Consider the following 72089-nt stretch of genomic DNA (forward strand, 5'->3'; position numbering starts at 1 on the left):
GAAGCAGAGATCGTGTCCCCTTATTACGGGATTCTCATCAATACGGGCGTGGGGGACCCAACCATGCCGTTTGCACGACCCTTGGGAATAGGCGAGTTTAAGGCGAGTGGGGAGACGCTTGATATTCATGGCCTTTATAAGGGGATAAGGATTCCCTTTCTTCACCCGCACCTCGGCTCCTCCTCAGTCCTTCCATCCCTGAGCTCATGCGCCCAAGCTTTTAGCTTTTCCCTCATCCAAGAAAGCACTCCAAAGATGTCCGGATCCGGAGCTGGGGGTAAGTGGATGGCCTCCTCCGTCAAGAAGAGGGATATCAAGGCACTCCGGGAGGCCGGATATCTAGCCAAGGAGATCGCTCACCGACTCCAGACCAAGGGACAGATCGTCCCTACTCCAGAGCCCCATGAGAGGGTTGTGTTTCTCACACATTTCGTCCGCGGGCTGGGCTTCCCTCTTCACCCCTTCGTCTGTGGACTGATGTTTTACTACGGGCTAGACTTCGATGACCTAGCCCCCAACTTCATCCTCAACATCACGGCATTCATTGTCGTGTGGGAGGCCCTTCTCCGCATACCGCCTCATTTCGGCCTATGGCTGAACACCTTCAATGTGAAGCCGAAGGTAGTGAGTGGCCAACAAGCAGAGTACGGAGGCGCCATGGTGGGCAAGATGCCCAACATCACCTGGCCCGAAGGCTCGTTCACAAAGACGGTGAAAGGGTGGCAATTGGGGTGGTTCTATATCACCAAGCCGCATGACACCAACTGGGTGGCGGCCCCCAAATTCCGATCCGGAATCCCGATGCGGCTCACCTCTTGGCAAGAGAGGGGCCTAACCTGGGGACCCTCGGACGAGCTAACTAGGCTCTAGACATGCGTCCAGAACATGATAGACAGGAAGATCAAGCTTGCTAACATGGTCCAGGTCATGCTCATTCGTCGGGTCCTTCCGTGCCAATGTCAAACTTGCTATCTGTGGGAGTACAATCCGTCCAAGCACCAGACTCTTTGGCACGACGCATGAAGAAATATGGAAAGTGCTCTTCAAGGCCAGTGAGACGCCACCGCCCACGACCGAAGATCGCGGGCTTAGCTTAAAACGCCAGGCTAACCCGGTAAGCTCTTTTAATGTTTTCGAGGCATACCCTTTAATAGCATATTTTGAGAAAAAGCCTAAGCTTTCCTACCCGTGTTTTCAGGACTGGATCAAGATAGTGGAGGGGATTAACTATCCGGCTCCGCTGCCCGAAGACCAAGAATTCCCATTGCTGACGAAAATGTCATTTCCAGCATCTTATGAGGTGCCAGAGAAGACGGCCAAGAAAGTGGCCAAAGGGGCCAAGAAGGGCCCTCGCCAAAAAGGTGCTCCGGACGTGATGTCCGAAGACAAGACTTCCTCTTCGTCCGCTGACGATGACGATGAAGAGGAACAAGAAAGCGACTCCCCACCTATAGTGGGGAGGAAGAAGAGAGAGGCCCCCACAAATCTAGTGGCGAAAGCACCTAAGAGGGTTAAAGGCTCCCTCACAGATAACTCTGTGTGGGATGTTGATAGCAGCCTGGAGCGACCTCGCCGGACCAAGCCTCAGGCCGCCTCGTAAGTACCAAAATCAAAACGTCTGGCCTTCCCGGTTCGTAATATTGATATACCTTAAACCTTGTTATTGCAGTCCACCACATGATGGCTCCCTCCGATCCTCGATAGAGGGGTCGCTGGACTCGCAGGAGATGGCTAGCATGTCTCCGCCACCTGCTCATTCCGTCTCTCCCAAGGGTGATGACGAGGTGGTGTCGAAAAAGACCTTCCCCGGCCGGGGGGGAGGGGGCTTCCGGAGATCGTCAGGGTGGCGCCCCATGACGATTCCTCAGTCGCCAGACACATGGGGGAAAAAGCCCCTATGGGGACTAGCGACAGGGGCCGAGTTCCCCTTGGACCTGAGCCGGATACCATTCCGAAGATCTACGCGGCTCCGGAGTCCAGCGAACTGTTGGAAATATGCCCTAGAGGCAATAATAAAATGGTTATTATTATATTTCCTTGTTCATGATAATTGTCTATTGTTCATGCTATAATTGTGTTATCTGGAAACCGTAATACATGTGTGAATACATAGACCACAACATGTCCCTAGTGAGCCTCTAGTTGACTAGCTCGTTGATCAATAGATGGTTACGGTTTCCTGACCATGGACATTGGATGTCATTGATAACGGGATCACATCATTAGGAGAATGATGTGATGGACAAGACCCAATCCTAAGCATAGCACAAGATCGTGTAATTCGTCGGCTAGAGCTTTTCTAAGTGTCAAGTATCATTTCCTTAGACCATGAGATTGTGAAACTCCCAGATACCGTAGGAGTGCTTTGGATGTACCAAACGTCACAACGTAACTTGGTGGCTATAAAGGTGCACTACAGGTATCTCCGAAAGTGTCTGTTGGGTTGGCATGAATCGAGACTGGGATTTGTCACTCCGTATGACGGAGAGGTATCTCTGGGCCCACTCAGTAATGCATCATCATAATGAGCTCAGTGTGACTAAGTAGTTGGTCACGGGATCATGCATTACGGAACGAGTAAAGTGACTTTCCAGTAACGAGATTGAATGAGGTATTGGGATACTGACGATCGAATCTCGGGCAAGTAACGTACCGATTAACAAAGGGAATTGAATACGGGATTGATTAAATCCTAGATATTGTGGTTCATCCGATGAGATCATCGTGGAATATGTGGGAGTCAACATGGGTATCCAGATCCCGCTGTTGTCTATTGGCTGGAGAGTTGTCTCGGTCATCTCTGCATGGTTCCCGAACCCGTAGGGTCTACACACTTAAGGTTCGGTGATGCTAGGGTTGTAGAGATATAAGTATGCTGTAACCCGAAAGTTGTTTAGAGTCCCGGATGAAATCCTGGATGTTACGAGGAGTTCTGGAATGGTCCGGAGGTAAAGATTTATATATATGAAGACCAGTTTCGGCCACTGGGAAAGTTTCGGGGGTCATCGGTATTGTACCGGGACCACCGGAAGGGTCCCGGGGGTCCACCGGGTGGGGCCACCTATCCCGAAGGGCTCATGGGCTGAAGTGGGAAGGGAACCAGCCCCTGGTGGGCTGGTGCGCCCCCCTTGGGCCTCCCTTGCGCCTAGGGTTGGAAACCCTAAGGGGGTGGGGGCGCCTCCACCTGCCTTGGGGGCCAAGCCAGCCCAAGGCCGCCGACCCCTCCCCTTAGATGGGATCTGTAGGGGCCGGCGCCCCTCCCAGGCCCCCTATATATAGTGGAGGGGAGGGAGGGCAGCAGCACCCAAGTCCCTGGCGCCTCCCTGTTCCCCCCATGACACCTCTCCCTCTCGTTGGTGCTTGGCGAAGCCCTGCCGAGATCCCGCTGCTTCCACCACCACGCTGTTGTGCTGCTGGATCTCCATCAACCTCTCCTCTCCCCTTGCTGGATCAAGAAGGAGGATACGTCTCTCCCAACCGTACGTGTGTTGAATGGGGAGGTGCCATCCGTTCGGCGCTTGGTCATCGGTGATTTGGATCACGACGAGTACGACTCCATCAACCCCGTTCTCTTGAACGCTTCTGCTCGCGATCTACAAGGGTATGTAGATGCACTCCTCTCACCTCGTTGCTAGATGACTCCATAGATTGATCTTGGTGATGCATAGAAAATTTTAAAATGCTGCTACGTTCCCCAACAGTGGCATCATGAGCTAGGTCTATGCGTAGTTTCTATGCACGAGTAGAACACAAGTTGTTGTGGGCGTCGATTTTGTCAATTTACTTGCTGTTACTAGTCTTAACTTGATTCGGCGGCATCGTGGGATGAAGTGGCCCGGACTGACCTTACACGTACACTTACATGAGACTGGTTCCACCGACTGACATGCACTAGTTGCATAAGGTGGCTAGCGGGTGTCTGTCTCTCCCACTTTAGTCGGATCGGATTTGATGAAAAGGGTCCTTATGAAGGTTAAATAGAAATTGGCATATCACGTTGTGGTTTTGGCGTAGGTAAGAAACGTTCTTGCTAGAAGCCTATAGCAGCCACATAAAAACTGGCAACAACAATTAGAGGACGTCTAACTTGTTTTGCAGCATATGCCGTGTGATGTGATATGGCCAAAAGGATGTGATGAATGATATATGTGATGTATGAGATTGATCATGTTCTTGTAATAGGAATCACGACTTGCATGTCGATGAGTATGACAACCGACAGGAGCCATAGGAGTTGTCCTAATTTATTTATGACCTGCGTGTCAACTTATACGTCATGTAATTACTTTACTTTATCGCTAACCGTTAGCCATAGTAGTAGAAGTAATAGTTGATGAGACAACTTCATGAAGACACGATGATGGAGATCATGGTGTCATGCCGGTGACGACGATGATCATGGCGCCCCAAAGATGGAGATCAAAAGGAGCAAAATGATATTGGTCATATCATGTCACTATTTGATTGCATGTGATGTTTATCATGTTTTACATCTTATTTGCTTAGAACGACGGTAGCATAAATAAGATGATCCCTCGCAATAATTTCAAGAAAGTGTTCCACCTAACTGTGCACCGTTGCTAAGGTCCATTGTTCCGAAGCACCACGTGATGATTGGGTGAACGGGTGTAAGCCAGATTTACACACGCAAAACACTTAGGTTGACTTGACGAGCCTAGCATGTATAGACATGGCCTCGGAACACGGAAGACCGAAAGGTCGAACATGAGTCGTATGGAAGATACGATCAACATGAAGATGTTCAACGATGATGACTAGTCCGTCTCACATGATGATCGGACACGGCCTAGTTGAATCGGATCATGTATCACTTAGATGACTAGAGGGATGTCTATCTGAGTGGGAGTTCATTAAATAATTTGATTAGATGAACTTAATTATCATGAACTTAGTCTAAAATCTTTACAATATGTCTTGTAGATCAAATGGCCCATGCTAATGTTGTCCTCAACTTCAATGCGTTCCTAGAGAAAACCAAGCTGAAAGACGATGGTAGCAACTATACGGACTGGGTCCGAAACTTGAGGATCATCCTCATAGCTGCCAAGAAAGAATATGTCCTTGAAGCACCGCTAGGTGAAGCACCACCCCCAGCAAACCAAGACGTTATGAACGCTTGGCAGTCCCGTGTTGATGATTACTCCCTGGTTCAGTGCGGCATGCTTTACAGCTTAGAACCAGGGCTCCAGAAGCGTTTTGAGCAACACGGAGCATATGAGATGTTCCAAGAGCTGAAAATGGTTTTCCAAGCTCATGCCTGGGTCGAGAGATATGAAGTCTCCGACAAATTCTACAGTTGTAAGATGGAGGAAAATAGTTCCGTCAGCGAGCACATACTCAAAATGTCTGGGTTGCACAACCGCTTGTCTCAGCTGGGAGTTAATCTCCCAGATGATGCGGTCGTTGATAGAATCCTTCAGTTGCTCCCACCTAGCTACAAGAGCTTTGTGATGAACTTCAAGATGCAGGGGATGGAAAAGACCATTCCTGAGGTATATTCAATGCTGAAATCAGCGGAGGTGGAAATCAAAAAGGAACATCAAGTGTTGATGGTGAATAAAACCACTAAGTTCAAGAAAGGCAAGGGTAAAAAGAACTTCAAGAAGGACGGCAAGGGAGTTGCCGCGCCTGGTAAGCAAGCTGCCGGGAAGAAGCCAAAGAATGGACCCAAACCCAAGACTGAGTGTTTTTATTGCAAGGGAAGTGGTCACTGGAAGCGGAACTGCCCCAAGTACTTAGCGGAAAAGAAGGCCGGCAACACCAAAGGTATATGTGATATACATGTTATTGATGTGTACCTTACCAGTACTCGTAGTAGCTCCTGGGTATTTGATATCGATGCGGTTGCTCATATTTGTAACTCAAAACAGGAGTTGTGGAATAAGCAGAGACTGGCGAAGGACGAGGTGACGATGCACGTCGGGAATGGTTCCAAGGTCGATGTGATCGCCGTCGGCACGCTACCTCTACATTTACCTACAGGATTAGTTTTAAACCTCAATAATTGTTACTTAGTGCCAGCTTTGAGCATGAAGATTGTATCAGGATCTCGTTTAATGCAAGATGGCTACTCATTTAAATCCGAGAATAATGGTTGTTCTATTTATATGAGAGATATGTTTTATGGTCATGCCCCGCTGGTCAATGGTTTATTCTTATTTAATCTCGAACGTGATGTTACACATATTCATAGTGTGAATACCAAAAGATGTAAGGTTGATAATGATAGTCCCACATACTTGTGGCACTGCCGCCTTGGTCACATCGGTGTCAAACGCATGAAGAAACTCCATGCAGATGGACTTTTGGAGTCTCTTGATTATGAATCATTTGACACGTGCGAACCATGCCTCATGGGCAAGATGACCAAGACTCCGTTCTCCGGAACAATGGAGCGAGCAACCAACTTATTGGAAATCATACATACTGATGTGTGCGGTCCATTGAGTGTTGAGGCTCGCGGTGGCTATCGTTATGTTCTCACCCTCACTGACGACTTAAGTAGATATGGGTATGTCTACTAAATGAAACACAAGTCTGAGACCTTTGAAAAGTTCAAGGAATTTCAGAGTGAGGTTGAGAATCAACGTGACAGGAAAATCAAGTTCTTGCGATCAGATCGTGGGGGAGAATATTTGAGTCACGAATTTGGCATGCACTTAAGGAAATGTGGAATAGTTTCACAACTCATGCCGCCTGGAACACCTCAGCGTAATGGTGTGTCCGAACATCGTAATCACACTCTATTAGATATGGTGCGATCTATGATGTCTCTTACCGATCTGCCGCTGTCATTTTGGGGCTATGCTTTAGAGACTATCGCATTCACTTTAAATAGGGCTCCGTGAAATCCGTTGAGACGACACCGTATGAATTATGGTTTGGGAAGAAACCTAAGCCGTCGTTTCTAAAAGTTTGGGGATGCGATGCTTACGTAAAGAAACTTCAACCTGAAAAGCTCTAACCCAAATCGAAAAAATGCGTCTTCATAGGATACCCTAAAGAAATATTGGGTATACCTTCTACCTCAGATCCGAAGGCAAGATCTTTGTTGCCAAGAATGGATCCTTTCTAGAGAAAGAGTTTCTCTCGAAAGAAGTGAGTGGGAGGAAAGTAGAACTTGATGAAGTATTTCCTCTTGAACCAGAGAGTGGCGCAGCTCAAGAAAATGTTCCTGAGGTGCCTGCACCGACTAGAGAGGAAGTTAATGATGATGATCATGAAACTTCAGATCAAGTTGCTATTGAACTTCGTAGGTCCACAAGGACACGTTTCACACCAGAGTGGTACGGCAACCCTGTCCTGGAAATCATGTTGTTGGACAATGGTGAACCTTTGAACTATGAAGAAGCGACGGCGGGCCCAGATTCCGACAAATGGCTGGAAGCCATGAAATCCGAGATAGGATCCATGTATGAAAACGAAGTATGGACTTTGACTGACTTGCCTGATGACCGGCGAGCCATAGAAAATAAATGGATCTTTAAGAAGAAGACATACGCGGATGGTAATGTGACCATCTATAAGGCTCGGCTTGTCGCTAAGGGTTATCGACAAGTTCAAGGGGTTGACTACGATGACACTTTCTCACCCGTAGCGAAGCTGAAGTCCGTCCGAATCATGTTAACAATTGCCGCATTCTATGATTATGAGATATGGCAAATGGACGTCAAAACGGCATTCCTTAATGGTTTCCTTAAGGAAGAATTGTATATGATGCAGCCGGAAGGTTTTGTCGATCCTAAGAATGTTGACAAGGTGTGCAAGCTCCAACGCTCAATCTATGGGCTGGTGCAAGCATCTCGGAGTTGGAACATTCAATTTGATGAGATGATCAAAGCGTTTGGGTTTACGCAGACTTATGGACAAGCCTGTGTTTACACGAAAGTGAGTGGGAGCTCTGTAGCATTTCTCATATTATATGTGGATGACATACTATTGATGGGAAATGATATAGAATTCTTGGAAAGCATAAAGGCCTACTTGAACAAGTGTTTTTCAATGAAGGATCTTGGAGAAGCTGCTTATATATTAGGCATCAAGATCTATAGAGATAGATCGAGACGCCTCATTGGTCTTTCACAGAGTACGTACCTTGACAAGATATTGAAGAAGTTCAATATGGATCAGTCAAAGAAGGGGTTCTTGCCTGTGTTACAAGGTACGAGATTGAGCACGGCTCAATGCCCGACCACGGCAGAAGATAGAGAAAAGATGAATGTCGTCCCCTATGCCTCGGCCATAGGGTCTATTATGTATGCCATGTTGTGTACTAGACCTGATGTAAACCTTGCCGTAAGTTTTGTAGGAAGGTACCAAAGTAATCCTGGCATGGAACACTGGACATCGGTTAAGAATATCCTGAAGTACCTAAAAAGGACTAAGGATATGTTTCTCGTTTATGGAGGTGACGAAGAGCTCGTCGTAAAGGGTTACGTCGATGCTAGCTTCAACACAGATCTGGATGACTCCAAGTCACAAACCGGATACGTGTATATCTTGAATGGTGGGGCAGTCAGCTGGTGCAGTTGCAAGCAAAGCGTCGTGGCGGGATCTACATGTGAAGCGGAGTACATGGCAGCCTCGGAGGCAACACAAGAAGCAATCTGGGTGAAGGAGTTCATTACCGACCTAGGAGTTATTCCCAATGCGTCGGGCCCGATGACTCTCTTCTGTGACAACACTGGAGCTATTGCCCTTGCCAAGGAGCCCAGGTTTCACAGGAAGACCAGGCATATCAAGCGTCGCTTCAACTCCATTCGTGAAAATGTTCAAAATGGAGACATAGATATTTGTAAAGTGCATACGAACCTGAATGTCGCAGATCCGTTGACTAAACCTCTTCCTCGAGCAAAACATGATCAACACCAGAACTATATGGGTGTTCGATTCATCACAATGTAACTAGATTATTGACTCTAGTGCAAGTGGGAGACTGTTGGAAATATGCCCTGGAGGCAATAATAAAATGATTATTATTATATTTCCTTGTTCATGATAATTGTCTATTGTTCATGCTATAATTGTGTTATCCGGAAATCATAATACGTGTGTGAATACATAGACCACAACATGTCCCTAGTGAGCCTCTAGTTGACTAGCTCGTTGATCAATAGATGGTTACGGTTTCCTGACCATGGACATTGGATGTCATTGATAACGGGATCACATCATTAGGAGAATGATGTGATGGACAAGACCCAATCCTAAGCATAGCACAAGATCGTGTAGTTCGTCTGCTAGAGCTTCTCTAAGTGTCAAGTATCATTTCCTTAGACCATGAGATTGTGCAACTCCCGGATACTGTAGGAGTGCTTTGGGTGTACCAAACGTCACAACATAACTAGGTGGATATAAAGGTGCACTACAGGTATCTCCGAAAGTGTCTGTTGGGTTGGCATGAATCGAGACTGGGATTTGTCACTCCGTATGATGGAGAGGTCTCTCTGGGCCCACTCAGTAATGCATCATCATAATGAGCTCAGTGTGACTAAGTAGTTGGTCACGGGATCATGCATTACGAAACGAATAAAGTGACTTGCCGGAAACGAGATGGAACGAGGTATTGGGATATCGACGATTGAATCTCGGGCAAGTAACGTACCGATTGACAAAGGGAATTGAATACGGGATTGACTGAATCCTCGACATCGTGGTTCATCCGATGAGATCATCGTGGAATATGTGGGATTCAACATGGGTATCCAGATTCCGCTGTTGGCTATTGGTCGGAGAGTTGTCTCGGTCATGTCTGCATGGTTCCCAAACCCGTAGGGTCTACACACTTAAGGTTCAGTGACGCTAGGGTTGTAGAGATATAAGTATGCGGTAACCCGAAAGTTGTTCGGAGTCCCAGATGAGATCCTGGATGTCACGAGGAGTTCCGGAATGGTCCGGAGGTAAAGATTTATATATAGGAAGACGAGTTTCGGCCACCGGGAAAGTTTCGGGGGTCATCGGTATTGTACCGGGACCATCGGAAGGGTCCCGGGGGTCCACCGGGTGGGACCACCTATCCCGGAGGGCCTCATGGGGTTAAGTGGGAAAGGAACCAGCCCCTGGTGGACTGGTGCGCCCCCCTTGGGCGTCCCTTGCGCCTAGGGTTGGAAACCCTAAGGGGGTGGGGGCGCCTCCACCTGCCTTGGGGGCCAAGCCAGCCCTAGGTCGCCGCCCCTCCCCTTAGATTGGATCTGTAGGGGGCGGCGCTCCCCCAGGCCCCCTATATATAGTGGAGGGGAGGGAGGGCAGCCCCACCCAAGTCCCTGGCGCCTTCCTCTTCCCCCCGTGACACCTCTCCCTCTTGTTGGTGCTTGGCGAAGCCCTGTCGAGATCCCGCTGCTTCCACCACCACGCCGTCGTGCTGCTCGATCTCCATCAACCTCTCCTCTCCCCTTGCTGGATCAAGAAGGAGGAGACGTGTCTCCCAACCATACGTGTGTTGAACACGGAGGTGCCGTCCGTTCGGCGCTTGGTCATCGGTGATTTTGATCATGACGAGTACGACTCCATCAACCCCGTTCTCCTGAACGCTTCCGCTCACGATCTACAAGGTTATGTAGATGCACTCCTCTCAACTCGTTGCTAGATGACTCCATAGATTGATCTTGGTGATGCATAGAAAATTTTAAAATTCTTCTACGTTCCCCAACACGAACGACATTCCCCAAAAGGAGGGAATGTGCCTGTTCCGACGGTGACCTCTATCCAACCAGAGGCACCGGATAATCTGCTGGAGGCGCTACGAGGCGCCTTGTAGTGACCCGAACCGAATGGATCAAGTCTCTATGCTTAAGTGTCATCCCTGGATCGGTATGCTGACACATAGTACTCGAGGATTTATAACAGAGGTAAATCACATGTAAAAGTAACGTAAATACTATTACCTCAATCCAAATAGCGGAATTAACAACAAGGTTGTGGATTCCCATCAACACTAACGGCAAAGTTGAGTGTAGAAATTGTAACCCTAACGTATCACTTACTCGTCATAAGATTCCTGCAACATGAGACGTTGCAGCCACAAGGGTCAGTACATTGAATGTACTGGCAAATTCACACCATAAGAATGATGAGCAAAGGTTATCACTACATGCAAATATGGTTGGTGGAAAAGCTCTATGGTTATATGGTTTTTGCGAAAAGCCAATTTTTCCCTACTGCAAAGGAATAAATTTTATTTAACTATCATGGTGGTTGTTGAACATTGAGAATGGTTGACAGCATTCTCAATCCCAATTAAGTAGCATCATTAAAACCCAACAAAGTTAATTTAAAGTAACACGATGAGATTCACATGATAATCCAAGTACTAGATACTCAAGACGTCCAATACCGGGGACACGGCTAATCATGATTAGTTTATTCACTCTACAGAGGTTTGCGCACTTTTCCCCACAAGACTCGATCTCCTCCGTTGGATTTCTCGCACTACATGGTGTTTGAGAAACGGATGACCGAGACACAGTCTTTCAGAAGCGTTTGCACCTTACGATGGGTAGACCGTACCACCTACATCTCCTACATCTGCTAGTCTACCACTGTAAGAGTTCACACGACTTCATCAACTATGCTAGAGCCCATAATAGCTTGTGGCTGCACACGGAAGTTTCTAGTATGAATAATCTCATGATCCCTTTGAGCCTGGGTGGCGGTCCATAAAGAAAAACTGGCAATCGCTGGAATACCCAGGTGTCTAAACAGGCAATCGCTGGAATACCCAGGTGCCTCAGTCCACCTAGATGTGTGTTAAAGTTGCCACCTTAAGTAAACCATTAATTAACAATCTCACATCTGTCATGAATACTCTCAAACCCAATCCACGTCTACGAGCATAGCATGGCAATATAAGCATAACATAATAGTACCTCCCAAGGTTTGAATGCAGGGCAATAGGTTCCTACCTCATCAACTACTTCCCAATACCCACATGTTATCAATTCCTAACCATGCAATGTTTGAGGGTTGAAATTAATGCATAAAACTGGGTATTAAAGGGATATGATCAAAGTGTGAAATTGCCTGCAATGTTGATGAAGATGATTCGCACTCAAAACTCTTGATAGTTCTACTCGTCACACTCCGGTCAATCTATCGTAAGCAAGCAATAGTAACCACACATAAGCAATCACTCAAAAGATCGGGAAGAACGAAGAAGACAATTCATAAAACATCAAAACCAAGCAAATAATTATTGCAACATAAAACAATTTCTAACAGTACCAAAATTATGTGAATTTGGGCTTATCAGAAAGGTTAGGTCAAGAGCTTCGATTTGCAAAAAGAATCAACTAAATCGGAGTTATAAAACTCAAGTTATGATCAAAAGAAGTTTGAATATGAATCTGAACAAAATTTGAAAATTGAAAATTTCAAAAAGTTGATGTGATAGGTTGACTGGATAGGTGAAAACAAGGCGAAGCTATAGGCGCTCGTTTCATCTAATTTGGATGAACGAGTAAAAAGTTATGGCTATTTAAAAATCAGGGTCAAGCTGTTTTACGAAGGAAAAATAGCTACGACTAGGGTCCAATGTATAAATACGTAGACTAATTGATAATCTAATTATTCTATCGTATTAGTCTAAAAATAATAAACTACGAAAGTATAAGAAGAAGAAAAAAACAAAGAAAGATACCTTTATAAGGCAGAGAAAAGACGACTTTGGAGAGAAAAGACAATTTTCAGAAGTCGCGCCGGAGAGGGGAAATATATTTTTCTTAAATGAGTCTAGTCAAATCAAAATATTGATTTAACCCAAATCGAATGATTTTTGAAGGCTCTACGAGTCTATATTTATTGGTGGAAAATAGGCTTAGAGGTCAAAGACTAGGCAATGTGGGATTAAATATAAGACCAAAATAAACGAAACAGAGGAGAAGAGCTAAGCGCCTCGCATGACCTAAAGCCCATCGGCCGGCCCCGCGCGTACGTGCTGCATTTTTTTTGCCAAAGGAAAATAAAATCTGAAAAGGAAAAAGGCTGGCTGAGCCTGGCCTAATTAAGAGAGAAAAAACAATGGGGCGCCAAAAGCTACTATACTGCGCATGTAGGCGATAAATAAGTATGGGCCGCACATACAATATTTTTTAGATAGAAACAGAAGGAAAACCGAATAATAAAAATAAAATAAAAATTAAATATAGGCATATTATATATCAAAATTTTCAGAAAAAGATTTTCTCCGACATGAACATTTTTCTAGCATTAAATAAAATACACACAAATTCTAATAATTCCAACAGTGCTCCTGCTCTAATAAGATCCAACAAAAATCATTTTAGAAATACCAAAATGAAATCAAATTTATTTCTCTACAATTTTCTGATGTAGGGAATCATGTTACCCTATTTTCCGTATATTTTATTTTTGGAGAAAAATAATTTGAGTAAAATCCAAATAACTTCAAATTGAAAAATAATTCCAAACGGACTTTAAATTTGATCCTTTTAAACTCCCAACTCATATTTCATATAATTTGAAGAAGTCATTTTATCTTCTCTCATGAAAATCATTGAGTTGCTTGAAGTTTCTGAATTTGAAAATATTTCTAAATGAAATTCAAATCTTTTCAAAACCCTTTTCATTTATTTAAATGGAAGAAGTCATGTCATCTTCTCTCGAGGGTTTTGTATTTGAAAAGAATTTGAATTCACGGAGATCAAAATGCAAAAGGTGAAAGTTTGGGAAAGTTCTTTTATTCCTTCTCATTTAACTTTCAAAAAGGTTTCGAATTTCACTCAATTTCACACAATCAATCAAATCTATCTATTTATTATAACATTCCAAAATTTAGAATTTTGGGATGTTACACGCCTCTATTGTGGATGAACACCGCGCCCTTATGGGCACGGTAATAGAGAAGGTCCAGTTCGTAGAAAGCGGACTGACCGAAGCCTACACTAGCCTTCTATCAGGCTTTGAGGTAAGTAATGCGTTTGTAGGAAGAATATCACAGTATAGACAGTAGCCCCTGATGCTCTGTTCCGTGTTCGGAAAGAAAAAGCCGAACAGAGGATCGAGAAGAAATATCGCAGGAGTCTAACATAAGTTGTCTGTGTGAATAAGCAGGTATCGTTGCAGGCTGCCACTGCTCATGATGCGGAGGTCTCCGGACTGAAGCGGAAACTGGAGCGGGCCGAGGAAGAGCTCGGCCTCGTGAAGAAGCAGCTGGAGGATAGCCAAGGTATGCAGTAACCCGTGGGTACATTTTAAGAAAAAATGAATAGTCCATCCGGACTGAGGTGTCATAAACTTTATTAGGGTCCACGACCGAGGTGGCAGCCCTCAAGAAGGCGTTAGCCAAGGCCGAGGACAAAGCGGCCAAGGAACATGCCGCGCGCGAGAAGCACGAGGCCCAGGTTGGCGAGGCGTAGCAACAGCTCCAGGGCGTGATCGAGAGATTTGACTCCTTGGAGCGCGATTGTAAGGCGCAAGAGTCCAAACTGGCAGAGGCCCGCCAGAGCGCACATGATGCACGAGCCGAAGCCCATAACGCCCTCCAGGAAATTCAAGCGGCCAAGGAGATTGCGGTGGGTAATTCTTTCACCATGCAAAGCAAGTATGTAGAAGAAACGTTCCTTGTACTTATCCGAATTTGGGTTTTCCAGGGGCGTTTACGGATCTGTCATGCAGTATATCAGATGTTGCCAAGTATTATAGAGCCGAAGAAGGGATGTCTATGGAAAAGCTATTCTAGTCCCAATATCTTGGGCCCGAACATCTATTGCCATTCAGCGACCAGCTAAAGCAGTTGGTCGAGCTGCACAGGTCGGCAGAGCTAGCCATGAAGGACCTGATAGTTCGGCTGTGGCCTGCCGAGCCTATACCTAGCAGCTACTTCGGACTTATTAATCGGCTTGTAAGTGCCTGTCCGCGGCTCGAAGCCGTGAAGCGATCGGTCTGTATTGAAGGTGCGCGTATGGCCTTTGCCCGCATCAAGACACATTGGGCAAAGCTAGATGCCAAGAAGCTGATGACCGAGGGGCCGCCAGAGGGCAAGGAGCATCGTCGACCCGAGCTCTATTTTGATGGCGTCCTGGAGGGGTCCCGCCTTGTGGCGGAGCAATGTTCGAAGGATGTCATATTCCCATGAGAACATTTGTATTATCCTATCCTGTAATATGGAACAATGATGTTATGTTTTACATTTTACCTCCTGTGCGGCCGTTTATGAAATCTGAGGGTTGACCAGTCGTCGGCTTCTGCCCCCACCTACATAGTACGGGGGTGTTCGGGATAAATCTAAACACTCTTTACTCCATATTCTGGTCCTTAGAGGTGTTTAGCACAACGAACAAGGCAATCAGACTATGCGGCCTTTACCGCCCTGACTTAGCCATAGGAGTTTGACAATTAAGAAAGTTGGCGAAGCCCCTGGTATTAGGAAGGCCGAACTAGGGGCGTTGTACACTCCTAATTGGAGGAACTGATTCTTCGCAAGAAGCGGAAAAATCTCTAACGATTTGGAACCTCTCGAACAGCTGACCAGCTCTCGCCGCATCATGACAGTCAGTTTTTGGCTTTCTATACTGAGGTGCTCGTCCGGAAGAACCCGGACACAATCGCAGTAGTTCTCCCTTTACTACCCTATCCGATATAGCAGAACGTAAGGTAGTAAGCACAAGAGCCGGGAAACCAAACTATTGACCAAAGACATGATTCGGAGCCGATGCATATAATGCTATAAGTTTGGGGTGCCGAACTATACTGGAAAAGTGTTTGAACTTTTATTGCCATAATGCGGGGTGTAATGAAGCCCCTGGCGCAGTAGTACGCACCATGGTGTACGTGTGCAATAAGTAATAAGCTGACGCCGCCATTTATTCACCAGTGTGATGTAATTAGTACGCCGAGGCATACTTTGTGCAAGTAATGTAATAAGCAAGTAAAGCTATTTAACATGCCCCAACCAAGGGCAAGCTACATGCAGGTATGTAAAACAAGTATGGCAATCGTTTAATAGAGACCACCTGGGAATTCCCTTGTATGCCAGAGCTCCTTGCCTCCTTGGTGTGTTCTGCAAACGGGTCGTCTGCATAGACCTCGAAAAGAGAAAAAAACCCGTAATAAAAAGAAAAAATAAAGGCGTGCGAATCCCAGGGTCGGTCAAGCCGCACTGTGAGCGATTTATGCCTCCGTCAGTACCCATGGGGTTTTGAGTGCGTAATTATGTACGCGCGATACGGATGCCATTTCCTCATCGGGGCTGGGACAGAGGCCGAATTAACTAATTCAGCTCTTGACGAACCGAGCTGCCTTGTTGTAGTGTAGTTCGGACCTTCTTATCGATGTCTAGGGGCTCGGCGGGCGGATTATGGTGCCGCTTGAGAAGGCCGCTCTATACTTCTGCTGCTAGGGCTGCGGTATGCTCCTCGGTACGGAGGGAACGTTCCGTGTTTCCATTTACTGTAATGACGCCGTGTGTACCGGGCATCTTGAGCTTGAGATAAGCATAATATGGCACCGCATTGAATCTAGCAAACGCGATTCGTCCGAGCAGTGTGTGGTAGCCACTGCGGAAGGGGACGATATCGAAGATTAGCTCTTCGCTTCGGAAGTTATCCAGGGAACCGAAGACCACCTCCAGCGTGATCAAGCCCGTACAATGGGCCTCTATGCCTGGTATAACTCCTTTAAAGGTAGTTATCGTGGGCTTGATTCGTGAGGGATTAATGCCCATTTTGCGTACTATATCCTGATAGAGCAGGTTGAGGCTGCTACCACCGTCCATTGGTACTCGTGTCATGTGAAATTCGTCGATGATTGGGTCGAGTACCAATGTGGCCGAACCACCATGAAGGATACTAGTTGGATGATCACGATGATCAAAGGTGATCGCAAATGACGACCATGGGTTGAATTTTGGGGCGACTGGCTCTACCGCATAAACGTCCCTGAGTGTGCGCTTGCGCTCCCTTTTGGGGATGTGTGTAGCGTATATCATATTCACCGTTTTGACTTGAGGCAGGAATTTCTTCTGCCCCCCAGTGTTTGTCTGCCGGGGCTCCTCGTCATCATCCTCGCTCTGTGATTCCCCTTCCTTGTCTGCTATTCACCTTGCTGGCTTGTTTAAATACCCGGCAATCTCTGTTAGTATGGTTGGCCGGTTTGTCTGGGGTGCCATGTATCTGGCACGGACGATTGAGTATGCGGTCCAAGCTAGATGGTCCTCTGTCGTTCCTTTTATAGGGCTTCTTTCGCAGGCCGGACTTGGAGCCGCTGAATCCGGCATGAACGGTGGTGTCATCGGCGTTATCGCCATTGCTTTGGTGTTCGTGTCTGTTGCGCCGGAGCTTGCCGGTGCTGTTTTTGGCCTCAGAGGGGCCTACGTTGTTGGCTGTGTTTGTACTGCGAGCCAGCCAACTATCCTCTCCCGTGCAAAAGCGGGTCATAAGTGCCGTGAGGACTGCCATGGACCTCGGCTTTTCTTGGACGAGGTGGCGGGCGAGCCATTCGTCATGGATGCTATGTTTAAAGTCCGCTAGGGCTCGGCATCCGGATAGTCGATGATCTAGTTCTTTTTTATTGGGAACCTAGTCCAAAATTTTCTGGCGGACTCTCCAGGTTTTGAACTATGTGACTTAAGTCATCGGCGTCAGGTGGCCGGACATAAGTGCCTTGGAAGTTGTCAAGAAAAGCTTCTTCTAGATTCTCCCAGCTACCGATGGAATTTTTGGGCAGGCTGTTCAGCCAGTGTCGAGCTGGTCCTTTGAGCTTTAATCGGAGGTATTTGATTGTGTGGATGTCATCTCCTCGGGCCATGTGGATGTGGAGAATAAAATCTTCGATCCACACTGCGGGATTGGTTGTTCCGTCGTATGATTCAATATGGACGGGCTTGAACCCCTCGGGGAATTCGTGATCCAGCATCTCATATGTGAAGCAGAGAGGGTGTGTGGCGCCTCTATAGCAGGCCGCGTCACGGCGCACCTCCGATGAAGCCCGTCTGCGGCTATCGGCCCGGGTGTAATTAAGTTTGTCACGTCCAAGTAGGTGGCTGTCATCCCGAGTGGGGAAGCGTCCTCATGATCCGTAGAATGATCTGGTGTGTCCTGCTCTACTGTCCCTGTTTTTGCAAAGTGGTGGGGCCGCTTGTTGTTCGGCCTGAGTTGCCGTTTTATCCCGACCACGAGGTGGTCGGTCTGCCGCACTATCCCGACCGCATGGTGGTTGTTCCGCATTACGCGAGGGAAGTATGGGATTTGGTGCCTCCTCATCGAACTGAGGTAGCAGTCTGTGCTTTGGGTAACTCTTGGCTGGGCGTTTGAGGCCGTCTTCTTCGGCTGCCAGGACATTGGTCCATTTGTCAATGAGTAGGTCTTGATCGACTTGGAGCTGCTGCTGCTTTTTCTTTAGGCTTCTTGCAGTAGCTATTAGCTGGCGCTTGAAGCGCTCCTGCTCTAGGGGTGCCTCAGGCACGATGAAATCCTCGCTGCCGAGGCTCTCCTCATCCTTGGAGGGTGGACAATAACTATCATCATCTGGGTCGCTCGGCATGTCCTGTTTATCAGGGTTAGCTTGCTCATTGTCTTGTTCCTCCTGTTCGGATGCTGCTCCAACAGGGTCTTCGTTATTTTCGGCATCGTCCGGAGTGCTATTTTCTCCGGTGCTAGTGTTGCCATCTTTTGAGCGGCGTGGCTTAGAGAGGTGTTTAGGGTGTCGTTGCTTGGACTGTGTCTCAGAAGGTTTATTCACATCTGGGTCTTCTTTGTCATCGCTGCTAGATTCTTTAGGTGTATCAACCATGTACACATCGTATGAAGAGGTGGGCGTCCAACGTCCCCTGAATTGCGGGTCTTGGCCTTTCTCCTTATCAGCATCGTCGTCTATACCATCGATGTCTTCGGAGTCATAATCCAGCACGTCGGTTAAGTCCTCGACGGTAGCTATGAAGTGGGTGGCGGGTGGGAAGCAAAATTCTCTGTCGTCAACCCCTAGTTCGAGCCGGACATAGTTCGGCTGCGAGTCTCCCGTGAATGACAGATTCTTTAAAGAGTTTAGCACATCGCCCAAAGGTGAGTGCTGAAAAACGTCTGCGGCACTGAATTCGAAGATCGATAACCGATCTAGCTCAGTGTCCGCAAGCGTACATGGTCCAGAACTTATAGCCGTAGACGAGTCCGGAGTTTCGTTGGCGCAAATATTGCAGGGTGTCGAGTCTGCGTGTGGCTCTAGCGCCGCGGACTCTGTGGCCTCGAATGTCACAATCTGCTCTGGTTCTAATGCCATTGCAGCAACAGGAGCCATCTCCTGAATCTGGTCTGATGACAGATTTAAGTCATGTTCATCGGGGCGAGGGGGAGCAATCGCTACGGTCTCAAATCCACTAAAGATCAAGTCCCCATGGATATCCGCAATGTAGTTCAAGCTTCCAAATCTGACCTAGTGGCCAGGGGCGTAGCTATCAATCTGCTCCAGATGGCCAAGCGAGTTGGCCTGCAGTATGAAGCTGTCGAACATGAAAATCTGCCTAGGGAGGAAGGTTTCTCCTTGGACAGCGTCACTATAGACGATTAAAGGGGCCATGAACCTTTCGTTGATGACACAGTGGAACTCTCAATGAAAGCACCAATGGCGGTGTCAAAACCGGCGGATCTCGGGTAGGGGGTCCCGAACTGTGCGTCTAGGATCGATGGTAACAGGAGACGGGGGACACGATGTTTACCCAGGTTCGGGCCCTCTCTATGGAGGTAATACCCTACTTCCTGCTTGATTGATCTTGATGAATATGAGTGTTACAAGAGTTGATCTACCACGAGATCATAATCGCTAAAGGGAAAACTTTGTTTTTGCCACTCTACCTTTTGCCCACTTTGCTTATGCCACTCTAGAATTTAACATTTCACTTCTGCCACTCTTAGCTTTTGACAATATATCAATTTTGCCATTCAGTGGCAAAAGCAAAAAATTTAGAGTGGCGATTGTGATACGTTGCAAAACCTAAGAGTGGCAAAAGTGAAATGAAAAATTACTGTTTTTGCCACTGAATGGCATTTGTGATGTATTATCAAAATCTAAGAGTGGCAGAAGTGAGATGTCAAATTCTAGTGTGGCATAAGCAAAGTGGGCAAAAACTAGAGTGGCAAAAACAAAGTTTTCCCATGGCTAAACCCTAGAAGCCTAGCCTATATGACTATGGTAATGAGTATATCCTTTCCAGACTAACCCCTCCAGTTTATATAGACACCGGGGGGAATCTAGGGTTACATAGAGTCGGTCACATAAGAAGGAATCTTCACAGTCAGTCGCCAAGCTTGCCTTCCACACCAAGGAGAGTCCAACCCGGACATAGGTACAGTCTTCGGCCTTCATGTCTTCTCAGCACATCAGTCCGGCCCATGGATAACAGGCCGGACGCCCGAGGACCCCTTAGTCCGGGACTCCCTCAGCTGGCGCAGATGAAGGTCCTTTGCGCCCTTGTTCGCTGCCGTCGTGCGCCCGCCCGCCTAAGTGACATCTTGCCCACCTGAGGTATAACTTCTTGTACTGGTCCAGCTCCCCAGGTCGCTGCATGCGGGTTTTCTTCTATGCGACTACTCCCCAGCTCCCCATGTATAGTAGCTAGGGCTCGTCAGCTAGTCGAACATCACCTACTATTATAGAGGAAATGCCACTCGAAAAGTTGGCAGGAAGCTTTAACAGACGAAGACCACCTTTAGTCAGGATAAGTTATACTCCTGCCCCCCTTCAAAATTGGCCATTATGGCAACCCTTCCCGCCTAGAGTTTTCACGGGAAGAGAACCGAGGCCAGTACAAGTATAGGCTAGGCGCCATCATAGAAGGGAAACCCTACCCTCAAGATAGATTCGAGAAGCCTCCCGAGGTCACTATCCCTTGTACTCTGATACTCATCCTCCCTCCCGAGGCAATCGATACACAAAGAAGGAGTAGGGTCTTACACCGCAAGGTGGCCCAAACCTGGGTAAACTATCATGTATGTTGTTCTTCTTCCCTCTTGTTCGAGCATGCAGTAGCATCGTCGTAAGGTTGTGAGCAACGAGCTAGAGATTAGCGAGGTTCAATGAGCGCACCCCAGAGTTCAAACCTTTCTTGGGTCCCGAAGCCCCGATTCCGACATTTTGGTGCGCCAGGTAGGGATGCGCCGAAGTTCTTCTGGTTCACTCTGGTTCTTGCTCCCCCATCTCCATGGCCGATGCTCGTCGTGTTCGTGTCGAGCCTAGTGCAGCTCGCGTCACCCAGACGGAGCCTGCGGGCCGTGGCGACCGCCGCCGCTCCACCTCGGTCGCGGCCAATGCTGTGACTAACCCCGCTGCTCACGAGCTGCAGGATTCCTCCATGCACCATTTTGTGCAGCCCGATGGCCGCATCGCCACGCCGTCACTCACACTAGCTATGGACTCATCCTCCCATGCCCGCCGCAGACCGATGAATGCATAGGTCGCGCTTCTCAGGCACGTGAGTTGCTGTCTTACCGCCCGAGCAATGAAGGCTACAACGCCTGGCTTGGCAGCATCACCGAGCTCGTCAACGCCGCGGGCGAGGACCCGACGCCCTCCCACTCGCTCCGTCCTCCACCGTCTTGTGCTGGCGACGTGGTGCACGGCGCGCCTCCGCCTCCTCTTTTGCATGGCGACCACGTCGTACCCTGGCATGACGTGCGGCCGCACGACCCCGCCGCACGGAGCACCCGTGCCAGCCCGGGATGAGGCTAGCTGCTAGATTGTGCATCGAGTGTCGCTTGGTGCCCGTGCACCCCCCCGAATGGCAGTGCCAGCACCAGGACCGGGCCGTCCAAGAGGCCGCGACGGCAGGACACCAAGACCGTTCTGCCCCCACGCGAGGCGCGCCCATGAGCACCGCCGGCTTCCGGGCCTTCACTCACTAGTTACGTCGGTGGTTTGGCCAGTCAAGTTCAAGCCGGAGCTACCCCTGTGCTACAACAGCATCCCCGACCCCATGGAGTTTCTCTAGCTCTAGGCGATGAGCATCGAGGCAGCAAACAGCAATGACAGAGTCATGGCGAACTGGTTTCCCATGGCCCTAAAGGATGGCACACGCTCCTGGCTCATGAACCTGCCCGAGGAGTCAATCTCTTCATGGGATGAGCTCCACAAGCAGTTCATCACCAACTTCCAGGGCACTCGTGACCATGCCCTCGATGGAAATATGCCCTAGATGCAATAATAAAGTTGTTATGTATATTTCCTTATATCATGATAAATGTTTATTATTCATGCTTGAATTGTATTAATCGGAAACTTGATACATGTGTGAATACATAGACAAAATAAAGTGTCCCTAGTATGCCTATACTTGACTAGCTCGTTAATCAAAGATGGTTAAGTTTCCTAATGATAGACATGTGTTGTCATTTGATGAATGGGATCACATCATTAGAGAATGATGTGATGGACAAGACCCATCCGTTAGCTTAGCATAATGATCGTTAAGTTTTATTGCTATTGCTTTCTTCATGACTTATACATATTCCTCTGACTATGAGATTATGCAACTCCCGAATACCGGAGGAACACCTTATGTGCTATCAAATGTCACAACATAACCGGGTGATTATAAAGATGCTCTATAGGTGTCTCCGAAGGTGTTTGTTGGGTTGGCATAGTTCAAGATTAGGATTTTTCACTTCGAGTATCAGAGAGGTATCTCTGGGCCCTCTCGGTAATGCACATCATAATAAGCCTTGCAAGCAATGTGACTAATGAGTTACTTATGGGATGATGCATTATGGAACGAGTAAACAGACTTTACGGTAACGAGATTGAACTAGGTATGAAGATACCGACGATCGAATCTCGGGCAAGTAACATACCGATGACAAAGGGAATAATGTATGTTGTTATTGCGGTTTGACCGATAAAGATCTTCGTAGAATATGTAGGAACCAATATGAGCATCCAGGTTCCACTGTTTGTTATTGATCGGGGATGTGTCCCGGTCATGTCTACATAGTTCTCGAACCCGTAGGGTCCGCACGCTTAACGTTCGATGATGATTTGTATTATGAGTTATGTGTTTTGGTGACCGAAGATTGTTCAGAGTCCAGGATGAGATCACGGACATGACGAGGAGTCTCGAAATGGTCGAGAGGTAAAGATTGATATATTGGACGATTGTATTCGAACGCCAGAATGGTTCCGGATCATTTCAGGTATTTTTCGGAGTACCGGGAGGCTACCGGAACCCCCCGGGGAAAGTGATGGGCCTACATGGGCCATAGGGGAGAGGGGAGGCAGCCCACAAGGGGTGGCCGCACCTCCCTCCCATGGGGAGTCTGAATTGGAATAGGAGAGGGGGCGCTCCCCCCTTTCCTTCTCGTGTTCCCTCTCCTTCTCCCTTTCCACCTACGGACACTACAAAAAAAAGACACATCCGTGACATTTTGGGCCGAACGAAATTTTTTTTGTCATACTTATGACACTTCTATGACGATAATTGTGACAAAACCTGGTATCATCATAGATGTGGTGGGCTCCGACTTCTATGATAAAAAATCATGACAGAAAATGGGCTTTTCATCCTGGGCGGGCCGGAGACGCAGCTGCATGACATTCTTTGGGCCGTCCATGACGGAAAAAACCGTGGTAGAAGCGAGGGCGAGGAAAATATCGGGGTGTTCCCGGTTACGGTGGGTGGTCGGGGCCGAGTGATGCGCGTTTCTCTCGTATACGCACGCGCGTGGATGCGAGGCGTTGGGCTATAACTGAACCCGAGTGAGGAGTTGGGCTCTAACTGAACCCGAGCGATTGCACTGGAGGCTACGCGTTACTGAACCCGAGCGATCGATCGATGGTTGTTAACTGAACCCGATCGAGCGATTCCTTCGCTACTGCTGCTAACTGAAGCCGATCGATGCTGCCTCTGGATGAACAGTGAGTGTTGCTGGGGGGGAGGGGTTGGATGAACAGTTCCCGGTGGGGGTGGATGAACAGGACCCCGTGGTGTTGCCTTTGGATGAACAGGACCCCGATCAATCGAGCTGGTTGGGGCTGGATGAACAGGACCACCCCGTAGAGGGCTGGATGAACAGTAGACGGTGGTGGGCTAGATGAACAGTAGCCCGTGGAGGGGTGGTTGAATAGGAGCCCGTGGAGAGGGCTGTTGAACAGTATCCGGTGGAGTAGCGCACGGTGGAGGCTGGATGAACAGGAGCCCATGGATGAACAGTCGCAGGTGGAGGCTGGAGGAGGTCGACGGTGGATGAACAGTAGCCCGTGGAGGCTGGAGGGGGTCAACGGTGGAGATGAAAAGTATCCCGTGGAGTCCCGTTCTGCGGTACGCCACACCCCTCCCGATGAACAGGACCCCCATTTCGACCGTAGCGCTCCAACACAAGTCCGTTTCCTCTTTTTTGCGGTAAGCCACACCCCTCCCGATCAACAAGACCCCCGTTTCGACCGTAGGAGGTCTGTTTCCTCCGTTTTGCAATACGCCAGACCCCCACGATGTACAGGATCCCATTTTGAACGTGGCCGGCCGAACACAAGGCCGTTTCCTCCGTTGTGCGGTACACCAGGCCTCGTTTCCATCGGCTGTTCCATCCAAGCCGGTTGGCTCCCACGCGTTCCGTTGCCTCCCGATGAACACGACGGATTTTGTTGCCTCCCCATGAACATGATGACGACGCAGTTTCTCCGTTCCGACCCAGCCATGTACACGAGCCCTGGCCGTACGTATGCGCGAGTAGGCGTTCGAGACCCTGCCCGTATGTACGTACGTGGCTGTATTTTCTTTCTTGCACACTGGCCGTTGTATGTACGTGTACATGCTACGTGCGCGCCTCTACTATGACACGTGCACACCTCTACATCGACCAGTATGTACATACACATTCGCGACCAGAATGACAACGCTACGTACGCTTCGACCAGGTGGGTCCTGACTGTCAGGCACTTCCTTGCATGTGAAGATGTAGCTGGTGGGTCCCAGCAGTCAGGGGCGCGAATCTTTTTTTGCCTGGACGCACTTCCTTGCGTGCGAAGATGTAGCTGGTAGGTCCCAACAGTCAGGGGGGAAACATTTTTTCGTGAAATACGGTTCCCCATGCTGTGGGTCCCTGCTGTCAGGTGGAGGAGTCATTATTTTCCGCGTAATAAGGAGGCACTTCCTTGCTGCGGCCGTGGACCCAGCTGTCAGCCTCTCCATGTACAGTCAACGACCGATGGAAGCCGTTCCTTGACCACGTTGACCACGCCGCACCGAGAGCACCAGGGTGGTGGATGACGGCGAGGCCTAGGAAGGGGACGACACAGAGCCGGGGAAGACGCGGCAGTGGATGCCCACGTGTAGAGGAGTATGAGGGTTCACTGGTTCGGCTGCGGTGTGAGGCTGCCTTCGCCATAGAATAATAGGGGGTGTGGGTGAGTAGAGGGATGGCCTGGCCAGCGGTGGGAGTAGTAGGGGGCGGTGAGGCCTCCGCGGCATCACAGCCGGCCACGAGAGGCAGGAGCACGCGACACGACCGGCGCTGGTTTGGGCGGCTGGAGCAAGAAGACCAGAGGTTGAAGAAGCACTACGGCCGTTGGATGGACATCGTACGGCCACTGGAGCTAGAATCGTTCATATCGACTAAGTTGACAAGGCCCTCCGTCCCCGTCAACTTAGTAGGCCCACAAGTCAGCCTCCCACCAAGGTGGTTCCCAGCTAGCAGGGGGAGTATTCATTTTTTCTGCGTAATAAGGAGGCACTTCCGGTGGGTCTGAGCTGACAGCGGGGGGAATGTTTTTTTCGCAAAATACGGTGGCCCGTCCGGTGGGTCCCAGCAGTCAGGGGGAAACTTTTTTTCACAAAATACGGTGGTCCATCCGGTGGGTCCCTGCTGTCAGGTGGAGGAATCATTATTTTCAGCATAATAAGGAGGCACTTCCTTGCTGCGGCCATGGACCCAGCTGTCAGCCTCTCCACATACAGTCCACGTCCGATGGAAGCCGTTCCTTGACCATGTTGACCATGCCGCACCGAGAGCACCAGGGCGGTGGACGACGGTGAGGCCTAGGATGGGGAGGACGTGGAGCCGGGGAAGACGCGGCAGTGGATGCCCACGCGTAGAGGAGTATGAGGGTTCACTGGTTCGCTGCGATGTGAGGCTGCCGTCGCCGCAGAATAACAGGGGGTGTGGGTGAGTAGAGGGATGGCCTGGCCAGCGATGGGAGTAGTAGGGGGCAGTGAGGCCTCCGCTGCATCGCAGCCGGCCACGGGAGATAGGAGCACGAGGCACAACCGGCGCTGGTTTGGGCGGCTGGAGCAAGAAGACCAGAGGTTGAAGAAGCATTATGACCGTTGGATGGACATCGTACGGTCACTCGAGCTAGATCGTGCATATTGACTAAGTTGACAAAGCCCTCCGTCTCCGTCAACTTAGTAGGCCCACAAGTCAGCCTGCCATTATACTGGGTCCCAGCTAGCAGGGGGAGTATTCATTTTTTTGTGCGTAATAAGGAGGCACTTCCTTGCGTGCAAAGATATAGCTGGTGGGTCCGAGCTGTCAGCGGCGGTGACGTTTTTTTCGTGAAATACAGAGGCCCTTTTGGTGGGTCCCAGATGTCAGGTGGAGGATCATTATTTTGCGCGTAATAAGGAGGCATTTCCTTGCGTGCGGCCGTGGACCCAGCTGTCAGCCTCTCTACGTGCAGTCCACTTCATATGCATGTCGGTCATTAACCATGTTGACCAGGCCACGCCGAGAGCACCAGGGCGGTGGACGACGACAAGGCCTAGGAAGGGAACGACACAGAGCCAGGGAAGACTCGACAGTTGTTTCCCACGCGGAGGGGAGTACGATTGTACGAGGGTTTACTGGTTCGTCTGCCGTCGCCGGAGAATAACAATAGGTGTGGGTGAGTAGAGGGATGGCTAGGCCAGCGTTGGGAGTACGGTGGGGCGGTGAGGCCTGCACGGGAGCACAGCCGGCCACGGGGAGGAGGGAGCAGGCAGTCCTGCCGGCGCTTGTTTGAGCGGGTGGAGCTAGAAGAGCAGAGATTGAAGAAGCACGACGGCCGTTGGATGGACATCCAACAGTCACTACTTGTGCGTCAACCTTTTTTAAGGAAAGCCTCAAATATGTGGAAAATAGCATACAGCCCATCTGCCATTATTTCTAATAATTTACAGCCCATTTGCTAATTCTTAAGATTTTTTGGAGCCCATATTCTTTTTGTTAGCATTACAGCCCATATTGTGGCCACCATTAAAAAATTATACAAAATTTTGCATATTTCGGTGCGGTCCGAACTGTTTTTAATCCCAAAATTTCGAGTCACATTCAAACTGATTTTAAAAATAAATGTATATCAATATAAAATCCAACAAATTGTCCACGCATAAAAATCAATACAATTTAAAATATCAAAATGAAAAAAAATAAATTTGAAACTAATTGCCGGTTTAATGTGTTTTAAAAATGTACAACCCATTTCTCATTACTGATAGGCCATTTTCTCGGCCAGCCGAATGAAGCTCTCCTCGCATTGAAAGATTTGCAGCCCAACAGGCCTGACAAAGCGACTTACTTGGCAAATCACAAAAAACTGGGTTGTGGCCATGGACCCAGCTGTCAGCCTCTCCACGTACAGTACTCTTCCGATGGAAGTCGGTCGTTGACCACGCCGCGCCGAGAGCACCAAGATGGTGGACGACGGTGAGGCCTAGGAAGGGGACGACGCGGAGCCGGGGAAGACGCGGCAGTGGATGCCCACGCTGAGAGGAGTATGAGGGTTCACTGGTTCGGCTGCGGTGTGAGGCTGCCGTCGCCGCAGAATAACAGGGGGTGTGGGTGAGTGGAGGGATGGCCTGGCCAGCAGTGGGAGTAGTATGGAGGCGTTGAGGCCTCCGCAACAGCACAACCGGCCACGGGAGGCAGGAGCAGGCGGCACGACCGGCGCTGCTTTGGGCAGCTGGAGCAAGAAGACCAGAGGTTGGAGAAGCACTATGGCCGTTGGATGGACATCGTACGGTCACTGGAGCTAGAATCGTTCATATTGACTAAGTTGACAAAGCCCTCCGTCCCCGTCAACTTAGTAGGCCCACAAGTCAGCCACCCACTATGGTGGGTCCCAGCTAGCAGGGGGTCTTCATTTTTTTGTGCGTAATAAGGAGGCACTTCCTTGCGTGCGAAGATATAACTGGTGGGTCCGAGCTGTCAGCGACGGTAATGTTTTTTCGCGAAATACAGAGGCCCTTTCAGTGGGTCCCAGATGTTAGGTGGAGGAATCATTATTTTGTGTGTAATAAGGAGGCATTTCCTTGCGTGCGGCCGTGGACCCAGCTGTCAGCCTCTCCACGTACAGTCCACTTCAGATGCATGTCGATCGTTGACCACGTTGACTAGGCCGCACCGAGAGCGCCAGGGCAGTAGACGACGGCGAGGCCTAGGAAGGGAACGACATGGAGCCAGGGAAGACTCGGTAGTTGTTTCCCACGCGGAGGAGTACGAGGGTTTACTGGTTCGTCTGCCGTCCCCGGAGAATAACAGAAGGTGTGGGTGAGTAGAGGGATGGCTAGGCCAGCGATGGGAGTACGATGGGGCGGTGAGGCCTACGCGGAAGCATAGCCGGCCGCGGGAGGAGAGAGCAGTCAGTCCTGCCGGTGTTTGTTTGAGCGGCTGGAGCAGGAAGAGCAGAGATTGAAGAAGCACGACAGTCGTTGGATGGACATCCAACAGTCACTGCTCTCCTGTGCATTATTTCTAATAATGTACAACCCATTTTCTAATTGTTAAGATTTTTTTGGAGCTCATATTCTTTTTGTTAGCATTACACCCCATATTGTGGCCACGGTTAAAAAGTATACAAAATTGTGCATATTTCGGTGTGGTCAACTATTTTTAATCCCGAAATATCGATTCACATTCAAACTATTTTGAAAAATAATTTATATAAATATAAAATCCAAATAATTGTCCACGCATAAAAAACAATGGAATTTAAAATCTTGTAATGAAAAAAAACTGAAACTAATTCCTGGTTTGATGCGTTTTAAAAATGTACAACCCATTTCCGCGCAAACCGAATGAAACTCTCCTCGTCTTGAAAGATTTGTAGCCCAGCAGGGCTGATAAAGCAAGTAGGCCTCGTTTGGGTATTTCTTAAAAAAAAGAACTAGGCTGGCCATTTTTAGCAAGAAAAAAACACAACTGGGCTCATGATGTGGGAAACATAAATAAAACCTTGGCTAGACAGGCCACAGCCCCCGCACAGCCACGTTGTTACCCTGATCCATCGCTAAAACTAGTATAAATAACAACTGCTTGTTCCTCAAAAAAAACTGCGCGACCTGCTATGTCCCTAGTGTCAGCCGCCCGTAGTGTAATTCTCTCGTTTATTGACTACGTTGACAATGGCGTGAGCCCCATATGTCCAACCATTAGGAGGAACCATATTTTTGGGCTTGTAATATAGAGGCACTTGCTTGCGTACTGCCATGACGCTGGTGGGTCTCTACTGTCATCCTCTCCACGTATAGTCATCTCCTTGTTCCTCTCGGTTGTTGACGACGTTGACAATGCAAGAGGGCGGCGCACCGCGCACGGCGAGCGAACCAAGGCCGCAAGGCAGAGGACGACGGCGAGGCCTCGGACGGAACGAACAGGAGCCATGGAAGATGCGCCGGTATAGTCTTAGGCGGAGGGGAGTGCAAGGGTTAACTGGTTCGGGTGTAGGTGCGTGTTGGGGCTGACATCGCTGGATAATAACATGACGTGTGGGGGAATAGAGGGAGGGACTGGACAACGTTGGAGGGTACGTACGGTAGGGTGGCAGAGGCGCAGCCAGCCATGGGAGGTGGGAGCAGGCGGAGACGACGGGGTGGTTTGGTTTGGGTGGCTGGAGGAAGAAGAAGACAAGAGATAGAAGATACACGGCAGATGTTGGATGTCAATCCAATGGCTGGTAGGCAGAATCGTTTGTTCACTGGCTAGTAAGTCGACACCACCTTGGATAGGCTATTTCATCATGGGTCCCAAATGTCATAATCCAAATCTGTCACGGTCATGCAGCCTTTCCTATGAAAATTTACAACCCATTTGATGTGCTAGTTCAAAATAAGTTTGTGGGTGCTAGTGGGGGCTAATCACTTGTCTTCTGTAATGCAAAGTGAGCTCAAGCAGCTGGAGAGCGTGATGTTATTTCCCTTGGTTGGGATTTGTTAGTTGTCACAATGTTTCACTCTAAATTAAACGACTGGCAAGCCATTTGCCTTGCTTCAAAGAAAATATGACAGTCACTGCCGAGTAGAAAAGGGAAAGAACATCTAACTCCAGCTTACAAACTGTACAAAAGCATGAGGGTTAATTGTTCATCAGGTTTACAAAAAAACCCAGGTTGAAAAGGGCAAAAACATCTAACTTCAGCACTGTTTTCGGCAGTCATAGTCAAATGGATCGGTCAGGTCCATAGAATGAACATCATGGGTCATAAAATTTACTGGATTATGACCACAATATGTTGTAAATAGAAGCCTGGCACGTTCAGAAGCTCTTTTGCCCACCTAAAACTCCATTTTTGCTCTTCCACATACCCATCCATCAAAACCATGCTGCTGATAAACTTAAGCCTGATGGACAATAGTAACCTCACATTCAGCAAGAAGAATGTGACAAATCTAGTGTTTGCACGATTGGCTACATATCGTTCTAGCGTTATTATCTTTAATCGAATCTCATGAGAAGTGAGAAAATCCCGATGCTTACAAATCCACCGATTGGTTATAACTTTCTTACCCCGTCCTATTGCCTAAATAGACATGAAGATTGAAAACAGTTAAGGTCTAGAAAAAGAGTGTCGAAAGAGCAATATTTGAACGGTTAATTCTAGTACACTATATGCGGGCTTCCAATGTGCCTGAAATTATCACCTTTATATACAACTTCTCCAGACATGGAAAGCATTGTAGCAAGCCAATAATCTTGTTCAGATCAAAACTATTCATTTGGATATATAAGATCTTGACAAAATCCAGCACCATTGATAGGCCTCCATGGAGAAACTCTTCAGTGAGCATAGAACATAATATTAGTACAAAATGTGTACTCCAAGATGACATATAACTTATGCGCAGAAATTTAAAATGTAGCTTATGGTTACAAGTGTAGATGATAATATAAAGTACCTGAAGAACTGTGGAGCCAAACACCATATTGAAATGAGCACAGAGATCATGTATTACACCCAAGGTCTCCAATTTAGGCGCAGAGAGGACGGTTATTTGCAACGGTGAATAACTAGAATCAAGGATCAACCTTTGAAGTGAAGGGGCATCTTGGATGATGAGCTACCTTCCGTCAAAAGAAATTCCAATTCTTACAAGGTTAGGTGACTTTACTTGGAGACAACCGATTCTAACTGTGAAAACAAGCACCAAGCACTCTAGGGCAGGGCAACTGTAGTGGATGATGTTGTGCAATGAGGCCTCCGACATACGAACCCGCACAAGTGGAAGTTTCTTGAGAAATGGTAGTCGAAGGTTTAGTACCAGATTGTCTGGTAGGTCGCACAACGCAAAGGTGGCGGTGTGGAGAGAGGAGGAAAACCACGAGATGGACATCGGTGCTGAGGGCACAGGTAGATGGCGTTCGGTATCTGGTAGGTGATTTCCAGGGGAATAGTAGAACTCAAGAAGTTGTAGTTCTATGAATTCAGGGGATTTCAGCCAGGCGTCCACCGTGTAGGGCATGGTATGCTTGCTTAGATAGCATGACGGGATGCAGAGGCTTTGAACGGAGCCCTGGTGGGAGGAGATGATGGCTCTGGGAATTTCAAAATCATTGAAGAGAGATAGCTGACGACAATCGAGATTAAGGGGCACGGCGCGCCATAGAGGGCGCCACCGAATTGAGAGGACTTGGGTGCGGAAGCAATCCTTGGTGGGGAGAAGCGAGATGAGCTCCCCAAGGACGGCGTCCGGGAGATTGCTGATGCGGTCCACCCGGGATTCTACAGGTTCCTGGGATCCGGTGGGGGCGGGGTCGCCGCTACTCCCTGCACTGCCGGGTGCGGGATCTACAACAGGCGTCGCCGCTGGCGGGAGCCTCATCTTCTTGGCATTGGGGTCAGCCGACTCCATTTTCCTCGAGGGCGTCGCGTTCACGGATTTGAGCAGAGTAACAAATGACGAGCCTAGTTGTAGTGCGAGTGAAGAAGAAGGGGAGTTGGGGTTTTTCTATAGTAGTGAGGAAGAAGGGGATCTGGGGTTTTCTGTAGGAGTGAGGTGAGGAATTTGGGGGTACGAGTGGAGCGAGCTGACGTGAGGTGGGTGGGAGTGAGGAGGAAGAAGAACACCCAGGTTTTTTGGGGGCGGTGTGCTGGGTGTGAGTAGTGCCTCTCATTGAGTAAATATATGGACTTTTGAATTGATTTTACTATTTACTAGGGTGGATGGGCTGTTTTGTCTTGGGCCCAGAGAAACAATTACTACTAGTACAGTGGAGACACTCTACAACTACCTAGAAAAACAATTACTACTAGTACAGTGGATACAATACCGCTTCTGGCTCCTCCTAGGTCATCGAAGCGTCTCCCTCTACTAAATGCCGTTATACTTTTGTTCACCGACATGCGGGCCATGCAGCGTGCGGGTCCAAATGCCATCCACCAAATTAGAAGGCAGTATGCAGGCGGAGAGTCACCCCGGTCATAGCGCGGCAGTAACGAGCCGTCGTATCATAAAACCCCACCTCCCCGCAGTCTAAGTTTGACGGACGAAGGAACCATCATTTCACTCTTCGCTGAATCCCCTTCTCCCTCACCGTCTTCAAGAAAGGCAACACTCACATCTGCCACTGTTCTTCTCTCCCAACGAAGGGAAGGTAAGCGGATCTATGATGTTGGTATACTTTCATTCAGAGAAAAAAAAAGAACTTTTGCAAAGCAGTAACCGACCCTCACTCTTTTTTTGTTTCATTGTCATTGCGATTGTGTTTTCCTTTCAGTGGTCTCCTAGTATTCGTCAGTTTCATGATGGACCAAAGAGAACCAGGCAAAGATCTACCAATATTGGAGCAGACACGGGAGGTTGATCCCCACGAGACAGAGAGCTCCAAGAAGATGGAGGCAGCCACCGAGCCGACCCCAGATACGCTCACGGCCACTACTGAGATGGTCAACGCCCCGTTTGAGGTTATAGCCCCCGTGGCACTGCAGGAGCAGTTTTCCCCCTTCGAGGATGTGTCCCCCCCCCCCCCGCTGAGCTGCCCAAGGTGATTTTCTTCTTTGCCGATCTCGATTGTGGTTTTTCATCTAAGTATGTGGTGATGAATAATGCAAAATTTTATTAGCTTCGATGCCATGCTATACATAGTGGTTTAAATAACTTGTGTTTCTTATACTGGAAAGGAATTCAGAATTTGTTTCTATTTCAATTAGAGCCCTGATGCAGACAAGGATTGTGAGGTTGTACATGTCACTCGCTATGAGGCGGATGACCTGAATATATGCACTGTGAAACATCGTTTTTAGGCTGTTGGATCCTGGAAGCCATTTGCGCTTATACCAATGAAGAGTTGTATTCTAGCCTCACTGTTGTCAGGCGTGTTGTCCAGGGTGTACTGAAGCACAAGAAGTTCAAAGCTACTCCTTCGTTTGTGAGGCATACTGTTCTTGTCAAGCTTACGCAGGAAGATGACATGGCATGCCTCCACCAACAAGTTTGTGAGTGGCAAGGCCACAAGATTGTCTTCATGAAGGTTCACAGGATTGAGCTGCTGCCGGACGTCCTCGATGATGTTCATGGCAAGGTCAGTCTTGTGTCTAGCCCAAATTAGATCGAGGCATGAAATAGTTGCCCCAGCTAGTGTTCAATAGTAGTTTGGATTGTGTCTAATTATCCGAACCTTGCTTGTTATCAGCCCTCTGGGGCTAGTACTCTGTTTGAATCCGTCTATGGGAATTGCTTCTACTTTTGTGCGCCCGTGAATCATGTGAGAACATCGTAATTATTGCCAAAACAGATGCGTCCTCACTAGTTTTTTCATTAATATGGCATGGTAAGACATAAGTTGTCACGGTTTATCATACGAGCAGTGTGTGTTTTGATGAAATAGAGTACTCGTTCAAGAAATGTGCGCTAACGTATACATAAGTACTTGTAAACACTATTGGTGCTACCCCACTTGTAAGCAGTTGTGCAAAACACGGCACATTGGCTCAGCTCGCTTCAACACTAGGCTATCGACCAACTAACAATCAACAATCTGTTGTCTGACATATAAGAAACTATGTATCTTGTTAGAGTGGTTCATGCAGTTAACTGAGGCCACAATGTAAATTCCAAACGTTCACACGCTAGTCCAGCGTTCACGTGGAACACTCACATTAAACTCGGCTACATAAAAAACTTAAAAAGCATAAGTTAAGCAATTTTATACATCTTAATGATTCATAGAACATAACAAACATATACTAGTTCACAGCAAAAGACAAAGTTGTGAGAAGGTTTACAAATCAGGAAAAAACAAGCAAGGCTTCTCTGAGAAAAGGGCCTCCCAGCAGGCTTAAATTTCCTGGAGTTCACTCTGGTTTTTTCTTGTTGCCACCATCCAGGGTTAGGTTCTTTCATTCCAGAATAACCAATTATAATTGTGTTCTCACCTGGAATGCCGAACTGAACCATGTAGTGTACTGACCAGGTGAAATTCTTGTGCATTCCACTAAATTTAAGCATCGCTATTTGCAGAAATAAGCAGACCACAATGCCTCTTCTCTGCGCACCTGTCCAAAAACCCGCCGTGCAACCGTGCCAGCTAGTCCTCGGTCCATGGATGAACTGGTAGAAAGTGCATTCCAGACTAGGATGCAGTTGTTTTCACTCGTCCCTATACTGCAATTAGGAAGTAAAACGTATGAATCACCTTCTTTTATATTACGTTGGTCATTCTACCTAGTAATTATCAACGTAGGAATAACTGGAAGAAGGGTGGTTAGACGACGACAATGAGGGATAGCCATCTCATTTTGCGCAGTTCTACTAAAACTGAGGTGTATGATTTTGATTGCGCGGATAGAAACGATACGGAGACAGACATCCCGAAAAGATATGGAGACAGACATCCCTGTTTGCGCAAATACGAAATACGGTTATTTAAGCAGTGACAGATATTTGCAGTGGCATATGATTAACAGCAGCATCTATTGTGTTATAATTGGCACTAGATTGACAGTATGAAAGTGTCCTTAAGTAAGTAGCATCACATCACATCACATCAACACTGCCACTAGATTAACATGCAGAACAATAGCATTAGTATTACTGTCATGAGAGTAGCACATGGTTAGTAAATGTGCAATCAAATTTGTGCAATTCCACTGGGCTGAAGCAATGTTAGCGGTGTGAGATTTAAGTGTAACTGCAAAAACACAATTCATGGGAAATAAAGCAAGACGGAAGCACTTCATAAAATGGTGGTGGCATTGCTTCAATTTATCGACGACACTAGACCATTACTTATAGTGACATTAGGTGGCATTGCTTAATGCTTCATGTGATTTTACATTAACGGTAGCGATATGGACGTAGGGATAGCAGGGGCATAAAGTGGTGAGGCAGATGTGGTTTCCGAGAGTGGCAAACACTCAGGCAACATGTCTACATTTGTCCCATTTTTATCTCCTCGACGACATTTTCCTATGTGAGCACAGGAAATCTAGACCTGCTCATTCTCATTTGTGTTGGCCCCCAACACCCATCACTTTCTTTCCTTCTTCAACCAAGATATAGGTCCACTTCCCCCCACCCTTCGCCATCCAGCATGCTTTCTTCGTCTTTTCAACCAAGAGACCGGTTGGGTAGCCAGTATCAACTACTTTCCCCCGTTTCCTCTTAGAACCAAGCCCTAGATTCATGCTACAGCTTTCCCACTGTCTTCCCTGTTTGAACCAACTCTTAGAGTCGACTATATGAACTAGCTTTACCTCTAATAATAGTAAAAGTCTAGGTGGCTTTGGAACAGCGGACGGAAGTAGAAAAAGATCCACACGAAGCCAGGTGGGGAGCTGGGGCAGTAGAGCAAGGCAGGTTTCGAAGGAATATATACCCGAGGGTCGACGGCATGTGGCAAAGACGGCGTCGGGAGGCTGCATCTTGGCCACAATACTGCCGGGAGGAAGAAGGGGTCGGAGGCCCTCCCAAGCTAGTGCTCTCTCGGAGAGAATGGCACGACCGCCGATCGGGACGCGCGGGCAGCCGTTGGTCTCCTCCCTCGCCGCCGACCACAGCGTGAACGATGCACCTACACCCCTGCCCCGGTCGAGGTTGTCCGGCAGGATTTGTGACCAGCCGTGAGCTGAGAGAGAGTGTGGCCACCTATGTGTTGCTTAGATCTGGAGAGCATCAGAGAGTGAACGAGAGGAACCCTACTAAAGCAAGCGCTAAGGCTCCTGCTTATATATATATATATATATATATATATATATATATATATATATATATATATATATATATATATATATATATATATATATATTGGAGTGATTTTGTTGTACCAGCTGCAAAAAAATGCGCTCCTACGTATACCCGCGAGTGGGTGTGAGAGAACTAGTGCGTGCGTGCACTGCTTCTCTTCGTGAGAGTACAATATACTATGCGCAAAGAACGTTCGCCACAAGAGTAATAGTATAAGTGTGTGATGTGTGAGCTAAAATAAAATGTGCGGGACGTCTTTTGTTTTTTAGAAGTTCTGAGGGTAGGGTGTGAAGAGCACATATGTGTATGACGTCTACCTGCAGATAGACGGTGGGTGCGAGAGGACCCGGGAGAGTCGTGACTTGTGAGGGTGCATGTGCGTGAGAGTGGGGGGGGGCACGTATCAATGCAATGCATGTGTCCGTAAATCATTATCCGACAAACGTTCGCCACAAGACTTTTCCTCATGAACTCCGTAAGAACTGTTAGATCGGCATCCGTCAGTGTCAGTTTTGCCATGTCATTTAACAGAACAACCACTCCTCCTACACAAAAATCTTCCACGTGAGTGTTAGCAACTGCCATATGCTCCCTACGTTCCAAAATGCAGTGCATATAGCTTTATTGAAAATTTGAACCTCGCAAACTTTTTACCGAGTTTTCGTGTACCAAATTGCACATGTAAAATACCATGTATATATCATTTCATTCATCTTCGAGAGGTAACTATAAAGATGGGGGAGGAGTCTACAAAGAAAGACCATCGTATCACCTACAGCAATTTCAACCATCCTTTGGTGTGGAGGAATATCATAGGAACTCTATATGATATGATTTTTATAGGATTTTTCCTTTAGAGCCAATTGGTTCATAGGAGTAGATTCATATACTCCACATTTCAAAGGAAATAAACATTATATCATTTCTATAGCTTTAGAGCCACTTGGTTCATATGAATGGATTCCTATACTCCCATAATTTCAAAGGAAAATAAACATTAGCGTATATTCAATAGAAAAGTTCCTATGATATGAACCAAATTACATCTCTTTTCTAATCCCTCCTCATAGGAATTGAGATACATGTCATCTCTAGATTCAATAGAAAAGTTCCTATGATGTGAACCAAATGACATCTCTTTTCCAATCCCTAATAATAGGAATTGAGATACTCCATGTAATCTCTTTCCCTACAACTTCCATGTATACATCTTCTATTCCTAAATAGCTAGTACAACCCACTAGTAGCTTTTTTCCAAGACATGCAACTATGGCACAAGAACTATATAGTGTGCGAATAACTTTGAAAGATGGTCATTGGATGAAGCTAATCCGACAGTGCAGAGATGAGAAATCCGACCACTACTGGCCATTGGATATCATCAACATTCCACCAGATCTGCCACATGTACAATTTAGAAGACTCCATGGTTGAACTTAAGCATAATGCACAAACCTCAAAACACAAGCACTTTTCCTTTGTTCTAGAATCTTCCGTATCATAATTGAATTTTTTTTCTAAATGAATTGCCATTATTTGTTTTTTACTTTATGCTTTACAATGCACAACCCCATGAATCTTACCATTTTTATAAAACTAATTGATTTTGAATGAGATGAACTATAAGAACTAAACGAACATCTACATCATGCATATATGACTCAAAGCTTTACATGCTATAGTGTGTATTTTTTCATAATTTGGTTTCGAAATCTCATGCGTTCAATGCATGTGTACCTTACTAGTTTTGAGTAGAGTAGCAAATTTCACGCGGCCCTAGGTGTATCAAAATGCAGGGCCCATGCATCATTGCCTTTCGGTCGAACCTACGTCCACAATTTTTTGTACGTACTATGTCTCCACTGGTCCCCGAACCCAAAATGCTGCCTCGTTCCCCTAAAACCAAATGGCCCACACATATTTAAGACGTCGACTCGAACTCAATCCCTCTCCCGTTTACTACGACGTGGCCCCGCACGCCATAGTAGTACTCCTACAAACCCTACCGCCGCACGCATCATCGGTTTTCTTCAAGAGGACGAGGGATAAGCCAATTTGTAGTGGAGGCACTTTAAAAAATGATATGTACTAGAGACCCCTACCCTAGGGTGCCCTAGGTAGCTGCCGCACGCATCATTGGTTTTCTCTTTTCTTTATGTTCTTGCACCCTAGAGTGAAATGATGGTTGCTTCGTCCGTCCGGCTTAATGCAAGAAAGGTGGGGCTTTGTGATTTGACCCCTCATCGCTCATTTTCTACTACTGCGGTGCTACGACCGGGGTGCCTCCAATTCTAACCGCTGCTCTGAGCTGTAATTTGATGCATCGCACGTGGAACAAGACGGTGGATGAGCCACATGTCGGCCAAAGGGGTCCTGTTAGGTGTGTCGCCATTTCGTGTGCGGACTGACCCTGCTTGAGTTGCTACGCCAACACGACAGGTGCAACCTACCACTTGGTTTTGCTTCGTGGTGAATCCCGACTATATTGATCTAAAAAGATATGTACCTAACTACCCTCTCCGTCTCGTTTTTTAGGTGTCTCGGTTTATAGCGCGTGCACGTAGTTCTAGGTCATCCATTTGACTAACTAAATATGAGTTACTATGTCAAAAAAAGTATATCATTAGATTATTAAGCGGATGTAGTTTCTAAACATATACTATTCATCACACATATAGCCAGTTAAATTCTCAACCTAGAACGACGTGCATGTCATGTAAACCGATACGGAGGAAGTATAGTAGTAAAAATGAGGTAATTTTACCGAGCGATCGATGGCGGAGCATGGCCTGTCATGCGGTCCCACGTGTCATGATGTACCAAGGCGATGTGCATGACGGTGTCCTGGACTAGGGGGTACTCACCACATTGTCTCCCGACCAGGTGGATCCGGCCGAGGAACCCCATGGCGTTTCACTCATGGGCCACTTCGGGCAACCCATGCCGCATACAAGGAGTATTCCACAAAGACTTGGTGATCAAGACAAGGACTCCTCTCCACCAACGTATTCGGCTAAGACTCTTGTTATCCTAGCCCACTGGTGCATTATATAAGCCAAGGCCAGGCTAGTCAATAGATTATTATGACAATCATACAAGCTAGACTTCTAGGGCTTAAACATAATGATCTCGTGGTAGATCAACTCTTGTAATACTCATATTCATCAAGATCAATCAAGCAGGACGTAGGGTATTACCTCCATAGAGAGTGCCCGAACCTGGGTAAAACATTATGTCCCCCGTCTCCTGTTACCATCGATCCTAGACGCATAGTTCGGGACCCCCTACCCAAGATCCGCCGATTTTGACACCAACATTAGTGCTTTCATTGAGAGTTCCGCTGTGTGATCGGCAAAGGATCAATGGCTCGACTACAGATCAACTGCGACATCGGCATCTTCGTCGCGGGCTCGACTTGTCACCTTGGCTTGACTGAGGACTGCGCCCTACCTCCGATCGTCATGTTCGGATGAGGGCCTTCATCAACATCAACTCCGATCTCTATCAAGATCATGGAGGAATCATCCATGCAGCTCTGGGGCTCAACGTCAACATTGCCCTCGGGCGACCGTACTGTTTTTCTGGACATCGAACTTGTATCCATCGCCACCGCCTCCTTGAGTGTCATTTCAACGATTGCTTCGGTGGAATAGCATGGAATTGAGTCTACAACAACCATGGAAAAATTCGTCGAGTTCCGATGGAGGAATCTCTGGCAATCTACGATATACCGGAGCCTATCAAATCTGGACGGGAATCTGGACGAGTTTAGGGTGTGATCTCCAGAGCCTAGCTAGGAGGTCCTTTGGAAGATCCAACCGTTCATCTGATGCGGAATTTCCATATCTACCACCCCTTAAAATTTCCGCTCGATCCGCCCGTCCAAACTCCTGGAACCTTCCGATTAGTGCATCACTTTTCAGATCTGTTTTCTGCGTGAAAACGAATCCGGCCCGAGTTCATCTTTTTTATGAATGGGATTTCGGACATCCTTTTTGAAGGAACTTTTGTATGGGGTATTGTGTTTTGTTCCCAAACACATCCCGCTAAATTTAAAGTCTTTTTCAATATGATCTTCACCATCGTGCCGGTGTCAAACCAGCCCGACAACATTGCTCTACGGCTGCCGATCTGTGCTAGACGCGTCGTCGCTTTGTTGAGCCGAGCTCAACTTCTTCAGATCATCATCCCTGCGAGCCGAACAAGAGTTCGACATCGCGAAGGATAAATTATCACCAACATCGCCACCCCACGGACCACACGGAGCGGGCACACCGGCATCACCGCACAGCCACTTCATCAAGCCGTCACTGACCATGTCACGAGCTACGACCTGCATTGGCATGGCCGCACTGTTGCTTCTTCAAGCCGATGTCCATCACGCCGACCTACTTCGACACCTCGGCTGGACCGGGGGCTCCGCTATTTCTTCGTCAACCTACTCCGGAGACTTCGGCGTCACCAGCCGACCAACTTCGTTATGTTAGCTGGACCAGGGGATTTGCCTCGGTGAGACAATCTTTGCCAGCATCGCCATGTCGTCGCTTCATCGCCCATCAGGCAATGGGTGTGCGGATCGAGTCCCAATTTTGGGAGTAACCTTTCTTCGGACTGCTACAATAAATAAACCAGGTGCTATTAATCCTAGCAATTTTTGTTTGTTTGGGTTTATCTTTTCCAAGGAATTATCACTCTGATTTGTCTCATCATCTGTGCACAGGTCTATCAAATGGTGGTCGCATTAACGATGGTCGCGTGGTGGTTCGGTCAGTTTCCATACATAGTTCGGTGAATGCCGCATCCGGAACTCGGACCGACCTGTGAATTGGGCTTTGCCACGCCTTTACCGCATCATGCCGACGCCCTGCATCGACAATGACTTAGGCGCCAGGCTACATATCTTTAAATAAATTATTTTTGCAAAAAGCAATTACGCAAGGATTTTATATATATTTATATTATTCGTTTTGGACCGCACTATTTTATGTGTTTAGGTGATCGACTTCGACTGCGTCACACGGTCACTTCGGCAAGCCAACACCATCGTCTCAATTGGCATAAATCATCTCGTATGATCATCTTGCTGGTTGAATTGCCATACTGACATGTCCGGTTGCCTGGGGGGACTTCAGCATCATCAAGAGGGTCCTACCTCGTCGGGTGTTTGGCCCAGGGCCATATTTCTTTTATTACTCACTTTGCATGAATTATTAAGCATGCAAGCTTTTTTATTACTGTTATCTCCGGCTTGCACTATCTTCTGTGCACAGGCAAATGATTCGGATTGGGCAGCGCTGTCACCTCGGCTGGACCGGGGGATACGTCATCACTTCATTAACCCACATCGGGGACTTCGGCGTCACTCTGCCGGCCTGCATTGGCCGAGCCGTGTCACTACCTCAGAGTTCCGAAATCCTTGCTCGGACAGCTCGGGCTTGGAGGCTGGAACCTCGGCCATGCCGAGGACTGCGAACCTTGTTGGATTTGTCACAGATCAATGGGCGTCTTCGTCCCGCCACAAGCCCGAATCACATCATCAACACCGAGCACATTAACCGGCTAAGTCGCTTTCATGCTCAAAAACTTCCAGTTTTAAATTTTGTTCGGTTCGACCAAGCATTATACTTTTTGGCAAAAAGTTGTTTGTGAAAAAATTCCTTGTCAAAACTTTGTTTGTAACACACGAATTCAAATACCCCATTTATTTAGGGGCTTCCTTTATGAAGCCTTTCCTCTTGCATATGATTATACTTGTATGGCTTCATTCCTTGTTCGTGTATTACGCCACAATATGCACCATGTTGACTTAAGTGTTTCGCAAGCTGGGTTGCCTGGCTCCTGTGCTTACCCCTACGTTCCCGATTGTTCGGCTAGGCGGTAAAGGGAGCACCTCTGTGATTGTTACTACCGGGTCATCCGAGTTAGTACCTCAGACTGGGTGAAGCCGAAAGGTAGCGCTCTTATTGTTTTCAATCATGGTCGGCACACAACGGAACTCATGAGTACAAAAAATCTGTTGCACAAGTCTCATAGTAACAATGAGCAACCAAAGAAAGGTATCGGTGGGGGTACTATTTTCTTCGAAGATGATTCTTACACTTTGTCAGTAATATAGCATAAGTTCCCTGAGCGCACTTTGTCTGTTACAGCCTTATGGCCTGATTGCCTGGTTATCGGAAACACCGTCGATATTCTCGACAGGTGGAGTACATAACACTTTTCGGCCCTTGACCTAAGAGGGAGAAGCTGACGGTCGGTTAAGACGCATTTAAAGTTCGGGTGAACACAAATATGATATAAGTACTTCGGTACATGCAATTATTATACATAAAATTCTCTTGCCCAAGTCACTTGGGGGCTCTTAAAAATTTATATGAGTTGTTTTATAGTAAATGTGTTTTCTTCTTGGTCATTGCAAAGTCTTTTTCTAAACTGACCTCGCAGAAGTACTCCGCCTTTAGGATAAGGAGCTTGAAGCCGTAGGCGGACTCGTGTGAAGTCTCGAGATTGGATGTGGCATGTTAAAGCACGATAGAAGCACAATTTTTTTTCAATTTTCGGATTGGCACCGAACACTTGATCTTGTTCGGACGTCAAGTTTTTACTGGCGTTTTTTGATTTTCCAAGCTTATGGCACTTTCAAACTATTTGTGTGTTTCCAGCATAAGTCTCGCAGTGCAACGCCTGACACCTTTAGAGATTTGGCAAAAACATTCTCGGATATTGCTATATATGCATCGGTTTCGAATTGTGTCTTTGGTCAAATAGTTGGGTTGCCCGGCTCCTGTGCTTGCCTCCTACGTTCCGCTTTGTTCGGCTAGGTGTGCAAAGGGAGAACCACCGCGATTGTGCTTCCAGCTCGCATGGTTAAGCACCTTAGTGGAGAAAGCAAAAAACTGACTGTCACAATAAGCGTAAACTGGTCAGCGATCCGATGACTACATTAAATGACGGGCCGATCATAACATTGGCCGAAAGTGTTTATTGCTTGACCTCGGCTATCGCCGAACACTAAGATGGGGCTCATAGCCAGCTTCCCCAGTTTAAAGCTCCTATGACTAAGTGAAAGTTATAAAGCCCGCATATCTGATTGCCTCGTTTCCTCTAACACAACCGCCTTCGGGCACCAAGACGTCGGCTAAGGGTTGTCTTGTTATTGCGGAGACACCCTGCGTAGTATCTACAAAGGGGTAGAAGCCGATGATGGGCCACTTTCAACTCATAAATGGTCGCAACAGAGTCAAAATAAATATATCATCTGTGTTCATATTCAATATACAAGCGATGTCTTCCGTAATCATCGTTATAAAGCCATAAATATGCATCAATTTGACTTAAGATTTTGGCCAAGCTGGGTTGCCTGGCTCCTGTGCTTACCCCTACGTTCCCGATTGTTCGGCTAGAAGGTAAAGGGAGCACCTCTGTGATTGTTACTACCGGGTCATCCGAGTTAGTACCTCAGACTGGGTGAAGCCGAAAGCTAGCGATCTTAAAGGATATAATTGATCAGCAATGACGGAAGTGAAAATTTTGGTTCATTTAGACCATAGAGCTCGGAAACTTTCCCCGAACTAATCCTCAATATTTTCCTCCCACATTGATCGGAGGTGAGGTTTCATGATCATGGTAAGCATGACGACCCAAAGAAAGGAACCGATAGCGGGACTATTTTTCTTGGAATATGTTTCTTAATATAACATATCTCTCTGCATACCTTTGTTTATCAAACCGTATGACCGAATTGCCTTGTTTGTCGTAAATCTTTGCTCTCATGAAGGCTTTATAAAGTATGACAAATACTCCTCAGCTACTGGCCGAGGAGGTGAAAGCCGATGGTCGGTCAACAAAGTTTTGTACAATGCAGATTCAAGCATTAATGATGTAGAGTACTTGGATACATAGAATCATTACACATACTTTGTGATTTTACTCTGGATATCGATCCTTAATTCGGCCACCCGTGCCCACATTAAGGCTCGGGGGCTACTGGGCTTCGCACTCATTATTTATAAATATTAAAGGGGCACATTGATCCCCTAATCTGGTGTTGCTACCCGACCAATGTCTCGGGGGCTACTGCGTTGCCTGTTCAGTGCAGAAAATTCAAAGTGCTTAGTGTTTGGCTTGACCGAATTATGGGAAAACGCGTCTTCGGACAACAATAGGTACCATTTGGACCTATCTCGCGTCAAGCTGATATATTGTGGCAACTTCTCAAAACCCTCTCTTAAGGGCACGTCCGCCGATCACTATTATCTCTTATATATTACACTGTGTTTATATTCCTACGTATGCTGCCGAGCTAGGAGCTGATCCTTAGGATGATTTCGCAAATCGACCAGAGTCTCAGGGGCTACCAGGATCAACAGTTTTATGTTTTCCTTCAGGTGCACCTCGAGTTTAGACCGACACAAACCTTGAGGGTTACTGGATATACATATGCTGGCTATATAGCTCCACAGAGAGTAAATTGCACCAATCAAAAATATTCACAAAAATCAGCCCGCGGTCAGGGTGGTGCACCACCTCGGAAGCAGTCCAGCATAAAGCTCGGGTGCTAGTGGCTGGCTCCATAGAGGGCATTTCTGGCATTAAGCTCGGCCGAATTCGTTCAATCTTTTAAAAGACCAAGGTAGTTTACGACACCTCGGACGCTGACCATCGTTGGAGCTCGGAAGTGGTCTGGCATAAAGCCCGGATTCGAATGGCTCGTTCCATAGAGAACCTTTCAGCGTTAAACTCAGATAACCTCCTTCAAACTTTTTCAAGCCAAGATGATCTATGACACCTTGGATATAGTCCGGGGCTGGTGCTTGGCTGCAAAAGATATCTCGAATGCAGTCCGGCATTGGAGCTTGGATGCAAGAGGACACCATCACACGGGAACAACTTCAAAACCGACGTGTGGCATGAAAAATAGTCCTAAGGCGTTGATAAAGGCCGAGAACTTAAAGGGGCTCCTCGGATACCCGATGTGTAAACCCTTCGGATTCAACTCGGCGATCCTCAAGATCGAAGATGAGAAGATTTGTTGAACCAGTTTTCAAGACCGACGAACGAAGATGAAGAACAGTTCGGAAGGATCGAGGAGCGTCCCCAACTTGAAGACCAGTTTAGGGGGATACTGACGGTGTCCTGGACTAGGGGGTACTCACCACATTGTCTCTCGACCAAGTGGATTCGGCCGAGGACCCCCATGGCGGTTCACTCATGGGCCACTTCGGGCAGCCCATGCCGCATACAAGGAGTATTCCACAAGACTTGGTGATCAAGACCAGGACTACTCTCCACCAACGTATTCGGCTAGGACTCTTGTTATCCTAGGCCTCTGGTGCATTATATAAGCCAAGGCCAGACTAGTCGATGGGTTTAGCCATTATGATCTCATGGTAGATCAACTCTTGTAATACTCATATTCATCAAGATCAATAAAGCAGGATGTAGGGTATTACCTCCATAGAGAGGGCCCGAACCTGGGTAAAACATTATGTCCCCCGTCTCCTATTACCATCGATCCTAGACGCACAGTTCGGGACCCCCTACCCGAGATCCACCGATTTTGACACCGACATCGCGTGTCCCTCTTGTGGCAGAAGCAATACTACGCGGTTTGAGATGATGGCGAACCGAAGTGTGAAATGGTTGCTTCATCCGTCTGGGAAGGTGTGGCATTGTGATTTGACGTCTCATTGCTCATTACTACTACTACTGGGGCGGTACGATAGGGGTGCGTCCCCCTGCTGTTCTGCACTGTTATTTGGTGCTTGACACGTCGACCCGGTTGCTATATGTCCCACATGTCGGCGACAGGAAGTACAGAATTCATGAAAGCGAGCATCGATGGAGGAGTACAAGACACGGCTTGGGTTTTTGCTGCTTCGCGCGATCCATCGATACAAACCCGGACTAAAAAAGGCGAGGACGGGTCTTTTCCCGCGCGGCAGGCAGGGGAGTTTGGCATAGTCTGTTCGAGGCAAGGAGGCAGGAAGGGAAACAAGCAAATAAAGGTTGAGTGACTTAGTTTTGGGAAAATCTGATTTTACGAAGTACGTACCCACTAGGGTTTATAGGGCTCATCTAAAAAACATTCGTTTTCCGTTTTATAAGTGTCAGTTCTACTACTAGTAGTAGTACCATCACATGTTGGATTTCGAGGTGCGTTAGATCACCCGACGCAAGCAGTGTCAAGAGAAAACTCACCAATGCATGTAGAAGTTCATGGAAATTTAGTGGTCATTCATGCATTCGTTCTAATTAATGCCTCAGTAAACATAACTTCTTGAGAAAAACAAGTGGACTAATTACTTATGCAAACTAGGAGTACGAAATTAATTCGACCACTCACCGTCTACTTGGTTGGAGATATTTTGAAATTGAGTCGTAAACTGGAAAGGAGGGAGTAGTAACTTTTGTCTCGATTACTATTTGTGGCCTTATATAGATGCAAAATGTATTTTTTTTATAGTGGCCTTTGTAGGATCGAAAGTATGTCTAGAGGGGGGTGATTAGACTACTTGACCAAATAAAAATCTAGCCTTTTCCCAATTTTAGTTCTTGGCAGATTTTAGCTATCTTAGCACAACTCAAGCAATCTCCACACAATTCAAGCAGGCATGCAAAAGAGTATATGAGCAGCGGAAAGTAAAGCATGCAACTTGCAAGAATGTAAAGGGAAGGGTTTGGAGGATTCAAACGCAATTGGAGACACGAATGTTTTTGTCGTGGTTCTGATAGGTGGTGCTATCGTACATCCACGTTGATGGAGACTTCAACCCACAGAGGGTAACAATTGCGCGAGTCCACGGAGGGCTCCACCCACAAAGAAGCAACCTTGTCTATTCCATCATGTCCGTCGCCCACGAAGGACTTGCCTCACTAGCGGTAGATCTTCATGAAGTAGGCGATCTCCTTGCCCTTACAAACTCCTTGGTTCAACTCCACAATCTTGTTGGAGGCTCCCAAGTGACACCTAGCCAATCTAGGAGACACCACTCTCCAAGAAGTAACAAATGGTGTGTTGATGATGAACTCCTTGCTCTTGTGCTTCAAATGATAGTCTCCCCAACACTCAACTCTCTCTCACAGGATTTGGATTTGGTGGAAAGAAGATTTGAGTGGAAAGCAACCTGGGCAGGCTAGAGATCAAGATTCATATGGTTGGAATGGAATATCTTGACCTCAACACAAGTTTAGGTGGTTCTCTCTCAGAAAATGTGTATTCGAAGTGTAGGTATGTTCTGATGGCTCTCTTCACGAATGAAGAGTGGATGGAGGGGTATATATAGCCTCCACACAGAATCTAACCGTTACACACAATTTGCCAAACTCGGTGGGACCGAATGGTTAAACTTGGTCGGACCGATTCAGCAAACCTAGTGACCATTAGGATTTTCGGTGGGACTGAGATGCAACTCGGTAGGACCGATATGGTTAGGGTTAGGGAATAACGTAATCTCGGTGTGACCGATTACACAAACTCGGTGGGACCGATTTTGGTAATAATCTTACCAGAGAGTTGGTCAGGTAAACTCGGTGGGACCGATTTTCTCATCTCGGTGAGACCGAAATGTTACAAAAGGGAAACAGAGAGTTTACATTGCAATCTCGGTGGGACCGATCGCTCATCTCGGTAAGACCAAAACGTTACGAAGGGAAACAGAGAGATTACAATCCCATCTCGGTGAGACCGAGATCCCTATCAGTGAAACCGATTTGCCTAGGGTTTGTGGCAGTGGCTATGACATTTGAAACTCGGTGGCGCCGGATAGATAGAATCGGTGGGGCCGAGTTTGACTTTTGGTTTAGGTCATATGTGGATGTGGGAAGGTAGTTGAAGGTTTTGGAGCATATCACTAAGCACTTTGAGCAAGCAAGCCATTAAGCAACACCTCATCCCTCCTTGATAGTATTGGCTTTTCCTATAGACTCAATGTGATCTTGGATCACTAAAATATAAAATGTAGAGTCTTGATCTTGAAGCTTGAGCCAAACTTTTTGTCCTTAGAATTTTGAGGGATCCACTTTCCTCATCCATGCCATGCCATTCATTGAGCTTTTCCTGAAATATTAATCTTGGAATAATGTTAGCTCAATGAGCTATATGTTGTTAGGAATTACCAAAACCACCCGGGGATAGTTGCACTTTCAATCTCCCCCTTTTTGGTAATTGATGACAACATATAGATCAAAGCTTCGACAAATGATAATAAGAGTGAAAGATATTGTCGCTTTGAGAAGTATGTGAAAAGCAAGAGCTCCCCCTAAATTTGTGCATATCTTAAGATTTGCTTTGGACTGCAAATGCACAATGAGTTAGGATCATGGGTTACTCTTCCATGTCACATACATCTTGATGGAGCGCTCAAAATGATAGGAATTAAATACATGCACTCATCACCAAGCAAAGTGAATGATCATATAAGGATAAGTAAGATAATATCATCTAACAAGCATAAGTGTAGCTTATGATCAACCACATGATCATCAATGTCTCACAGATAATAGCATAGTATCTCAAGCAATCAAAAGACAAACAAAGTTCAACCACCAAAGTAAGAGAGAATAAAAAGCAACACTCTCTCTTGAAGCCTATGATCTATACATTTTTCTCCCCCTTTGGCAACAAGTTACCAAAAAGTTCATAGAAAATGCATAGCACTAGAACGTCTCTCAGGCTTGGTCTTTAGGTGGTGGTGTACGGAGAACTCCAAGGATGAAGGCTTCAGTCGAAGTAGACGGAACTGATGGGGTAGGTGCTGGAGCTGGTGGCACTGAAGCTGTAGCTGGTGCAGATGAAGTGGCTCTAGTGTCTGGTACAGGCACTGCAGATCTCTAAGCTCGAGGCACTCTGGCAAATGCATCAGTGGTTGTCTTGCCCTTCCTCTCCTGCATGTCATCCTGTAGCTGCTCCACAACAGACTGAATCTCAGTTACTTTGACATCTAAATCATAGAATTTTTGTTCCACGATTCTTTCCAGGCTCTCCTGGTTTTGAGTTAGGGTGGCCAACCCCTTCTCAATCCTCAGAGATGATGCTATCAAGTAACCAAGCTGGTCCTGCTTGCTTTTCAAAAAGTACTCAGATGCCTCCTCTTGAGTTGGCATCTTGGCAGCCTTTTCTTTCTTTGCCTTCTCCTTCTTTGCTTGTGCTTGCACTGAGGAGGGTTCATCTTCATTCATCACAACTTGGTTGTCCTCGAAGTCATGATAGATAGGCAAGTGTTCCTTATCCAACAAGTAGGTGCCTGTGCCCATCTTTGAGTTTATCAACTCCTGGATCTGTGGGGCATATCCACAACTTCTTTTCTGGTCAGCTGCAGTCCTCTTGATAGTCTCAACTATAAGGCTCATGACCTTGAACTTCTGTGGCACATCAAATATATGTAGCAAGTTAATTGCATGGCCTCTGATCATTCTGTGATCACCAGACTTGGGCAAGAGAGTGTGCCTAAGGATCCAATTGATTGTAGGCAGCCCTGACAACAAGTGTTTTACTGACCCAAACTGGTGAGTCTCAAGATCATCTTCAGGAATCTCCTTGTACATATTTGCCATAGAGTTGTGATCCATCTTCTTCTTGGCATAGACATCCAAGTCGTCTTCTTCTTCCCTAGGAGCATTGATCAGATTTGCCCATTCCTCAACAGTTGAGTGGTACCTTGTACCTTCAGACATCCATACTATCCTGCCATCTGGATAGAAGTGTGCTATGGAGTAGAATTGCATTATGAGCTCCTCATTCCACTTTGTGAGCTTATGCCCAACAAAGTCTGCAACTCCAGAAGCACTGAAGCTGTCAAACACACAGGTTAGTTTTCCTCATTTTCCTTCATGTAGGTCCAGTTGACCCACCTCATATCACACACTATAGACTTTTTGTCCAACAACACTGTCTCATAGAAATCCTGCTGTTCCTTTGTGTGGAACATGTAATCAACAGCAGTCCTTCTCCTGGTAGCATATGGATCTGTCTCTCTCCATTTCCTCAGTCCTGAGTCTCTCCTAATCTTCATGTTCTCAGCCACAGGATGAGCATCATTGTGGTCTGGAATTTTTGGCTTCAATTTTCTCAGAACATGCTCTTCATCTTCTTCTTCAGCAACAGTCTCAGGCACTGGGGCCTTGTTCTTCTCAGCAGCTGGTATGTTTCTGGTATTTCTCTTTGGTGCAGTCTTGGGCTTGGAGGCAGCTTTGGGTGCTTCTTTGGGCTTTGATGATGCAACCCCTGTCCTGATAGCATCACCCATAAGCTTCTGTGCCTTGGGTGCTGGTGCAGCAACCTCTTCTTCCTCTTCTTCTTCCATCATGGAAGCATTTCCAATCACTCTGGCCATGGTCTTCTTGACCCTTTCCTTCCTTTTCTTTCCTTCTGCAGCGGGCTCTTTGGGTTGAGATTCCAAAGATGCTTGAGAGGATGCTCTGGCCTTAGACATTGGTTGTCTTCCTGCTGGCCTTTTGATCTTCATTCCTGGCTTAACTGCAGCTGAGCCGTACTCCTTCTTAACCACTTTCTTCTTTGATGTGGCCTCATCCTCAGTGGCCACATAGTCTTCATCCTCAGACTCTGAAGTTTTCTTCTTGCTTGCTCTAGTGGAAGCCTTTGGCAAATTGCTTGGGGTGCTCCTGCTACCATCATCTGAAGTGCTAGAGGGACTAGTGCCCTCACTTAGGAGAACCTGCTCCTCTGACCTGTTCTGGCTGTCACTCTGGTCAGTCATGTTGCAAACACTGACAGCAGACCCTGTGAATAGATATAGATGAGATAGAGTGGATGAGCATCACAAAATGCAGAGGTTTTTGCAAAAGAATGAGTCAAAGACTTAGTTTTAGTTTTCCACAGAAAGCATTTCGGATCAACCGATTTGCAAACTCGGTGATACTGAAGCAGCTGTTGGAACCTAAACTAGTGAACTCGGTCAGACCGAGTCACAGTTTGGTGGTACCGAGACTGCTAGGGTTTCGCAAAGTCCTGAACTCAGTCACACCGATTTTCAATTCTCGGTCAGATCGAGAACCACATGTGCAATGGCCTTGGCCGAATCGGTGGAACCAAGTTCTGCAACCCGGTGGGTCCGAGATGGTTTCGGCGGAAACCTAACCCTAAATTTTCGATTCAACTCTAATCTACGAAGTGTTTTGACTGGGTAGAAGTGTTTCAATCGTGGCAAGAATCATAATGAACACAATGTGCTAGGAATCGGACGGGGATAGCACTGTGATCGAGTCCATACCCTAGTTCGGCGATGAACTCGCTACGGCGGCAACGGCGGGGAAGAATTCCGTTGACGGCAGCGGAGACCAGTGACAGGAGGCGGCTGGCGATGAGGAGGATGATCCGGAGACCCGGGAGGCAGAGCGAGCTATGCGTGCGTGAAGGGGTTTCGGAGAAATTTCCAAAATTTTGCCCGTGAGTATATATAGCCCGACCTTGTTGGTGCGACCGAGTGGAACAACTCGGTGGCACTGAGATGCATAACTGTTGACAGTTACATCAACTCGGTGTGACCGAAAACTTCAAATCGGTTGCACCGAGATTGAAAACCTAGATCGACTTAGTGATCTCGGTATGACCAAAATGGAGGAATCGGTCAGACTGAAACACACAAAGAAGTTTTGGAAGTTTAAGTCTATGACGAATCGGGGACTCTGAGTGCTCCTCACACAGAGTGGTTCGAATCTGACTTGATCAAATTTTGTGATGTAGCATGAATAGAGTTTGAGACGAGAAAAGCATAGATAGCTAGAGAGGGTTCTTACGCATTCTTGTCCATCCACTTGGCAAAAGAAAATCAATCAATCAAAACAACAAGTGGATGTCCTCGAATGAGTAAAATATGCAATCAACATGCTCACACAATAAAATGGCAATTGAAATATATGGCAAAGCATGCACAACCAATTCTAGCATCTATCAAACAATTTGCGATGACTAGGTCATCTATATATGAGTATATTGACTTAGGAGTCAAATGAGAACATTTGATCATAGGTCATACTCATCGTTTAAGCACAAGTGGGGTTACCACTTTTACATAAAGCATTGTTGTGTTCACACCATTAGAGTTGCTTTAGCTCAATTCTTAGAGTAAAGCTCCCCCTAGATGTGATATCACCCCTAAGAGGGATGAACTAACCTTGGGTTTTGTCGATGATGACTTCATGTAGATGTTGAAGATGTGGATGCTCAATGTTGATGTAGATCATTTGGAGCTACCCATTGGAGTGAGTTGAACTTTCAATACCTACACGAGTTAGTCCCACAAGGAACAAACAAGGATATCCATAGACATAGAGTGATGCACACACAAGATGATGTCTATGAAAGCTTTTAGGTTACCCTGTCCCTTGTCTTACCAACAAGAGGGTTTGTGACTCCTTGAACTAGTGCAAGATGTGGAAGTTGATTGCACTTTTTCTTGCCAAGATGATAAGAGTGAAGTATGTTGGCGGAGTCACCCTCAAGAACTCTCTAGTTCTTCTTCTTCGGGATCCACACCATCTTGATGGGAATCCTCGGTGTTGTAGTTGTACTTGATGAAGTGGAACTTGAAGTAGTCTTGGGAACCCACTTGACCAAGGCCTTAGGAGCTTCTTCAAATGCATCAATTTCCTCTTGAAGCTTGTCCTTGCCTTTTTGCTTGTGGTCTTGTGGTGGAAGATCATCTTGAGCTTGTGTCCCTTTGAGAGAAGCCCTGTTCAAGAATTCATCCGATTAACCAGTTAACTTGCCGATTAATCCCTACTCATAGGGTCCCCGAAGTCGATTACCCGATAAATCGTCCAATTAATTGATTAAATGGCCGATTAACTTGCTGATTAGCCTATTAATCCCCTACTCACCAGCCGACCGAGCAGTTACCAGTTAACGATTTCCTCAACAATGGAGAGAAGTAGGATCATACTTCTCTTGTTGAGGAACAAACTTCGTCTTGGGGTATTGATCTTCTTCCCACTCAACTCCATTGGCATTGAACTTTCATTCAAAACCAACACCTTGATTCTTCCGGTGCCTTCCTTGCTTGCGTAAAATTTCCTCGAATTGCTTACTTCCGGCAAGGCTCTTGTAAACACCTTTCTCTATAATTCCCTTCAATAAGCTATTTTCTTGCTCGAGTGTAACTTGGCTAAGAAAATCATTAGTGGAATCAAGAGAACTACTAGAAGCAACAATATTGGATTTAGCATGATTATTGTTACTACTAGAGGAAGAATCTTTCTTGTTCTTGTTACTAGACTTGACTTGAGGCATGTAAGTGGATAAGAGTAAACGCTTGGCAATGTAAGAAGAACTTTTCTTGCGAAGATCATCATTGATTGCTTTTAAGAACTCATGCTCTTGCTCAAGGTTGAGCTTTTCAAAGCGCAATTTCTCATGAGTCCTTAAAAGTTCTTGATGATCTCCTAAGATAGTTTCATGAGCTAACTTAAGAGTGTTCAGTTCTTTAGTTAGAGACTCGATCTTCTCCTTATCATTGTCATTCGTTTTATCTTGATTAGCATGATTAATTGATGTTTCATCATAGTATTCATCACTAGAGTTGTCAACAAGTAAATCATCATCACCTAACAAGTCATCTTCATCACTATTGAAATCAACATACTCGGGGTGTGATACCTTTGGGCCTTTAGCCATGAAGCATGTTCCAACTCCTTCATTTGGTGGGTCAAATATGTCGTAGGAGTTGGTTGTCACAAGTGCTAGACCGGCAACACCTTCATCTTGAGTATATTCGGAGTCGGAGTGATAGCTTCTCTCGGAGTGGTTGTCGGAGTCGGAGCCGAATAGCCATTCACCAACATGAGCATGATGTCTTCGTTTTGTGTAGCTCCTTGATGACTTGTCCTTTCTTTCCGAATCCTTGCTTCTCCGTGAGGGTCTTTGTTCATAACGATCATATCTACTCCTTCTTTCTCTAGATGGTGATTCTTCTCTTCTACTTATTGTCTTGGGAGAATCTTCTCTTCTCTTGTAGGGGGCCGTACACTCATTGGAATAGTGTTCGGGCCTTCCACAATTGTAGTAGTTTTGCTCTCGACTAGAAGATCTTTTGTCATTGTAGGACCTTGATTTGGAGGTTCTCTCTTTGCTTCTACTCTTGTAGAACTTGTTGAAGTTCTTCACCATTAAGCTCAATTCTTCATTGAAGGTTTGTTTCTCACTCGATGATGTGGGGGCTTCACATGAGGCTTTGTAAGCACCACTTGATTTGTTGTGAAGTTCCTCTTTATCCTTGAGTGACATCTCATGAGCAACAATTCTTCCGATGACTTCCGTTGGCTTGAGATCTTTGTAATTGGGCATCATTTGGATCAATGTGCACAGGGTATCATATTTTCCATCCAAGGCTCTTAGGATCTTCTTGATGATGAATCTATTGGTCATCTCTTCACTCCCTAAGCCAGCAATCTCATTTGTGATAAGAGCAAGCCTAGAGTACATTCCGGCGACACCTTCACCATCCTTCATTTTGAACTTGTCAAGTTGACTTTGAAGCACATCCAATTTGGATTCCTTGACGGAGTCGGTACCTTCGTGCATATCAACCAAAGTATCCCAAATTTCCTTTGCATTCTCAAAACGGCTAATTTTGTTGAATTCTTCGGGGCACAATCCGTTGAAGAGGATATCACAAGCTTGAGCATTGTATTGTAGCATCTTCAACTCATCCGCGGTAGCTTCACGATTCGGTTCTCTCCCATCAAAGAATTCACCTTGCAAGCCAACACACACAATAGCCCAAACGGTGGGGTTATGTCCAAGAATATGCATTTTCATCTTATGCTTCCAACTAGCAAAATTAGTACCATCAAAGTAAGGACCTCTACGGTGATAATTTCCCTCGCTAGACTCCATACTCTCCTAGGTTGTGAAACCAAGGCTATGACCACCAAAAGCTATGGAAATCAAAGCAAATGGAGACCAAAGCTCTGATACCACTTGTAGGATCGAAAGTATGTCTAGAGGGGGGTGATTAGACTACTTGACCAAATAAAAATCTAGCCTTTTCCCAATTTTAGTTCTTGGCAGATTTTAGCTATCTTAGCACAAGTCAAGCAATCTCCACACAATTCAAGCAAGCATGCAAAAGAGTATATGAGCAGTGGAAAGTAAAGCATGCAAATTGCAAGAATGTAAAGGGAAGGGTTTGGAGGATTCAAACGCAATTGGAGACACGGATGTTTTTGTCATGGTTCCAATAGGTGGTGCTATTGTACATCCACGTTGATGGAGACTTCAACCCACGGAGGGTAATGGTTGCGCGAGTCCACGGAGGGCTCCACCCACGAAGGGTCCACGAAGAAGCAACCTTGTCTATTCCATCATGGCCGTCGCCCACGAAGGACTTGCCTCACTAGTGGTAGATCTTCACGAAGTAGGCGATCTCCTTGCCCTTACAAACTCCTTGGTTCAACTCCACAATCTTGTTGGAGGCTCCCAAGTGACACCTAGCCAATCTAGGAGACACCACTCTCCAAGAAGTAACAAATGGTGTGTTGATGATGAACTCCTTGCTCTTGTGCTTCAAACGATAGTCTCCCCAACACTCAACTCTCTCTCACAGGATTTGGATTTGGTGGAAAGAAGATTTGAGTGGAAACCAACTTGGGAAGGCTAGAGATCAAGATTCATATGGTTGGAATGGAATATCTTGACCTCAACACAAGTGTAGGTGGTTCCCTCTCAGAAAATGTGTATTGGAAGTGTAGGTATGTTCTGATGGCTCTCTTCACGAATGAAGAGTGGATGGAGGGGTATATATAGCCTCCACACAGAATCTAACCGTTACACACAATTTGCCAAACTCGGTGGGACCGAATGGTTAAACTCGGTCGGACCGATTCAGCAAACCTAGTGACCGTTAGGATTTTCGGTGGGACTGAGATGCAACTCGGTAGGACCGATATGGTTAGGGTTAGGGCATAACATAATCTCAGTGTGACCGATTACACAAACTCGGTGGGACCGATTTTGGTAATAAGCTTACCAGAGAGTTGGTCAGGTAAACTCGGTGGGACCGATTCGCTCATCTCGGTGAGACCGAAATGTTACAAAAGGGAAACAGAGAGTTTACATTGCAATCTTGGTGGGACGGATCGCTCATCTCGGTAAGACCGAAACATTACGAAGGGAAACAGAGAGATTACAATCCCATCTTAGTGAGACCGAGATCCCTATCGGTGAAACCGATTTGCCTAGGGTTTGTGGCAGTGGCTATGACATTTGAAACTCGGTGGCACCGGATAGATAGAATCGGTGGGGCCGAGTTTGACTTTTGGTTTAGGTCATATGTGGATGTGGGAAGGTAGTTGAGGGTTTTGGAGCATATCACTAAGCACTTTGAGCAAGCAAGCCATTAAGAAACACATCATCCCTCCTTGATAGTATTGGCTTTTCCTATAGACTCAATGTGATCTTGGATCACTAAAATATAAAATGTAGAGTCTTGATCTTGAAGCTTGAGCCAAACTTTTTGTCCTTAGAATTTTGAGGGATCCACTTTCCTCATCCATGCCATGCCATTCATTGAGCTTTTCCTGAAATATTAATCTTGGAATAATGTTAGCTCAATGAGCTATATGTTGTTAGGAATTACCAAAACCACCCGGGGATAGTTGCACTTTCAGCCTTGTATAAGTAAATGGAGGGAGTACTAAAGGACATATATATTCCAAACAATATGATAATATCTCTAACCAAGGTAGTAGGGACGAGGAGTAAATGAAGGGAGTAGTAAAAATTTCTCCTCGTCCTGCGAGCCACCGGGCACGTGGGCGAGGGAGCGGGCGTAAGGCATACAATACTACTACTAGTAAGCAAGCTTCACCTCATCCTGCGAGCCACCGCGCCCGTGGGCGGGGGAGATGGCGTATTAAGCAAGCTTCTCCTTGTTCTGCGACTTGACGGGACACATCAAAAGTACTCCGGTGTATAGAGCCTTACCTCTAAGGTAGGCCCCACATGGTTTGCCTCTTTTTTAACATAACGTGTCAAGTCACAATTTGTTTGTTCACCCGTGGTAGACGATCCTCCCTCCACCAAGTGGACAACCAGTACACGGTCAATTTACCACGTGGGTTGCCTTTTCGTACAGAAATGAGCTCCACCGTGTACCCGCGCGGGTGTGGTTGGAAAGAGACGGGAGTACGTGTGCCATGCGTGCACCTCTTCTCTTCGTGCACGCCCCCACCTACGTGGGTGTGGGTGAGAGATACAAACCTATACAAATGGCTTATACAGAATAACTACTCTTTGTAAGCCATTGTAAGAGTGGACAAAATGGTGAAGGAGGAGATAGGGGAGCGGCAGAGGTGTGCGATTCTTGGCCGGCGTTTGGCCTCGTTTAAATAGGAGATTAAATAGACAACGGACGAGAGGAGCTCGGACAGCGTTGCGTTTAATGTCGGCCCGGTCATGAACGGACATGTGTCCAGAATGGGTTTCTCGGCTTCCACACGGGCGGGTTTCATGGAGGCGTTTGAATGTGGCAAGGAGGCGTGTTCAGCCGGGCGTGCAGCGAGTGGCGCCCTCGACTCTAACGAAGGACACTGCGTTGTTCTTCCACTGACGTGTGGGATCTTTGGGTACATGGCATGCATGTTAGTGACCCAACGCAGGCAGCGCATAGCAGAGGAACCTTTGGTGGGCCAGGGCGGTCAGAAGCGGGCATTTCATAAACTGATGATTGTTCATTGAGTGTGACGTCATCCTTTTCATGTAGGTAAGCCTACTATGTTGATAGCCCGTTCGATACGTTGTGATTTATAAAGACCGCTGCAAACATCAATGTTCTGCTTATCACAGATAAGATTGATTAATACCCGTAACAATCCATGTCCTTAACAAAGGGTGCATGCACGTATAGGTTGAGCGTGTGTCTTGCGTCGTGTGCTATGTGCATGCAGGCGTGTGAGTGTTGCGTGTGTGCAAGGGTACGTTTCAGTGTTGCATGCATGTGTGCGTACGTGCGTGTGTTCGTGAGTGCATGTTTACGTGTCAGTGGTGCACGCCTGCATGCGTGGGTGTGTTCATTATGTGTATGTGTCAGTGTTGCACGCCTGCATGCGTGCGTGTCTTGCGTGCGTGCATGTGTACGTGCGGGGTGAGGCTACACGTCAGTCGATTGACTTTTTCATCTCTGGTCATTAAATTTTCCAGTCGTTGGATACGAAATCAAGGGCCTGCAGTTTATCATCAAACTCCACCCCCCTGAGCCGCCAGCCACCACCGGCCGAACCGCCAGCCCCCGCCGCCCGCGGCCGGCCCGCGCCACCACGCCGCCCCGCCCGCCCAAAACCACTCCCCACCGCCGGTCCGCCGCCACACCGGTCATCCCTCTATGCCTCTCGCGCCGAGCTTTTTCTCCGGCGATCCCCACCCCACCGCCCAATCAACGCGCCCCCACCGCCGGCGACTGCCAACCAGAGGTCTCACGACTTCGAGTACCCACCGACCACTAATTTATTAGCATTTCTGTCCTTCATATACGCGCTGACGGGTGGGCCCTATGGTAACGTGCGCTGCTGAATGTGGACCATTTGACTGGTTAATTGATCGTGTCATCAACAAATTACGGAGCTGTATGGTGAGCCAGTGACTGTATGATCACCCTAAAATGTATTTTGTTAACACAGTACAGACTCAAACTACCATTTCTTTCTTTCATATACGGGCTAACAGGTGGGCCCCATGGTTACGCGCCCCGATGGTGCAACACTAGTTGCGCCACGTGGAACGTTTGACTGGTCAATTGATTGTGTCATCAACAAAATACGGAGTTGTACGGGTGAGCCAGTGACCGTATAATCATGACATGTATTTTTTAACATGGTACAGACGCAAGGGCTCATATATACGCGCAAGCACTCACCGCTATAAGCGCACACACGCAGACCATACCCTTATGAGCACCTTCGAGAGAGTAAGCCAGCATATAATCTTGAGATTTTAAGAAGTCACCACAGGTGCCTCGTAGTCGAGTGGAACGTATCCTCCCACTGAACGCACATCGCCAGAAAATACTGAAATTAACCCAGGATAAATGCGAGCACCGGGACTTTAACCCTGGTGGGCTCGAGAAACCACTGTCCTCCTAACCATCCAACCACATGTTGGTTAACACGACAAAATGTATGTAGTGACCGTGATGAGCTCATTCTGAAGTCCAGTGACCATATCATGCTTTCGCTTCAAATACAATGACCGTAAGTGTCGTCAACAAAATACGGAGCACGCATCAAATGCAAAGTCCATCAGTGTCATCAAGAAAATATGGAGACATATCGTGAGCTAGATACCATATGATCACCACGAGAATGTATATGGTGACCGTAATGAGCATATTCTGAAGTCCAGTGACCGTATAGTGCCTTAGCTTGAAATACAGTGACCGTCACGCATGCATGTGTCATGGGCATGCATACTTTTAGAGGGCCGAGAGATAGTTTGTGTGCGTACGTGAAAGTAGTGTAGAAAGAGGGGGTGTTCGGTGGAGACAAGGAGATATATGCCCTTCATTTCTCTTTCCCGTGACTAATATTTTAGGAGAATATATAAACATTCACAATGCAGAACAAATATGTTTGGATGCACCATGCAATTAACTTTCATGTATAACATTGTACTATTGTATATGCTTATTTTCTTAGTGGCCGATTGTGTGTGTGGTGTGGTGGGCACATCATTTCTAGTTGCGGTGGGTCAACATGAGGACTCATGGGTCGGTTCCAGGTTGGACCGAGACGCGTTATACGAAGACCCATGTGGAGGACTCGGCGTACAACACGAAGCTAGCTACCAGAGTCGCAGAGGACTCTATCCCCACTGGTGATAAGCCGACTATATATGATCTGTAACCCTAGGCCCCCAGTATGTTATAGAAGCTTGGGGGCTAGTTCGTCGATAGTATACACACACGCACAATGCCTGGTATTCACGTGTACTTTGTAAACACCCCTATCACTAATACACAGTACCAGGAGTAGGCTTTTTCCTCAACTGCAAGGGTCCGAACTAGGGTAAAACTTTGCCTCGTATTACCATCCAGCCTAACAGTCAGGGATATCCTACCGAATGCTATGATGGAATCATATCTGCCAACTACTAAGAGAGAGGTGTGTTTGGGGGGGCAATGTGTGCGAGAGAGGCCTAAAGATAATGTGTGTGCGGGAGACACATAGGCACATATATGTGCATATAGATGGCTAGTAGAGTCGTGCGTGTGTATATATGCATGTGAGAGAAATAGTGTTTTCCAACTGAGATTAGTGAAAAGAGTGGTACCTAGTAGTCAGAAAGAGAGAGAGAGAGAGAGAGAGAGAGATACAGAGAGAGCATGTGGGTGAGACTCCCCGACACCCCGAGAGAGATTGTGAGCATGTGTGAAAGAGAAATGCCGATGCATATAAAGTGTGTGCACTTACGTGGTAGATAGAGAGATATATAGCGCGTTTGTGAGAACGGGCCGAGGCATAGTGAATCTACGTGTAAAAGGCGGTTCTATGCATTAAATTAAAATATAAATGGCATTATTATTTTTGGATGAGATCATGAATTTTGCAAATTGCGTATGGACGAAAATCGGTCTATTAGACACCCATACTCTATTGAATTCTAGCATGTGCATGTGTTTATTTCATATTATTGATCCATAGAGTGAGAGTGGTTTGAAATACGGGCAATGGATGCTTTTGCAATTCATATATAAACATTAATTAGTTCACTCCATGTTGTTAGTGTGAAGCACTTTATACATTTGTCACTTGCATGGATACATTCCAAATTGCTAGATACAAAATAGAATACATGTCGAATTCAACATAAAGGGGGTTTCGAAGATTCGAATTCATAGGAAGTCCATTCATCTATTTGAACCCGAGATAATGGCATTTCTAAATCAGATTTAAAAGGGGGCATCAATCTTTGTTGTGCGTTTGAACATGCTATATATATTCATACGCATGTCTAACTTTTTTTGCAACCAAGGAGATTATATCTGGAACCATGCATGAACTGAGGTAAGTTGCATATTTTTTAATATATAATCATGTACAATGTATATTAAAATGTACCCCCTCCATTCCAAAATAATCGTAGCTTTAGGATTTTCAAGAGTAAAGATTTGTGAAGTTTGACAAATCTTCAATTCAAGAGAACCGAAAACGTTAATGCTTCTGCTCCCAAATATTGAACGAAGCGCCAAATAGGCCTCTAGTCACCCGAAACCGCGCGAGACTAATGTTTGATGGTAGGAAATTATTGTCCTGACTCTGGCCCGTGTAGCCTATCGGCCTGATGTCCAAAGGTCTAAATCGGGGTAGGTTTGTAACTTCACCATGACGCCAGTCTCAACCGCCTCCGAGAAGCATTCATACGCCGTGGGCACCTAAACACCCATGCGCTTGGCCGAAATCTATCTCGCCCACATTTGGGACACCTGAGATTATTGTCCTACCCCCAACCCGCAATATGTCCGAAATTTTAGATGGGGGAAAAGTTTGTAACTTTCCCCAAATTTCAAACAAGCGCGTCCCAGACCGAAATATTGTTCCCCCTTAGTTCCCCGCCTCCCTCCATTTCCCCATTCATACTCCGTGGGCGCCAAACGCCCTCTCCACCAGCCGCGAAACCCCAGCCTCCTTCGTCCTCCACCCCATAGCGCCCAATCCACCGCCGCCCTCCTCCATCACGTCGGAGCCGGTACCCCGACGTCGTCGTCCAACGCAGCCGCAACCGCAATGCCCTCAAGTACTAAGCAGCTGAAGCCGAGGTAGAGCTGCCTCTACGACACCGACGCCAACGTGCGCCGTACCAGAACCACTCCGACCACGCCGTCCTGCGCCTCACTGCTGCCGCTCCACTGTCGCAACCGTCCACCGCACCGGAGTTGTTCCCGCTACGCCGTCGTTCGCCGCCTCAGATCTAGTTCCCCGCCGCCGACAGATGGCCACTGCACCACACTCAACAACTTGGTCATGGGTTCGTCCAAGGCTCCACTGTCCTCCACAACTTCTCGTTTCCAGCGAACCACAAGAAGATCGTTGGAAAAACAGAAGGAGGACAAAACACTGCCAGCAGAAAGAGGTACTCCTCTTCCCTTATTCGTGCAAACCTTACGTCTTTGCTCACACCGTATTCATCCCACAAAAGAAACTAGTTGAGCGCTTCTTACTGCATCTTCTTCGTGATACTAAATGCAAAAGGTTTCCTTCCTTTAATATTTCACCTTTGCTAGAGGTCAGTAGCCCGCCTGGATTTCAATTCAGGGTCAGTCGAACCGCAATTAAAAGAAGCAGCACCCGCTTAAGCGTGTGGAGCACCTAGTCCGCCTGTTCGCTGGGGAAGCGGCGCATCAGTGTCTATCATAGGGGTGTGGGGCGCAGGAGCTGCTTGCGCCCAATCTGGAGGTCGGCGGGGCTTGAATGGATGGCCGGGGGGCGGTGCCAAGCACGACAGTGCGGTGAGGTCGAGGGGAAGGCGCAGGTAGGGGATTGGGCCAGTGGTCGCTGGCGTTTCGAGGAAGATCGTCAACACTGACTGGCTGGAGGTAGATGAAGGCGATCTGCCCGTTCTTTATACATCGAACGGTGCAGGAAAACTGGACTAGCCTATTTGTTTTTAGTCGACTGTTATTTTCATAGAATCCTGTAGTAATTTAGTGTGCCATGCATGTTGTAGAGCTATCATATGTCTCCCGTCATTTATTTCTCACTGACCTACTATCTGCTACCTTTACACTGTACTAATTGTGCACACACTTCACCCATACTCACACTATTGTTTTTTATGCATGGATATTTTAGACTCTGGCGCAGTGCTAATGAATGCAGAAAAGAAAAGACAGAAGTCGCTCCAGTGTAATTCGAAGATAAGCACTAAGTGTTTCAGCGCTCTAAAGGGTGCAGCGTCAGCAGTTGGAGACAGTAAACATAGCTCTGTAGTTGATGATCTCAATTGCCACACACAACCATCCCAGGTGCTTGCTTTAACTTCGCGCTGTCAAATGTGGTTGCATGTTGTATATGGTGTCTAGCTTGTATTGCTTCCAATTTGGTTAAATTGCATCTGCTTACTTTACACATTATACCTTTGATAATGACATGCCTTCCTGTTTTTGATACATACTACATATGTCTAATAACCATGTTCGTACATCAAACTAATGCTCTTTTGTATCCCTCGTCAATCACTTATGATGAGACAGTCACCCCGGTGGGTTATTGTGAGACGCCATACTCGTTTAAAGAGTGCAGTGTCATCCTCCCCACATGATTCTCAAGAAACAATAAGGCTAAATGAAGATAGTCAACGTATCTCTCTAGTTGATGGCTGCAATTCCCCCACACCACCATCATAGGTGCTTGCTCTAACTTCACAGTGTGATATGTGGTTGCATGTTGCATACGGTGTCTAGCTTGTAATGCTTCTAATTAGGGTAAGTTGCATCTGCTTAGTTTACACATTATACTTGCGAATATGACATGCCTTCCTATTTTTGGTACACACTACATCTATGTGTTAACCTTGTTCTTACATGAAACTACCTCTCTTCTGTATCCTACATCAATCAATTACGATGAGTCACCTTTATTCGTTGCATATTGCATATTATTTCTAGCCTGTTGCCATGTATTGCTTCTAATTTGGTCAAATACATTTGTTAGGGCACCCTTTTAATTTGGCAGAGTGATATTGGTTTCATCTTTCATATGGTTTCTAGCTTGCATTGATTCTAACAAGTTCAAGCACCTTGTGCTTAGTTTACACTTTATACATCATACATGTCAATATGTCACGCCGTCCTGTTTTTCATACATATTCCATCCTCCTATCATGCGGCTGCCTTACATGAAAGTAGTGTTCATCAGTATCATGCATCAATGAGTTCTGAAGAGAAAATTTTATTCCTTTTTCTTGTGGGTTTGACTTGACAAGGAAAAATCAAGAAAGATGAAGGAAAAGAGTAAGGAAGGCGATGATGGTGGTCCTCTGCAGCAACATAAACGGAGCATCTGTACCGATTCTCCTTGTACTGATAGTGCATTACAAGGTCCAAGTTTCCGCTCCCCTACTCCACCATCCAAGGTGCTTGCTCTAACTTGGCAGTGTGATATCTGGTTGCTTGTTGCATATGGTGTCTAGCTTGTATTGCTCCTAATTAGTGTAAACTGCATCTGCTTAGCTTACACATGATACATGTGAATATGACACACTTTCCTATTTTTGGTACATATTATATAAGTCTATTACACCATGTTATTACATGAAACTACTCTTCTTGTGTATCCTGCATCAGTCACTTATGATGGGAAACCTTTAAGTTGCAGTGTGATATTGGTTTGCATCTTGAATATGATTTCTAGCATGTATTGCTTCTAGTTTGATGAACGCCACCTATGACGAGACAGTTTTAACTTGGCAGAGTGATGTTGATTGCACCTTTCATATGGTGTCTAGTTTGTAGTGCTTATAATTTGTTGAAGTGCCTTCTCCTTAGTTACCACATCATAGGTGTGAATATGTCAAGCCGTCCATTTTTCTGTACATATTCCATGCTCGTATCATGACTTTGCCTTTCATCAGAGTAGTGTTCGTTAGTATCATGCATGAATGAGTTCCGAAGAGCGAATTATATCCTTTTTCTTGTCGGTTTGACCTCACAATGCAAAATCAATAAAGCTGAAGGAAACTGGCAAGGCATTGGATGATGGTGGTCCTTCCGAGCAACTAAAATAGAGGTTCTCTACAGATTCTACTCCGCCATCCTCCCAACAAGATTCACAAGACAACGCAAGGCTAGACAGTCAATGTAGCTATGTAGATGATGAGCACATCCCCCCTACTCCACCATCACATGTGCTTGCTCTAACTTGGCACTATTATATGTGGTTGCATGTTGCGTATGATGTCGAGCTTGTACTCCCTCCATTTCTTTTTAGTCTGCATATAAGGTTTGGTCAAAGTCAAGCTTTGTAGAGTTTGACTAACTTTATATTAAAAAAATATAAAGATTCACAATATGGAATCAATATTATCAGATGCACCATGAAACGTATGTTCATACTATATAGTTTTAGTATTGTATATGTTCATAATTTTTTATATAAATTTGGTCAAACTTTGTGTAGTTTGACTTTGACCAAATCTTATATGTGGAGTAAAAAGAAATGGAGGGAGTATTGCTTCTAACTTTGTTGAATTGCATCTGCTTACTTTACACATAATGCCCGTGAATATGGCATATGTTCCTGTTTCTAGAACATACTATATCTGATCACACGATGTTCTTACATCAGACTACTGTTCTTGCATATCCCGCATCAGTCACTTATGATAAGGCACCTTTAAGTTGCCATTATGATATTGGTTGTGTCTTGCATATGATTTCTAGCATGTACTGCTTCTAATTTGTTGAAACACCATACAGTTTGAACTTGGCAGAGTGATATTGGTTGCATCTTTCATATGGTGTCTAGCTTGCAGTGCTTCTGATTTTTTGAAATGCCTTCTGCTTAGTTACCACATCATAGGTGTGAATATGTCACGCCATCCTGTTTTTCATACATATTCCATCCTCGCATCATGTGTTTGCCTTTCATCCGAGTAGTGTTTGTCAGTATCATGCATGAATGAGTTCTTAAGAGAGAATTTCATTCCTTTTTCTTATCGGTTTGACTTCACAATGCAAAATCATTATAGCTGAAGGAAATTAGTCCGACAGTGGATGATGGTGGTCCTTCGGAGCAACTCAAACAAGGGGTCTCTACAGGTTCTACTCTGCCATCCTCCCAACAAGATTCGTAAGACAACACATGGCTGGACAGTTAACGTAGTTGTGTAGATGATGAGCACATCTCCCCTCCTCCACCATCACAGGTGCTTGCTCTAACTTGGCACTATTATATGTTGTTGCATGTTGCGTATGATGTCTAGCTTGTATTGCTTCTAACTTTTTTGAATTGCATCTGCTTACTTTACACATAATGCCTGTGAATATGACACGTGTTCCTGTTTCTAGAACATATGTGTACCTGATGAGCACATCTCCCTACTCCACCATCACAGGTGCTTGCTCTAACTTGGAACTGTTATATGTGGTTGCATTTTTCGTATGATGTCTAGTTTGTATTGCTTCTGATTATGTTGAATTGCATCTGCGTAGCTCACAACTTATACCTGCAACGATCACTTACCCATAAGACACATTTAACTTGGGACTGTGATGTAGGTTGCATCTTGCATTGTCTTCTAGCTTGTACTGACGAGACACTTTTTACCTGATAGAGTGATATTGGTTGCATGTTCATATGGTGCCTAGCTTTCATTTCTTCTAATTTTGTTGAAATGCCTTCCGCTTACTGTTTTTTCATACATATTCCATCCTCCTATTGTACGTGTGAATATGAAATGCTGTCTTTTTGTATATATTCCATCCTCCTATCCTGCGCTTGCCTTACATCAAAGTAGTGTTCGTCTGTATCATGCATAAACCAGTTATCCAGAGCTAATTTTATTCATCTTCTTGTGGTTTTGACTTCATAAGGCAATATCAGAAAATAGGAAGGAAAAGAGTAAATTAGGGGATGTTGGTGGTCCTCCGCACCGACACAAACAGAGACTCTCTAGATTTACCACTGCTACAGCTAATGAAGTTGAAGTCCCAAGTCTACATGATGAGTTCCTCTCCCGTACTCCACCATCGCAGGTGCTTGCTCTAAGTTGACAGTGTGATAATTGGTTTCATGTTGCATATGTTGTCTAGCATGTATTTCTTCTATTTTGATTAAATTGCACCTACTGAGTTTATACGTTATACATGTGCATATGACATGGAGTTATGTGTCTATAATACACTCCATCTATCTATCATACCATGTTCTCACATCAAAGTACTGCTATTGTGTATCCCGCATCAGTCACTCATGATTGGACGCTTTTAACATGGCAATTTGATAGTGGTTGCATCTTGCATTGATTTCTATGTTGTATTGCTTCTAATTTTTCAAATTGCCACTTATGACAAGACACTTTTAACTTGGCAGAGTAATATTGGTTGCATCTTTCATATGGTGTCTAGCTTGCATTACTTCTATTTTATTGAAAATCCTTCTGCTTAGTTTACACGTCGTAGCTGTGAATATGTCATGTTGTCCTATTTTTCTTACATATTGCATCCTCATACGGTTGTCTTACATCAAAGTATTGCTTGTCTGTATCATGCATCAATGAGTTCTGAAGAGCGATTTTATTCTTTTGTGTTGTGGGTACGACTTTACATGGCAAAGTCAAAAAAGAGCAAGGAAAATAATATTGTAGGGAGTGGTGTTACTCGTTGGGAGAAACGGAAAAGGATCTGCCATCCAGATTCTGCTGGTACTTATAGTGTAGTAGAAGGTCCAAGTCCACCTGCTAAATCTACAAACACAGTATCGCCTGCTCCACCAGCTATAGCATCCGCTTCAACTGTACCAGCATCTCAATGAGTTACTTGTTCGTTTGCTCTGGAACTGGCTAGTTCCCAAGTTGCCTTCACACCTAACACTACTTCCGAAGCACTGCTGACACAACAGGACTTGGCAAGATCAGATGAACCTCATGAGCATCAACACCAAGATGGTACCTGACTGAGTCAAGTTGCAGTTGCATGCTCCTTTATATGTACTCTCATAGTTTGATGTACACTAACACTTTCCATATTCGTTGTTGAACTAGCACTATGGCGCATGCGGAAACAGACATCAGGGATAATGCTTGACAGATTAACAAAATCTAAAGGAGGAAGAATGGAGATCCATTTTGAGGCAGGTTTAAAAAGGCCACGTGATGCTACAGTGTTAGCCAAGTTAGTATCAGAGGCAGCCGTTGCCGTTAGGTGTCATGCACGTATCCTACCAACGTGGATCTAGTACAGGAATGAGAAAGACAATACCCAGTTTAACACCTTCCTTGACTATTTATCCGTAAGTAATGTTATTCATCGCAATTAGTAATATTGTCTTGCTCTGTCCCATACTTTCTAGCTTCCTCCTAATAAGACTCACATTCTTTTTTCAACATATGAGGTTCAAGTTGGATCCGAAAGATGATGCAACTAAACAAGCATGCACTCATGTTTTTCAGTCTCCTCTGCGACAGTATCGGTACCACCTTAGAAAATCTCACTTTGAAGTCAAGGCTAACAATGAAATCGCCCAAACATCTCCAGTGGAATATATTACAGATGAAGACTGGACAACCCTCGTTAAACACTGGTCTGATCCAAAGTATCAGGTAGGCTATATGTATTTGATCAGACCACATATTGAACTTGTATTTATGTATGTGCCTTACAAGTGTATCTTCTTCTAGGCTAACTGTTTGAAGAACAAGACCAACCGTTTTAAAGTGAAATTCCAACAGACAACAGGATCTCATAGCTATATTGCACACTGCGAGGCTCTTGTAAATAGCTGCTACTTCCTTCTTTTTTCTGCGCCATATTATCGTATCTATATTGATTTGTTCCCAATACAGAGGAAAGCCTATGCGGACCAAAAAGAACCTGAACCAAATGTAGTGCAAATCTTCAAGGATTGCCACACCAGCAAGATCAAGGGCATGAGCAAACCAGTTCAAGCCGCTGTTGTAAGTCCTTACTCCTCCTGCCTTTGAACTGATTGGTACTGTGATGTGTTCATTTAACTACTTGGTTTGCAGCCAATGTTAGTTACTCTGTTCACTTTTATGCACAGTTGTCTTAACATATCATTTCACCTTACATGGTTTAAAAGAGATGAAGGATATTCTTTTGGTCTTGATCTGTAATCTAGTTGTTATGTTCACGTGCGCACACAATGGTAAAATAGCCTATTTGTTTTATATCTGTTTTCCCATGATATGAATGATGTCATACTATGTTCATCCTACTTTAAACCATATCTCTTTATCCTTAGATGTCAACGAATGTGAGGAAATATACAATACAGTAGGCATGCTACATGGACATATGTTCCAAAAGTGATTTTATTATGTAGTTGACACTACAATACATGCTAATGTATTACAGTAGTTCACCAAAATAAGTTATGTATAAACGTGTAACCTACTTTGTTTGTTTTTGTCTCATTAGTAACTTATCTGGTACAATAATCTACAAGTTCAAACTTCCAGGAAGCTATGGAAAAAATGATTGAACAGCCACAACCACCTGAAGGTGACGAGCCTACCACAGGCACAATGTGACACCCCGAGTCCGATGCGCCAGGTGTCTTCCAGTTATTCGCCGTCGTTGCCATGTCTTTAGCTTGCGTTTTGCATCTTTCCATGTCATCATGTGCATTGCATCATCATGTTTTCAAAACTTGCATCCGTCCCGGTCTCCCAGTTCTCTCCGTTGTCCATTCTGAACCTAGACACACTTGCACGCGCCCGCGGCATGTCCGAAATATTAATTTATAAGTGGCCGGAAAATGTTCTCGGATTGGGATGAGAGTTGGCGTGCGGTATTGTTATGTTGTAGGTAGGCCGCTTGCCTAGTTTCATCGCATTCGGAGTTCGTTTGATGCCCACACGGATAAATATAGCGGCAATAGTAGTCGGTCAAACGTCGGACGTTTTCGGTCTCCGGAAACGGTTGTCAGGCTGCACTTCTCTTCTCTCCTCTCAGTCCATGGCCCTCTACACAGCCCACTTGCCCACCTCTGCTACCCCTCTCCATTTTGGGACCGCCAGATGGCGATCGAACGGTCCGAAAACGGACTAAAACCCCCCTCTCCTAGCCCCCTGCCTATAAATGGACAGCCTCCTCCTTCCATTTCTATCAAAACCCTAGCCTCCCTCGTTTTCCGTGCCACCCAAGCACCAGCCGCCAGCCTCCTCCAACCTTCTTCTCCATTTCCGCGTCGGCCAAGTACTCCGTTGCCACTTGTCGCGCCTCCATTAGCCCCGCCGCCACCCGACCTTGCCCTCCTCCAACCTGCGTGCGCCACGCCGCCCTGCCTCCCCATCCCATAGCTGAGGGCCCGCCAAAGCCCAGTTCGGGCCCTGGAAGCCCATCGGCGCCCGAATCGTGCCGTCGCCCCGCTCCTCCCGAGTTCTCCCGCTCGACCCCGCTGCCGCAGCTCCGAGGAGCTCCTCCGATGACCAGTCGCCGCCGGTGAGCGTAGCCGCCGGAGCCCCCAGGCCAGATCCGCTCGGCGACCTCTCCTCCTTCAGTTTTCCCTCTCTGTGTCTCTCATGGTGGTTCCTCTCTCTCTCTCTGCTCAGGAACGCAATGGTTGCCTGAAGCTTCCCGCCCGCGCCGCTGGAGCTCCACCGCGCCGGATCCGCCTCCCACCGCCGGGAATGGATCCGCCCCGCTGATGACCCACAAGTATAGGGGATCTATCGTAGTCCTTTCGATAAGTAAGAGTGTCGAACCCAACGAGGAGCAGAAGGAAATGATAAGCGATTTCCAGCAAGGTATTCTCTGCAAGTACTGAAATAAGTGGTAACAGATAGTTTTGTGACATGATAATTTGTAACGAGCAACAAGTAACAAAAGTAAATAAAGTGCGGCAAGGTGGCCCGATCCTTTTTGTAGCAAAGGACAAGCCTGGACAAACTCTTATATAGAGAAAAGCGCTCCCGAGGACACATGGGAATATCGTAAAGCTAGTTTTCATCACGTTCATATGATTCACGTTCGGTACTTTGATAATTTGGTATGTGGGTGGACCGGTGCTTGGGTACTGTCCTTACTTGGACAAGCATCCCACTTATGATTAACCTCTATTGCAAGCATCCGCAATTACAACAAAAGTATTAAGGTAAACCTAACCATAGCATGAAACATATGGATCCAAATCAGCCCCTTACGAAGCAACACATAAACTAGGGTTTAAGCTTCTGCCACTCTAGCAACCCATCATCTACTTATTACTTCCCAATGCCTTCCTCTAGGCCCAAATAATGGTGAAGTGTTATGTAGTCGATGTTCACATAACATCACTAGAGGAGAGACAACATACATCTCATCAAAATATCGAACGAATACCAAATTCACATGACTACTAATAGCAAGACTTCTCCCATGTCCTCAGGAACAAATGTAACTACTCACAAAGCATAATCATGTTCATAATCAGAGGGGTATTAATATGCATAAAGGATCTGAACATATGATCTTCCACCAAATAAACCAACTAGCATCAACTACAAGGAGTAATTAACACTACTAGCACTCTACTAGTACCAATCATGGACTTGGAGACAAGAATTGGATACAAGAGATGAACTAGGGTTTTGAGAGGAGATGGTGCTGGTGAAGATGTTGATGGAGATTGCCCTCTCCCGATGATAGGAGCGTTGGTGATGACGATGGCGATGAGTTCCCCCTCCCGGAGGGAAGTTTCCCCGGCAGAACAGCTCTGCTGGAGCCCTAGATTGGATCCGCCAAGGTTACGCCTCGTGGCGGCGGAGTTTCGTCCGAGGAGATGGCTTATGATTTTTTGCTCATCGAAAGACTCCATATAGCAGAAGATGGCCATCGGAGTGCCACTAGGGGGCCCACGAGGTAGGAGGGTGCGCCCAGGGGGTAGGGCATGCCCCCCACCCTCGTGGGCAGGGTGTGGCCCCCCTGGTGAACTTCTTGCGCTTAGTACTTTTTATATATTCTGAAAACGTCTTCCGTGAAGTTCCAGGACTTTTGGAGTTGTGTAGAATAGGTCTCTAATATTTGCTCCTTTT

Source organism: Triticum dicoccoides, chromosome 5A, assembly GCF_002162155.2.
Source record: "Triticum dicoccoides isolate Atlit2015 ecotype Zavitan chromosome 5A, WEW_v2.0, whole genome shotgun sequence".
Lineage (NCBI taxonomy): Eukaryota > Viridiplantae > Streptophyta > Magnoliopsida > Poales > Poaceae > Triticum > Triticum dicoccoides.